This window comes from Triticum aestivum, chromosome 1A, assembly GCF_018294505.1.
Source record: "Triticum aestivum cultivar Chinese Spring chromosome 1A, IWGSC CS RefSeq v2.1, whole genome shotgun sequence".
Classification (NCBI taxonomy): domain Eukaryota; kingdom Viridiplantae; phylum Streptophyta; class Magnoliopsida; order Poales; family Poaceae; genus Triticum; species Triticum aestivum.
The window spans coordinates 294,627,638-294,699,726 of record NC_057794.1 but is presented as its reverse complement, the minus strand read 5'-3'; the positions used below and the strand labels follow the sequence as shown (position 1 = coordinate 294,699,726).

Below are 72,089 nucleotides of genomic sequence, written 5' to 3'. Positions count from 1 at the left end.
GGCGGCGGGCTGCGGGCTGGACTTCGGGCTGAAATGCCTCTCTGTCTCGGCCACGAGGTGGCCCGTCAGCCGCATCATACGCTGGTGATGTAGGTTTCAATGCTTCCTTTTCGAGGTGAGGTAGCAACCTGCGCTTTGGATAACTCTTGGTTGGGCGCTCGAGTTCGTATTCCTCGGCTGCCAAGACTTCGGTCCATCTGTCTGCTAGCAAATCTTGATCAGCTTGAAGCTGTTGTTGCTTTTTCTTCAAGCTATTTGCTATGGTCATAAGCCGGCGCTTGAAGCACTCCTGCTCGACAGGATCCTCAGGCACAATAAGTTCTTCGTCGCCGAGGCTCACCTCGTCTTCGGATAGAGGCATGTAATTGTCCTCCTCCGATTCTCCATCTGCTGCCCGCTCTGGAGGGCTAGCTTGTTCACCCTCCCACTCTAAATCATGCTGGAGGGGATTGTTATCGTCCTCGGCACTATCCGAAGTGTTAGTGTCTCTTGTGTCGGTATCACTACTTTTGCTATGGCGGGACTTAGAGCGGCACTGCTGACGTCGGCACTTGGGTTGCTTCTTGGAGGGGTCATCCTCCGCTGTCTCGTCGCCATTGCCTTCTTTGGGGGTGTCCACCATGTATATATCATATGATGAGGTGGCGGTCCAGCGCCCTATGGGCGGTGGTTCCTGTTCGTCTCCTGCACCATCGTCCATACCGTCGATGTCTTCGGAGTTGAAGTCAAGCATGTCGGTTAAATCGTCGACAGTGGCTACTAAGTGGGTGGTGGGTGGGGAGCGAATTTCTTCGTCATCCGCGTCCCATTCTAGCCGAACATAGTTCGGCCAAGGTTCTTCTGACAAGGAGAGAGACCTTAATGAATTTAGCACGTTGCCGAAAGGTGAGTGTTGAAAGGTGAGTGCTGACGTCGGCATGGACGCAGGTGGCTCAGAGTCCATGGCCGGAGACGAATCCAGTGGTTCGGCAACACGGCTCTCGTAAGGGGTTAAGTCAGTATCCGGCTCCATCGCCACCGAGAGTGCAGCCTCCATGGCGGGGTCTATCCCCCCATCCTTGGATGGCGCAATTTTCTCCGGATTGAGGGCCGGAGTAGTTGCAGGTGTGATCTCCCGAACACTGTCCGACGACAGAGTTACATCATGCTCGTCGTGATTGTGCGGCGCACCTGACAATGGCTCGAATCCGTCGAAGATCAAGTCTCCGCGGATATCGGCAGTGTAGTTTAAGTTTCCGAACCTGACCTGATGACCAGGGGCGTAGCTCTCGATCTGCTCCAGATGGCCAAATGAGTTGGCCCGCAGTGCGAAGCCGCCGAATACAAAGATCTATCTGAGGAGGAAAACCTCACCCTGGACCGCATCGTTACCGATGATCGAAGGAGCCATCAGGCCTTACGGTGACGGCACAGTGGAACTCTCAATGAAAGCACCAATGTCGGTGTCAAAACCGGCGGATCTCGGGTAGGGGGTCCCGAACTGTGTGTCTAAGGCGGATGGTAACACGAGGCGGGGGACACGATGTTTACCCAGGTTCGGGCCCTCTCGATGGAGGTAATACCCTTCGTCCTGCTTGATTGATCTTGATGATATGAGTATTACAAGAGTTGATCTACCACGAGATCGTAGAGGCTAAACCCTAGAAGCTAGCCTATGGTATGATTGTTGTTGTCCTATGGACTAAACCCTCCGGTTTATATAGACACCGGAGGGGGCTAGGGTTACACAGAGTCAGTTACAAGGGAGAAGATCTACATATCCGTATTGTCAAACTTGCCTTCCACACCATGGAGAGTCCTATCCAGACACGGGACGAAGTCTTCAATCTTGTATATTCATAGTCCAACAGTCCGGCCAAATGATATAGTCCGGCTATCCGGAGACCCCCTAATCCAGGACTCCCTCAACAACCAAGAGCCTAAGCTTAGGGCATCCCCTCTTTCATCTTCGTCTATCGGTAACTTTAGTTGAGGCTATATTTTTATTCACCATATGATATGTGTTTTGCTTGGAGCGTCTTGTATGATTTGAGTCTTTGCTTTTTAATTTGCCACAATCATCCTTGTTGTACACACCTTTTGAGAGAGACACTCATGAATGGTGATTTATTAGAATACTCTATGTGTGTCACTTATATCTTTTAAGCTAGGCAAATTTTCTCTAGTGCTTCACTTATATCTTTTTAGAGCACGGCGGTGGTTTTATTTTATAGAAATTGATGAACTCTCGCACTTCACTTATATTATTTTGAGAGTCTTTAAAAACAGCATGGTAATTTTCTTTGGTTATAAAATTAGTCCTAATATGATAGGCATCCAAGAGGGATATAATAAAAACTTTCATATAAAAGTGCATTGAATACTATGAGAAGTTTGATTCCTTATGATTGTTTTGAGATATAAAGATGGTGATATTAGAGTCCTGCTAGTGAGTAGTTGTGAATTTGAGAAATACTTGTGTCAAAGTTTGTGAGTCACGTAGCATGCACGTATGGTGAACCGTTATGTGATGAAGTCGGAGCATGATCTATTATTGATTGTCTTCCTTATGAGTGGCGGTCGGGGATGAGCGATGGTCTTTTCCAACCAATCTATCCCCCTAGGAGCTTGCGTGTAGTACTTTGTTTGGATGACTAATAGATTTTTGCAATAAGTATGTGAGTTCTTTATGACTAATGTTGAGTCCATGGATTATGCGCACTCTCACCTTTTCGCCATTGCTAGCCTCTCTTGTACCGTGCAACTTTTGCTGGTACCATAAACCCACCATATACCTTCCTCAAAACAGCCACCATACCTACCTATTATGGCATTTCCATAGCAATTCCGAGATATATTGCCATGCAACTTTCCACCGTTCCGTTTGACACGCTCCAATATTGTCATATTGCTATGCATGATCATGTAGTTGACATCGTATTTGTGGCAAAGCAACCGTTCATAATTCTTTCATACATGTCACTCTTGATTCATTGCACATCCCGGTACATCGCCGGAGGCATTCATATAGAGTCATATTTTGTTCTAAGTATCAAGTTGTAATTCTTGAGTTGTAAGTAAATAAAAGTGTGATGATCTTCATTATTAGATCATTGTCCATGTGAGGAAAGGATGATGGAGACTATGATTCCCCCCACAAGTCAGGATGAGACTCCGGACGAGAAAAATAGAGACAAAAAATGAGAGAAGGCTCAAATAAAAATAAAAAATGAGAGAAAAGAGAGAAGGGGCAATGCTACTATCCTTTTACCACACTTGTGCTTCAAAGTAGCACCATGATCTTCATGATAGAGAGTCTCCTATGTTGTCACTTTCATATACTAGTGGGAATTTTCATTATAGAACTTGGCTTGTATATTCCAATGATGGGCTTCCTCAAATTGCCCTAAGTCTTCGTGAGCAGGCGAGTTGGATGCACACCCACTTAGTTTTCGTTCTGAGCTTTCATAAACTTATATCTCTAGTGCGCATGGCAATCCCTACTCACTCACATTGATATCTATTGATGGGCATCTCCATAGCCCGTTGATACGCCTAGTTGATGTGAGACTATATCCCTCTTTTTTTGTCTTCTCCACAACCACCTTCTATTCCACCTATAGTGCTATGTCCATGGCTCACGCTGATGTATTGCGTGGAAGTAGAAAAAGTTTGAGAATGTCAAAAGTATGAACAATTGCTTGGTTTGTCATCGGGGTTGTGCATAATTTGAATATTTTGTGTGATGAAGATGGAGCATAGCCAGACTATATGATTTTGTAGGGATAAGCTTTCTTTGGCCATGTTATTTTGAGAAGACATAATTATTTTGTTAGTATGCATGAAGTATTATAGTTTTTATGTCAATATTAAACTTTTGTTTTGATTCATACAGATCTGAACATTCATGCCACAGTAAAGAGAATTACATGGATAAATATGTTAGGTAGCATTCCACATCAAAAATTCTATTTTTATCATTTACCTACCCGAGGACGAGCAGGAATTAAGCTTGGGGATGCCTGATACCTCTCCAACGTATCTATAATCTTTTTATTGTTCCATGCTATTATATTATCTGTTTTGGATGTTTCATATGCATTAATATGTTGTTTTATATTATTTTGGGGACTAACCTATTAACCTAGAGCCTAGTTCCAGTTCCAGTTCCTGTTTTTTTCCCTTGTTTTAGAATTTCGTAGAAAAGGAATACCAAACGGAGTCCAAATGGAATGAAACTTTCGTGATAATTTTTCTTGGACCAGAAGACATCCAGAGGGCTTGGAGTGCATGTCAGGAAAGCCACGAGGCGACCACAAGGTCGGGAGGCGCGCGCCCCACCCTTGTGGTCCCCTCGTGACTCCACCGACCTATTTCTTCCGCCTATATATTCTCAAATACCCCAAAACCTTCCAGGGGAGCCACGAAACCACTTTTCCACCGCCGCAACCTTTTGTACCCATGAGATCCCATCTAGGGGCCTTTTCCGACGTCCTGCCAGAGCGGGATTCGATCACGGAGGGTTTCTACATCAACACCATTGCCTCTCCGATGAAGCGTGAGTAGTTTATATGGTACCTACGGGTCCATAGCTAGTGGCTAGATGGCTCCTTCCCTCTCTTTAATTCTCAATACCATGTTCTCCTCGATGTTCTTGGAGATCTATTCGATGTAATACTTTTTTGCAGTGTGTTTGCCAAGAACCAATGAATTGTGGATTTATGATCAGCTTATCTATGAATAGTATTTGAATCTCCTCTGAATTCTTATATGCATGATTTGATATCTTTGGAAGTCTCTTCGAACTATCGGTTTGGTTTGGCCAACTAGATTGGTTTTTCTTGAAATGGGAGAAGTGCTTAGATTTGGGTTCAATCTTGCGGTGCTCAATCCTAGTGATAGAAGGGGAACCGACACATATTGTATTGTTGCCATCGAGGATAACAAGATGGGGTTTTCGTCATATTGCTTGAGTTTATCCCGCTACATCATGTCAACTTTCTTAATGTGTTACTCTATTCTTCATGAACTTAATACTCTAGATGGAGGTAGGAGTCGGTCGATGTGTGGAGTAATAGTAGTAGATGCAGGCATGCGTCGGTCTACTTGATACGGATGTGATGCCTATATTCATGATTATTGTCTTAGATATCGTCATAAATTTGCGCTTTTCTATCAATTGCTCGACAGTGATTTGTTCACCCACCATAATATTTGCTATCTTGAGAGAAGCCTCTAGTGAAACCTATGGCCCCGGGGTCTATTTTCCATCATATAAGTTTTCAATCTATAATTTTAGTTTCCTATTTACTTTCTTTGCAATCTTTTACTTTCCGTTCCATAAACCAAAAATACCAAAAATATTACTTTACCGATTATCCATCTATATCAGATCTCACTTTGCAAATAACCGTGACGGGATTGACCACCCTTTTGTCACGTTGGGTGCAAGTTGGTGTTTGTTTGTGCAGGTATTCGGTGGCTTGTGCGTTGTCTCCTAGTGGACTGATACCTTGGTTCTCAAAAGCTGAGGGAAATACTTACTCTACTTTGCTGCGTCACCCTTTCCTCTTCAAGGGAAAACCAACGCAAGCTCAAGAGGTAGAAGCATGTTTCTATTTTTTTCCTTGTTTTTGAGTTTTAATGAAAAGGAATATCGAACGGAGTCCAAACGAAATAAAACTTTGTGATGTTTTTTCTTGGACCAGAAGACACATGTAGGACTTGGAGACGAAGTCAGAGGAGTCCCAAGGAGGCCACAAGCCCTCAGGGCGCGCCCTAGGGGGCGCCCCTGGCTTGTGGGCCCCTCAGAGCTCCTCTAACCCTAATTATTGGCCTATAAATTCCCAAATATTCCCAAACCAACATAAGCGTCCACCAAAATACTTTTTCACCGCCGCAAGCCTCTGTTTCCGCGAGATCCCATCTTAGGGCCTTTTCCGGCGTCCTGCCGAAGGGGGATTCGATCACGGAGGGCATCTACATCAACTCTATTGCCCTACCAGTGAAGCGTTAGTAGTTTACCACGGATCTACGAGTCCATATCTAGTAGCTAGATGGCTTCTTTTCTCTCTTTGATCCTCAATACAGTGTTCTCCTTGATGTTCTTGGAGATCTATCCGATGTAATCTTCTTTTGCGGTGTGTTTGTCGAGATCAATGAATTGTGGATTTATGATCAGATTATCTATTAATATTTTTTGAATCTTCTCTGAATTCTTATATGCATGATTTGATATCTTTGTATTTCTCTTCAAATTATTAGTTTGGTTTGGCCAACTAGATTGGTTTTTCTTGCAATGGGAGAGGTGTTGAGTTTTGCGTTCAATCTTGTGGTGTCCTCACCAGTGACAAATTAGGGCTAGCGAGGCACATATTTGTATTGTTTCCATCAAGGGTAAAAAGATGGGGTTTTCATCATATTGCTTGAGTTTATCCTTCTACATCATGTCATCTTACTTAGGTGTTACTCCGTTCATATGAACTTAATACTCTAGATGCATGCTGGATAGCGGTTGATGTGTGGAGTAATAGTAGTAGATGCAGGCAGAAGTCGGTCTACTTGACACGGACGTGATGCCTATATTCATAATAACTGCCTTGGATATTGTCATAACTTTGTGCTTTTCTATCAATTGCTCGATAGTAATTTGTTCACCCACCGTATTATTTTCCTTCAAGAGAGAAGCCTCTAGTGAAACCTATGGCCCCGGGTCTATTTTCCATCATATATTTTCATATCTATAAACCAAAAATACCTTGCTGTAATTTATTTACTTTTATTTTGTTTTACGTTTTAGTAATCTTTTGTATCTATCTCTATTAGACCTCACATTTGCAAGTGACCGTGAAGGGATTGACAACCCCTTTATCGCGTTGGGTGCAAGTGCTTGATTGTTTGTGCAGGTGCATAGATTGGAGGCTTGCGTATATCCTATTAGATTGATACCTTGGTTCTTAACTGAGAGAAATACTTATCTCTACTTTGCTGCATCACCCTTTCCTCTTCAAGGGAAAAACCAACGCAAGCTCAAGAAGTAGCAGGAAGAATTTCTGGCGCCGTTGCCGGGGAGATCTACATCAAGCCTACCAAATACCCACCATAAACTCTCATCTCTTGCATTACATTATTTGCCATTTTCCTCTCATTTTCCTCTCCCCACTTCTAAAATGATTTCAGATAAACACAAAAAGATTTGCCTTTTTATTCGCCCTTCTTCCGTTCGCCTTTTCGTTTGCTTTTTAGTTGCTCGTTTGTTAGATCAGTTTGTTGCCATCATGTCTGATTCTGGGGAGGCTATCATTGAAAATTTTGAGGATCTTGCTAGTATAAATCTTGAGGAAAAACTTGAGTCTTGTTCTTTAGACCACGAAACTACTCCTAATTACAAAGCAAAAACTTTTCATGTGGAAGGCGGTAATATTATTGGGAAAAGTGTTATTCAAGAATTCTTTGATTGTACGGGAACTATGCCTATTAGTAAGAGATATATCCTTCTCGATACAAATTGTTATGTGGATGCCATTGTCATGCTTATTGAAAAACTAGAAAGAAAATTTGTGCACATCCATCCCGCTTTACAAAAGGTGTTATATGAACTTCGCAATATTAATCATCCTCAAGCTAAAAAGATTGCCACTATTATCCTTATGCGGCTATTTGATTCTATAATACAAGAGGCTAGGGAAATTTTTGCTTTCTATAATAAAAATATTGAACACCCTCCGATTGAAGAAATTCTCCATGATAAAGAAACTTTGCGTACTTTGGAATCTAGAGATTATTAATCTTATAGTAAAAATCTTAGAAGGAGAGTTCCCTACTCGAAAATTACTCAAATCTTGTACCTTGAGAATTATGATAAATTTGATTGGATAACAAGGGGAATTTATGTAGGATTTAATGATGATTGGTTGGAAAAGATGACTAGGGGACCCGTTAAAAATGAGATACGTATTTTATATGATGATATATATGGTGATGATCCAGATTATGGGTTTATGAATGTCAAAATCACTAATCAAAGTCCTTTTCATGAACTAAGTTCACCTACTAGAAGGGAAATAAAGGAAAGGATAGATTTGCTAAGCAAAGTTTTGGAAGATTTGATTAAGAAAGAATTACATACCAAAGATGACAATGCGGTGGCCGAAGCCACCTATGTTTGAGTCAATTGGTATGGCACCGCGAAGATTTTAACCTTGGGCCCATGACCAAAACTCATCTTTGAAGCACAAGTACCATCAAAATGGCTAATGTGAAAGACTTGATCGATTTTATGCATAATTGGGGAAGGGAAAGTTCATTGAGAGAACAACACTCCCCCCGATGTCCATGCCTACATCTAGAACAAGATATAATGATGAGTGCGGTGGGGTGTGCCTAGATTCACGCCACATTGCTCGAATCAATGATATTTAGCTCATGCCTTAACTCGTGAAATCTTGCTTCATCGAGAGGCTTGGTGAAAATATCCGCTAGTTGCTCTTGAGTGTTGATGTAGATGATCTCAATATCTACATGCTTGATGTGATCTTGAATGAAATGATGACGAATCTCAATGTGCTTTGTCTTGCTATGTTGCACCGGATTGTGAGAAATCTTGATAGCACTTTCATTGTCACATAGAAGAGGCACTTTGTCACAAGTGACACAGTAATCCTTTAAAGTTTGCCTCATCCATAGCAATTGCGCACAACAACTCGCGCCCGCTACATACTCAGCCTCGGTGGAAGAAAGAGATACACAATTTTGCTTCTTCGAAGACCAACTTACCAAGGAGCGACCAAGGAATTGGCACCTTCCGAAAGTTGACTTCCTCTCCACACAATCTCCTGCCCAATCCGATTCCGAATAACCCATGAGATCAAAGCTTGCTCCTTTGGGGTACCATAAGCCAAAGTTTGGGGTATGATACAAATACTGTAAGATTCGCTTGACCGCCCCATAGTGGTTTCCTTTGGTGTGGCTTGAAACCATGCACAAATTCCCACACTCAACATGATATCCGGTCTAGATGCACAAAGGTAAAGCAAGGATCCAATCATGGAGCGATATACCTTTTGATCCATCACTTTACCATTGGGATCACTGTCAAGCTTGCATTTGGTGGGCATGGGAAACTTGATGGGCTTGACATCATCTAGCTTGAATCTCTTGAGCATGTCATGGGTATACTTGGCTTGGTTAATGAAAGTTCCTTCTCTTCGTTGCTTGACTTTGAACCCAAGAAAGAACTTCAACTCTCCCATCATAGACATCTCAAACTCCTCGGTCATTAGTGTGGAGAACTCATCATTGAAAGATTTGTTAGGAGAACCAAATATAATATCCTCAAAATATAGTTGGCATATCAACAAGTCCCCTTTGACCCTCTTAGTAAAAAGAGTGGGATCAATTTTCCCAATTTCAAACCCACGGTCTTGTAACAACTCGGTAAGGTGCTCATACCATGCACGTGGGGCTTTTTTAAGTCCATAGAGCGCCTTCTTGAGTTTGATTACATGATTGGGAGCTTGGGGTCCTCGAATACCAAAGGTTGCGTGACATATACCAACTCATTCAAAGGACCATTAATAAATGCACTTTTCACATCCATTTGTTGCAACTTAAAATCATGATGAGATGCATAAGCAAGCAACATGTGAATAGATTCAATACGAGCAGCGGGGGCAAAGGTTTCACTGTAGTCGATGCCCTCGACTTGGGAGTAGCCTTGTGCCACCAATCTTGCCTTGTTTCGAACAACCACACCGTTCGCATCTTGCTTGTTCTTGAAGATCAATTTGGTTCCAATGACATTGTGTTCCTCCATTGGCCTTGGCACTAATTCCCAAACTTGGTTGCACTCAAAGTTGTTGAGTTCATCATGCACGGCTTCAAGCCAATCCTCATCATCGAGTGCCTCATGTACATTTTGGGGTTCAACACACAAAACAAACGCGTGATGCTCACAAAAGTATGACAATTGTTTACAAGTAGTTACCCTTTTATCAAGCTTCCAAGCACATTCTCCATGACATGTTGTTGACGCTCGAGCTTGGAAGCCACCTTGGCGCCACGACGCTCCAAAAGTTCCTCAATAGACATTTGAGGATCATCATCTTGTTCATCTTGAGCATCATCTTGAGCTTGCCCTTGATCTTGAGAAGCCTCTTGATCTTGAGCTTTCTCGGTATCATGAACTTGATCTTGGGCATCGCTTGGTGCAACACCATCATCATGTGGTTGATCTTGCCATTGAACTTGTTCACTTGGTTGAGGGTCTTCACTTTGTTCTTCGAAAGCGTGTGGGTCTAGTGTTGGTGATGGCTCCACTTGAGTAGAGCATTGTCCTTCTCCTTCGGACACAAGGGGTTCCTCAATGGGGAGTATTTGACCAATTCCCATTCTTCTTATGGCTTGAGGAGGAATTTAGTCACCTACATCACAAATATCACTTTGCTCCACTTGGGAGCCACTATTTTCATCAAACTCCATGTTACACGTCTCCTCAATGAGTCTGGTGGACTTGTTAAGGACATGGTAAGCATGAGAGTTTGTAGCATAACCAACAAATATGCCCTGTTGAACTCTAGGTTCAAATTTAAACAAATGAACACCTTTCTTGAGAATGAAACACTTACAACCAAACACCCGAAAGTACTTGAGGTTGGGTGATGTGGCTTGAACTACGTCAGTGTTTCCTCAAAGAGGAAGGGATGATGCGGCACAGCTCCGGTAGGTATTTCCCTCAGTGATGAGACCAAGGTTATCGAACCAGTAGGAGAACCACGCAACAGCACATAACATCTCCTGCACACAAATAACAAATACTTGCAACCCAACGTAAAAGAGGGGTTGTCAATCCCTCACGGGTAAAAAGATAGGTAAAATTGTAGTAGATTGGATAAATAGATCTCGCGGGAACACAAGATAAAATAAAAAATCAGCAAGGTATTTTTGGGTTTTTAGATTAATAGATCTGAAAATAAAAGCAAATAAAAATAGTTCGCGAAGGCAAATATAATAAAGAAGAGACCCGGGGGCCGTAGGTTTCACTAGTGGCTTCTCTCGAGAAAAATAGCAACGGTGGGTAAACAAATTACTGTTGGGCAATTGATAGAACTTCAAATAATCATGATGATATCCATGCAATGATCATTATATAGGCATCACGTCCAAGATTAGTAGACCGACTCCTGCCCGCATCTACTACTATTACTCTACACATCGACCGCTATCCAGCATGCATCTAGTGTATTAAGTTCATGGAGAAATGGAGTAATGCAATAAGAACAATGACATGATGTAGACAAGATCTATTTATGTAGAAATAGACCCCATCATGTTATCCTTAATAGCAACGATACATACGTGTTGGTTCCCCTTCTGTCACTAGGATCAAGCACCGTAAGATCGAACCCATTACAAAGCACCTCTTCCCATGGCAAGAAAAATCGATCTAGTTGGCCTAACTAAACCAAAGATTCGAAGAACAAATACGAGGCTATAAGTAATCATGCATATAAGAGATCAAAAGAATCAAATAACTTTCATGGATAAAAACAAAGATCTGATCATAAACTCAAAGTTCATCGGATCCCAACAAACACACCGCAAAAAAGAGTTACATCAAATAGATCTCCAAGAGACCATTGTATTGAGAATCAAGAGAGAGAGAGAGAGAGAGGAAGCCATCTAGCTACTAACTACAGACCCAAAGGTCTACAAAAGGCTACTCACGCATCATCGGAGAGGCACTAATGAGGATGATGAACCCCTCCGTGATGGTGTCTAGATTGGATCTGGTGTTTCTGGAACTTGCGGCGGTTGGAATTGATTTTCGTTGAATCCCCTAGGGTTTCTTGAATATTGGGGTATTTATAGAGCAAAGAGGTGGTGCGGGAGCCCACCAAGGTGGGCACAACCCACCAGGGCGTGCCTGGGGGCCCAGGCACGCCCTGGTGAGTTGTGCCCCCCTCGGGGCACCCCCCAGGTGCTTCTTCGGCCTATTGGGTGTTTTCTGGTCCATAAAAAATCCAAAAAAAAATCGCTGCATTTGGACTCCGTTTGATATTGATTTTCTGCGATGTAAAAAACAAGCAAAAACAGCAACTGGCACCGGGCACTATGTCAATAGGTTAGTCCCAAAAAATGACATAAAATGATTGTAAAACATCCAAGAATGACAATATAATAGCATGGAACAATCAAAATTATAGATACGTTGGAGACATATCATTGGGCTTGTTACCAGTAAGTATCTTATATGGAGTCTTGTTCAAGCATTTGTGGAGGTAGAGCCGATTGGATGCATGGCATGCCGTGTTGATGGCTTCGGCCCAAAAGTTGTACGGAGATTTGAATTCTGCCATCATGGTCCTTGCCGGTTCCATCAATGTCCGGTTCTTCCTTTCTGCCACACCATTTTGTTGAGGGGTATAGGGTGCGGCATATTGGTGCTTGATCCCCTCGTCACTAAGAAACTCATCCAAGGTGTAGTTCTTGAACTCGGTGTGTCTAGTCATTGATATCTTTGCTTCATGTTGACGTTGAGCTTCATTAGCAAAGTTGATGATGTTGGGTCTCACACTTCCTCTTGAAGAAGTATACCCATGTATATCTTGAGTAGTCATCCACAATCACCAAGCAATACTTTCTCCCACCAAGACTATCAAAGGATGGAGGACCAAAGAGATCCATGTAAAGGAGCTTCAAGGGCCTCTTCGAGTAGATGATAGGCATAGGTCAGTGAGCCGTCTCATGTAAATTTCCTTCAATACAAGCACTACAAGCACGATCTTAAGCAAAACTCACATTTGTTAGTCCACGGACGTGATCCCCTTTGAGGAGACTTTGCAAAGATCTCATATTGACATGGGCTAGTCGCGATGCCAAAGCCAAACCACATCAACTTTATCCATTAGGCAAGTTCCGGTCTTAGTGGGTTGCTCCGAAAAGTTCACCACATAGAGACCGTTCTCGACATGCCCAACAAAAGCTACTTTAAGAGTCTTGCTCCACAAAAGGGCCACGATATCAAGATCAAAGAATGTTGCAAAGCCCATAAGTGCAAGTTGACGAACGGAAAGCAAATTGTATGCAAGGGACTCAACAAGCATGACCTTCTCGATAGATAAATCTTGAGAGATGACCACCTTGCCAAGTCCCAATACCTTAGATGTTGAAGCATCACCGAATTGGACATGGGTGGGCATAGATGGAATTGGATGCACATCCACCACCAAGTCCTTGCTCCCGGTCATATGATTTGTTGCTCCACTATCGAGCAACCATGACACCCCACCGGAAGAAAACTCCTACAAGAGATCAATGCTTGGATTTAGGTACCCATTTTCGAATGGGTCCTTTTATGTTAGTAACAAGGGTCTTAGGAACCCAAATATACCATTCAATGTACTCATAAGAAGAACCAACAAATTTGGCATAAACATGTCCATCACTAGCATGACACAAAACATAAGAGGGGTTAAAATCGTAGGCTTTGTTGGTAGGGGCGGTTTTGCCCTTCTTGGCATTACCACACAATTCCTTGTTCTTCTTCTTCTCATGCATACCCTCACCCGCCTTGATAAAGGTCTCCTTGAGCGGGAGAGGTTGCTTGGTCTTTTTCTTCTTTGACTTGGGTACAAACCCAAGTCCTTCCTTTCCCACAACCTCCTTTTGATTACTCAAAATGTCATTGAGGTTCTTCTTGCCTTGTATGCATGTCATAAGGCCCTTATCAAGTTTCTCTTTCAACTTGGCATTTTCCTCTACAAGATGCACATGATCACAACAAGGGTTAGTAGCATGGTCGTTATCAATTAGGACGAAAGGAGGACACATGGAAATCTCCTTGGTTAGCTTCACTTGGAGTTGATGATGAGACTCCTTGAGAGAAGCATGAACACCCTTCAAGACCTTGTGAGCCTTGTCAAGTGTATCAAACTCTTCCTTGAGTCTATCATGGCCCCAAGTGCAACTTTCTTGGGTTTAAGCACACAAGTAAGAACAATAGCATGATCAAGTTTTTTTTGAAATTTAGCATGATCAACATTGTGTGACTCCTCAAGAGTCAAACGAAGACCTCACTCTTCCTCTAGAGCAATGGAAAGATCTGCAATCTCATCGGCATAGTCACGACTATGCCCCTCCAACTTGGAGATAGTATCCTCATGGGACTCAATGATATCATTGACCTCACCAAGTTGTTCCAAGAGAGCAACAAATCGCTTCTTGGATTCACCCTTGAGCTTACTCACAAACTTGGTAAACTCATTCTCATCAACATTCACACCTCACTATCATCAACACAAACTAACAATGAAGGAGTATTAGTGATGGTGGTTTTGATGCCTGAGGTTACCTTGTTGATACCTTTGGCTATGAGACACTTGGCAATGGTGTTCTCGTTGGGGGCGCCAAAGAGAGACACCTTGGAGGGAGAAGATGTGGCAATGGACACGGTTGTCGTTGCCATTCCTTCACCACTTGTATCTTCATCATCATCATCGGAGGCATACTCTTCATGTGCCACCAAGCCCTTTGGAGGTATCTTCTTGGTGAAGTTGTTCTTGTTGTTGGGAAAGACTTGGCTTTGTCTTTGCGAATGAGTTTTCCACCATTGTCTTCCCTCTTCTCATAAGGGCACTCCACCACAAAGTGACTCACATTGCCAAAATTGTAGCAAGTCCTCACCTGTTGCTTGTTCTTTGAGCCACTTGAGTTATTCTTGGTGAAGTTAGGCCTTGTTGCCCCAAAATTGCCTTGACGCAAGAGCCATGTGCTCATGGTAAGCACATTTGGTGTCCCCGGGGCAACACTCCTCTTCTTCCTCCGGAATGGCCTTGGCCTTCAAGGAAAGAGTGGGTGAGCTCTTCTTTGACCAGACATGAGCGAGAGCATTGTTGGCGGTCTTTTTCATGATGTTCATGGCAATAAACTCATCCAACACTACACTTGAGGTTAAGGTTAAGGTGTGAAAATCCGTCCTTTGACGAATCACGGAGGACATGGCCTTGTTGAATGGCATGATGGCCTTGAGAAACTTGTGCTTGATCCAATTGTCATATGCATCCTTGCTCCCATGGTCTTGGAGAGAAACCACAAGAGTTGTCACCCTCCCTAGAGATAACGCAGATCCTCATCTTCTAGCATCACGAATTCATCAGCCTCATCAAGGACCACTTCAAAGTTGGACCATTGGATGCTTGAGCTCCCTTGTACAAAGATATGATGTGTTCCCAACAATCCTTAGCATAAGTGAAGGGATGCAAGTGAGATAGATCTTCGGGAGGAACCGCATCTTGAAGGATGAACAAGGCGGAGTGATTCTATTAATTGTCCACTTCTTCTCTTGGGGTGAGATTGTTTGGATCATGCGGGTAGAAGCCTTGCTCAATGATTCTCCAAAGGATTGTTGAGTTTTGATTCAAATGAGACTTGATGCAAAAACCCCAATTAGCAAAATCACCCATAACAAGCTTAGAAGGAGAACCAAGATGGTTAATACGCGGTGTAGGGACCGGTCCTTGATACGTCCATTTTGCATCATGTTTTCCTACTCTTATTATGATGTTTTTATGCATAATAATGTTTTATGGAATCATTCTAATGCATTTTCTCTCATAATATGCATGGTTCACACAAAGAGGGAGAATACCGGCAACTGGAATTCTGGACCTGAAAAAGCCACGTCAGGCCACCAATTCTGCACATCTCCAAATGAGCTGAAACTTCACGGGGATTTTTATGGAATATATAAGAATTATTGGAGCAACTAACGACCAGAGGGGGCCCACCAGGTGGGCACAACCCACCTGGGCACGCCATGGTGGGTTGTTCCCTCCTCGTCCCACCTCCGGTGCCCCTCTTCTTGTATATAAGTCATTTTGACCTAGAAAATAAAATAAAGATAGGACTTTCGGGACAAAGTGTCGCCGTCTCGAGGAGGAACTTGGGCAGGAGCACTTTTTCCCTCCGGCGGAACGATTCCATCGGGGGAACTTCCCTCCCGGAGGGGCAAATCATCGTCATCGTCATCACCAACAACTCTCCCATCTTGGGGAGGGAAATCTCCATCAACATCTTCAACGGCACCATCTCCTCTCAAACCCTAGTTTATCTCTTGTGTTCAATCTTTGTACTAGAACCTTAGATTGGTTCTTGTGAGTGACTAGTAGTGTTGATTACATCTTGTAGTTGATTACTATATGGTTTATTTGGTGGAAGATTATATGTTCAGGTCCATTATGCTATTTAATACACATATGATCTTGAGCATGATTATCATTTGTGAGTAATTAATTTTGTTCTTGAGGTCATGGGAGTAATATTGTTGCAAGAAATCATGTGAACTTGATATGTGTTCGACATTTTGATGGTATGTATGTTGTGATTCCCTTAGTGGTGTCATGTGAACGTCGACTACATGGCACTTCACCTTATTAGGGCCTAAGGGAATGCACTGTGGAGTACTTATCTCTACTCCTAATGTCTCAGTTGGTAGTCTCCGTCAGTTAATTTTTGTCCCACCTCCCCTGGTTTATTTTCGTCCTCCCCCCACCTTGCAGGTAGACACATCAACCAAAAAACCCCAGCGATCCCTCCATGTCCGTCGATCCAAGGACAGACCTCCCATCGCACCAGAGAAAAAGGGCCGAAAAAAACCTACGAAAAAACCAGCAATCGCTCGCACGTACGAGCGAGGCCTCCTGCCCTCGAGCGAGAACCACTCGCATGCACGACTCGTTCGGTGCAGCCGCCGCTCCATCCCTTCACCGCTGCTCTCCACTTCACGAGACGCAGCCAATCCCGTTGAGGATCCGCCGCCCTCGCACGTTAGAGCCGCCGCCCTTGCACGTCAGGTTTGGCGACGGTCCCTTTCAGGAGGACGCCCTTCAGGAGGATGTCAATCCCCCAGATCCGGCGTTGTTCCCGTTATGGGCCTACCGCCGATCGCGTCCAGGTTCCCTCGACGAGATCATTGCGGATATAGGTAAATAATGAAGTTTATGCACACATTTTATACACAACGCATGTTCATACAGCCAACGCATGTTCCTATCTTGTAGAAGAAGTCAGGTTAAGCACGCGAGTGCAAGCTTGGTACCCATTGCACAAACTCACATGACAAATGTCTAACCATGCCTTCGGAAAAAGTCAGGAAAAAATGACACCTTCATGTGATCAGAGAGGAAACATCTGAACTACTGATATGTAGTGTTTAGTGGCAATGAAAATGACACCTTCATGTGATCTTGGGCTTGCCTCCCTGTGGTCACAGCAAAAAAATATCAAACTTATTATGTATCCAGTCATGGTCCATAAAGGCACCACAACTGATCAAATTTTAAGTTAACAGGCAGGTTCACAGGTCACTGGGATTTCTTTATTTTTTGTGAATTGGCATGTCAAGCAGGAGTGACATGACATACTAATAAACATGTTAAGTGACGCATCACGGATGTAGGTTAAGAAAATAGGAAATGTTACTAACCAAGTGTAGGATTATCCCGCAATGGAACATATGCTGAAGCATGAGTTCCGGAGTTAAAAGCAGATGTTTCATCAAGCGGCACTACAAATCAGGCATGATTATCAGTCCAAATGCATACTTATGTAAGAAAAAATGTAGAGTTAGCAAACATGTAACATTTACTAACCATCATTCGAGTTTGCCTGCACTGGAGGAAATGTTGCAGTATAATTCCTTGAGTTACAAGCAGATAACTGATTATGCATTTACTTCCCTTCTGTCTCCCTCCTTTGATTCTAACTTGGTTCTTTGATGCGGTCTTGGTTTAGATTATGCAAGATTATGTGATGTTGTGTGCCCGCATTTATAGAAGTGGATCACAGATGCGATGGAGCAGAGAGAGGGGCCTTGAGAGGTGAGCTGCTACTCCTGTGCTAACACATCTAGGGGAAATAGCCAGGGAGAGAGAAGACTATGGGGGACAAAAGAAAGGAGATGAGTTAGCCAAGATTCAGGCCAAAATTCGTCATGTTTGAGCTGAAGCTTTTGCCTCAAAAGGTAACTTTATATTAGTCCCTAGAATATGGTTTGATGGATTATTTAGAACAATTGATGCCTGGTTGATGCAATTGCTAATTATGTACTGGAGGGAAGAGGGATGTTGCGGGTGTGTGGTACCATCAGAGAGGCAGGTGGGGCGCCGGTTTCGTCGGGGAGGAGAGGCTGTGCACTACTCCTATTGTGCCGCCGCCATGCACTACTGGAGTGTGCCGCTTCCACTGCCACCGCATTGCACTGCTGGATCCTTCTCTGATTCAACACCGCCGTTGGGGTCTTACTTCTCTTCCTTGTCGCTGGTTGCAGCTTCCCTTCCTTGCCAATCCAGCTTCTCTTCCCCACCAGATCACAATTACACATGGTAACTTACTACCTCGAGTCCTCGACCCTCTCTTTCACGATTTTCTGTTGTTCTTGTTGATTGTGCGTTCTCAGCAGCTTCAGCAAGTAGTACTACAACAGGCTGATGACCCACAAGTATAGGGGAGCTATCGTAGTCCTTTCGATAAGTAAGAGTGTCGAACCCAACGAGGAGCAGAAGGAAATGATAAGCAGTTTTCAGTAAGGTATTCTCTGCAAGCACTAAAATTATCGGTAACAGATAGTTTTGTGATAAGGTAATTTGTAACGGATAACAGGTAATAAAAGTAAATAAGGTGCAGTAAGATGGCCCAATCCTTTTTGTAGCAAAGGACAAGCCTGGACAAACTCTTATATAAAGGAAAACGCTCCCGAGGACACATGGGAATTATCGTCAAGCTAGTTTTCATCAAGCTCATATGATTCGCGTACGGTACTTTGATAATTTGATATGTGGGTGGACCGATGCTTGGGTATTGCCCTTACTTGGACAAGCATCTCACTTATGATTAACCCCTCTCGCAAGCATCCGCAACTACAAAAGAAGTATTAAGGTAAACCTAACCATAGCATGAAACATATGGATTCAAATCAGCCCCTTAAGAAGCAATGCATAAACTAGGGTTCAAGCTTCTGTCACTCTAGCAACCCATCATCTACTTATTACATACCAATGCCTTCCCCTAGGCCCAAACAATGGTGAAGTGTCATGTAGTTGACGTCCACATGACACCACTAGAGGAAAGACAACATACATCTCATCAAAATATCGAAAGAATACCAAATTCACATGACTACTTATAGCAAGACTTCTCTCATGTCCTCAGGAACAAACATAACTACTCACAAATCATATTCATGTTCATAATCAGAGGGGTATTAATATGCATAAAGGATCTGAACATATGATCTTCCACCAAATAAACCAACTAGCGTCAACTACAAGGAGTAATCAACACTACTAGCAACCCACAGGTACCAATCCGAGGTTTTGGGACAAAGATTGGATACAAGAGATGAACTAGGTTTTGAGATGAGATGGTGATGGTGAAGATGTTGATGGAGATTGGCCCCCCTCTGGTGCTTTCTTCGCCCAATATTTTTTATATACTCCAAAACTGACTTTCGTGGAGTTTCAGGACTTTTGGAGTTGTGTAGAATAGGTCTCCAATGTTTCCTCCTTTTCCAGCCCAGAATTCCAGCTGCCGGCATTCTCCCTCTTCGTGTAAACCTTGTAAAATAAGAGAGAATAGGCATAAGTATTGTGACATACTGTGTAATAACAGCCCATAATGCAATAAATATCGATATAAAAGCATGATGCAAAATGGACGTATCAACTCCCCCAAGCTTAGACATCGCTTGTCCTCAAGCGGAAGCCGGTATTGAAAAATATGTCCACATGTTTAGAGATAGAGGTGTCGATAAAATAAAATACGGACATGAGGGCATCATGATCATTCTTATAACAGCAACATATATATATTGTGTAACATCCCAAATTTTCAATTTGGAATGTTATACATTAGATCATCATTGCATATCATATTTTATTGCATTTTAGCTTGATCCTAGAAATTCTACGCAACTCAAGGACCTACGAAGAGAGTTGGGGATTTCGTTATTTTCATATTTGAGTTTTTCTCGAATTTTGAAAAGAGGATCGTTTGATTTTATTATTTTTCTCTTCGAATATTTCTTTTATAAAAATAAAAGAGAGAGGATAAAATGACTTCCTCAAAATAAAGAAATATTGGAGATTTAATATTAAAATCAAATAAGATTTTTTTTATTCGGAGTTTTATTGCTATTTTATTTGAATTAGGAAAAATACGCATTTTTCAAAATTGCATTTTAGGCCCAAATAAATGGTCACCTTGTCCGTCATATTTTTCGAGGACGGAGAAAATTTATTTCCGGATTTTTGGAGTCCGTATAGTATTTCTTTTGTTTATTTTTCTTCGCGAAATAATTTTAAAAAAAAAGGTCAACCGACTCCGGGCCGTACCCGAGCGGGACTCCGCCCGGGGGGCTTTATAAGCCGCGCCACCCGAAGCCCCGCAGCCCATCAAGCCCGCCGCCGCCGAAACCCTAGCGCCAGCCCCGCCATCGTCGACGCCGCCGCCCGACGCCGCCTGCCGCCGCTGCCGCGCCGCCGGAGCCGCCACCTGCCGCCCCGCGCCGCCACCCGCCGCTGCCCGACCTCGCCAGAGCCGCCCGCCGCCGCCGCCGTCTTGCCAGACTTCGCCGGAGGTAGCCGCCACCGCTGCCTCGGTTTTTGCGAGAAAACCGATCGGTTTTTTCAAAACCCTAGATCATGTTTTTTTATTAGATCGGTTTTTTTTTCAGTTTAGTTATTTAACGGACGTTTGTCCGGACGTTCGTTTTAACAAATGGTTTTCACCGTTTAGCCGCAAATAGTGAACGTTCGTTCGTTAGCCTGTTCGTCGGTTTTTCTTTTTCTCGGATTTTTCACGATTATTTTCGATCGCAATTTCTGATCCGATTTTCGTTTTAGTCTATCTTTTCGCTCGTTTATCGGAATCAGGCGATTCAAGCGCCTAGAGTTTCGTCTCGAAGCCCTCTTTCTGTTTAACCAACTTAAACAAGTTTTTGCTACTGTAAAATTTGACTCTAGTCTAGATTAGTAAACGAAGCTTCTTTCTTTCGCAGTTTGAGTTTCGTTGCTTCGTTTGATTTGATTCTTTTTGCAAACCAGAGTTCTTAAGTTGAACTTTCTGGTTAGATCATCTTATTTGAGTTTTACCCGTGCCCCTTGCTTGATAGCTTATTGTATGCTTGTTTGATTGCGATAGAGTACCCGGAGTGCGAAGCATGCTACTATGAGTCTCTAGGTTTCACGGATCATCAGCAAGGCAAGTAACACTTTGATCATACCTCTTTACTACCCAATTTTTATTGCATTAGATCAACCCTCAAACAATTGCATGGTTAGGATCTGAATAAATTGTGGGTTGGGAAGTAGATGTGGTAGTACCTATTCACCTGTTTTATTATCAAACCCTGGGAGTTACTTCTACGTTGCTTATATTGCTATGCTATGCTAGTAGACGTGGTTTGGGTTTGAGTGTATCCATGACAGATGTGAGTTGTTCATTAGTGGTTAACTTAAGGTGGCAACTTTAATACACATATGGGTGGATTGAGGCACCTGGGGAACCCAGTGATTGCCTGTATTTTTGGAAATCCCGGGGTACCGTGTGATTTTCCTATGGGCTGCCACCCAAGCTCAAAGGGATCATAAGATTATTCATGCTGGAAACTTCCGTGTGCAGCCACATGCCATTATGGGCTCTGGCATAGTTGAGTAAGTTGTGGGAAACCTTTCCATGATGGGCTAGCAGATGTAGGGGATTGTAGGTGTACCGGCCTATCTATCGGTTAAGGGGACCTCTTCGGAAAGTTTGTGTCTCGGTCATCCGTTTCTCAAACATCATGTAGTGCGAGAAATCCAACGGAGGAGATCGAGTCTTGTGGGGAAAAGTGCACAAACCTCTGCAGAGTGTACAAACTAATCATGGTTAGTTGTGTCCCCGGTTATGGACATCTTGAGTATCTAGTTCTTGGATTATCATGTGGATTTCATCACTCTTAAACATAATTTGATTGGGTTATTAATTACTTTTAATTGGGATTGAGATGGGGTTTACCATTCTCAATGTTTTCAACAAACTTTGTAGTTAAATAAAATATATTCCTTTGCAGTAGGGGAAAATTGACTTTTCGCAAAACCTATTAACCATACAGCCTCCACCAGCCATATATGCATGTAGTGATAGCTTTATTATGTTCATTACTCTCTTGTGTTACATTGCCAGCATATTCCATGTGTTGACCCGTTTTTTGGCTGCAAATGTATTATGTTGTAGACTTTTTAGACGATGAGTAAGGTGCCTTAGGTCGTGGTCTTTCACTTAGTGATGCCGTTGGAGTTGATGGACTCACTTTATCTTCCAGGCCTTCCGCTGTTATCGTTTTAGATGGACTTAAGCCATATTTACTGTAATAAGTTCTCTTTTGAGACATTCGATGTAATAAGTGTGTGATCGCTACTCTGTTATAAATCCTCAAGTATTGTGCGTGTCAGCATTACCGATCCAGGGATGACACTGATGCACAGAGATCAGACTGTTTGAGGTCTGGTCGCTACATATTGTCATATGATTTCTTATGCTAAAGTAACAATTTATTCACAATGTCAAGTATGAATTGGAAACTTCATTGAAAACTAACAAACTGTAATCTCAGTCATTGAAGCAATTGCAATTTATCATAACATCGAAAAGAGTTAATATAAGAGCTTTTCAGCAAGTCCACATACTCAACTATCATTTAGTCTTTCACAATTGCTAACACTCGCGCGGTACTTATGAGTATGAAGCTTTAATCGGACACAGAGAAAGATAGGGGCTTATAGTTTTGCCTCCTAACCTTTTACCTCAAGGGCAATGTCAACAATAATAGTTCATTAAAACTCACATCCAACTAGCTATATATACATCAGGATCTTTCGAACACACGGTGCTTGCCAAAGGATAAAATGTAAAAAGGAAAGGTAAAGATCACCATGACTCTTGTATAAAGTATAGGACAAAAATAAAAGATAGGCCCTTCGCAGAGGGAGCAGAGATTGTCATGTGTTTTTATAGTTGGATGCACGAAATCTTAATGCAAAAGAACGTCACTTTATATTGCCACTTGTGATATGGACCTTTATTATGCAGTCCGTCAGTTTTATTTCTTTCACATCACAAGATCGTATAAAGCTTATTTTCTCCATAATAATAGATCATACATATTTAGAGAGCAATTTTTATTGCTTGCAACAATGACAACTTACTTGAAGGATCTTACTCAATCCATAGGTAGATATGGTGGACTCTCATGGCAAAACTGGGTTTAAGGATATTTGGAAGCACAAGTAGTATCTCTACTTGGTGCAAAGAATTTGGCTAGCATGAGGGGGAAAGGCAAGCTCAACATGTTGGATGATCCATGACAATATAATTTATTTCAGATGTAAGAAAGCATAACCCATTACATTGTCTTCCTTGTCCAACATCAACTTTTTAGCATGTCATATTTTAATGAGTGCTCACAATCATAAAAGATGTCCAAGATAGTATATTTATATGTGAAAACCTCTCTTTATTTATTACTTCCTATTAATTGCAACAATGACCAAAACTATGTTTGTCAACTCTCAACAACTTTTATTCATCATACTCTTTATATGTGAAGTCATTACTCTCCATAAGATCAATATGATCTCTTTATTTATTTTTATTCTTTCTCTTCTTTTTTTCAAGATCATAGCAAGATAACCAAGCCCTTGACTCTAAACTAATCTTTATTATATATAGCTCATGGACTCGATTACATAGAAGGATCATAAAGCAAAACTCAAAACTAAATCATACTAAAACTTTATTCTACTAGATCAAGATATTACCAAAAGATGAACTAAGAAAAACGGTAAAGATAAAAGTGTGATGGTGACGATACCTGGGCACTCCCCCAAGCTTGGCAGTTGCCAAGGGGAGTGCCCATACCCATGTATTTATGTCTCTTTATTCGGAGGTGGTGATGATGATGACAATTGTGCCTTCAGCTTTTTCATATTGTAATTGAGAAGAGCGATCTCCTCCCTTAAATCATCGACCTCCGATTCCAGCTTCAAGATCTTGTCACATAAATCTCCTTTGCTTTTCTGTTGAAAACGAGAAGGAATAGATCGGTTGTTAGATAGTTTAGCCCTCTTAGGGAGACTAGACTTCTTGAACTTCACGTGCATATCCCCAGGTTGAGGTAGAGGAACATCCTCCTCCTCCGAACTTGAATCATTGATCCTCCTCAAATGAGCATCCTCCTCATCATCCGTAGTTCGGCCACAAGGAGATAGGTCCCCATAGGTCTTTGGGTCAGCAATGAGATGTGAGACATAGCTCTCTCCGTCGGAGTCTTGAGATGACATCTTGCTGTAAATCTTCTGCAGAAATAGCTCGAAACAAAAACAGAGGATATTTGCGTGGTGCGGTGGTCAAAACCTTCGGAATATTATATAATGAACTTTTACCGACCAAAAGAAGTATCATGCAAGAAAACAGAGTCCGGAGGGCACACGAGGTGCCCACGAGGCAAGGGCGCGCCCTCCACCCTCGTGGATGCCTCGTATCCTTTCCGGACTGCTTCTTATTTTCCTATTTTCTTAAATATTCCAAAATGGAGAAAAATTGGTATTAGAACTGTTTTGGAGTCGGTTTACTTACCGTACCACATACCTCTTCCTTTTCGGAGGCTGAAACATTCTGGAAGGTGTCCCTTATATACTCCTCCGGGGTTACGGTTTCAATAACATTAGTTTCAAAATTTATAGGGTTACCTGAGATATAATGTTTGATTCTTTGACCGTTCACCATCCTCGGATTTGTGCCTTCAAAGTTGTTGATTTTTATGGCACCGAAACGATATACCTCCTCGATAACGTAAGGAACTTCTCATTTAGAGAGGAATTTTCCTGCAAAAAATCTTAAACGAGAGTTGTATAACAATACATAATCACCTACATTAAACTCACGTTTTTGTATCATTTTGTCATGCCATCTTTTAAATTTTTCTTTAAACAGTTTGGCATTCTCAAAAGCCTGGGTTCTCCACTCATCAAGTGAGCTAATGTCAAATAGTCTCTTCTCACCAGCAAGTTCGAAATCATAATTGAGCTCTTTAATGGCCCAATATGCATTATGTTCAATTTTGAGAGGTAAGTGACATGCTTTTCCATAAACCATCTTATACGGAGACATACCCATAGGATTTTTATATGCAGTTCTATAGGCCCATAATGCATCATCAAGTTTCTTGGGCCAATTCTTTCTAGATCTATTAACAGTCTTTTGCAAAATTAATTTAAGCTCCCTATTGCTCAGTCCTACTTGACCACTAGACTGTGGGTGATATGGAGATGCAATTCTATGATTAACATCATACTTAGCAAGCATTTTATGAAAAGCACCATGAATAAAGTGTGAACCACCATCAGTCATTAAGTATCTAGGGACTCCAAACCTTGGAAAAATAACTTCTTTAAGCATCTTAATAGAGGTGTTATGATCAGCACTACTAGTTGGAATAGCTTCTACCCACTTAGTAACGTAATCAACAGTAACTAAAATATGTGTATACCCATTAGAGGAAGGAAACGGTCCCATATAATCAAAGCCCCAAACATCAAATGGTTCAATAACAAGTGAATAATTCATAGGCATTTCTTGACGTCTACTAATGTTACCAATTCTTTGACATTCATCACAAGACAAGACAAACTTACGGGCATCCTTGAAGAGAGTAGGCCAATAAAAACCGGATTGCAATACTTATGTGCAGTTCTATCTCCAGCATGGTGTCCTCCGTAAGCCTCGGAGTGACACTTGCGTAAGATCTGTTCCTGTTCATGCTCAGGTACACAACATCTAATAACACCATCTACTCCTTCTTTATAAAGGTGTGGGTCATCCCAGAAGTAATGTCTTAAATCATAGAAGAACTTTTCCTTTTGCTAGTATGTGAAACTAGGTGGTATAAATTTAGCAACAATGTAATTAGCATAATCAGCATACCATGGAGCAGTACAAGAAGCATTTATGATAGCTAATTGTTCATCAGGAAAGCTATCATCAATAGGTAGTGGGTCATCAAGAACATTCTCTAACCTAGACAAGTTGTCTGCAACGGGGTTCTCAGCTCCTTTTCCATCAATAATATGCAAATCAAATTCTTGTAGCAAGAGAATCCATCTAATAAGTCTAGGTTTAGCATCTTTCTTTTCCATAAGATATTTAATAGCAGCATGATTAGTGTGAACAGTTACTTTAGAATCAACAATATAAGGTCTGAACTTATCACAAGCAAATACAACTGCTAAAAATTCATTTTTAGTAGTAGCATAATTTCTCTTGGCACCGTCTAGAGTTTTACTAGCATATTGGATAACATTTAATTTCCTATCAACTCTTTGTCCTAAAACAGCACCTACAACATAATCAATAGTATCACACATAATTTTGAAGGGTAAATTCCAATCAGGTGGCTGAACAATGGGTGCAGAAATCAAAGCTTTCTTAAGTATTTCAAATGCTTCTACACAATCATCATCAAAGACAGAAGGAACATCTTTTTGTAAGAGATTAGTCAGAGGCCTGGAAATTTTTGAGAAGTCTTTAATGAACCTCCTATAAAAACCGGCATGACCAAGGAAACTTCTTATACCTTTAATGTCCTTTGGACATGGCATCTTTTCAATAGCATCAACTTTAGCTTTATCAACTTCAATACCTCTTTCAGAAATTTTATGCCCCAAGACAATGCCTTCATTAACCATAAAGTGGCACTTCTTCCAATTCAAAACAAGATTAGTTTCTTCACATCTCTGCAAAACTCGATCAAGGTTTCTTAAGAAATCATCAAAAGAAGTTCCATATATAGAAAAATCATCCATGAAAACCTCAACAATATTTTCACAAAAGTGAGAGAATATAGCAGTCATACATCTTTGAAAGGTAGCAGGTGCATTACATAAACCAAAAGGCATACGTCTATAAGCAAAGGTACCGAAAGGGCAAGTAAAGGTGGTCTTTTCTTGATCCTCTTTTGACACATGTATTTGAGAGAAACCAGAATAACCATCTAGAAAGCAAAATTGTGTATGTTTGGATTATCTTTCTAACATTTGATCAATAAAAGGTAAAGGTAATGATCCTTTTTAGTAGCTTTATTTAATTTACGGAAGTCAATTACCATTCTATAACCTGTAACAATTCTTTGTGGGATCAATTCATCTTTGTCATTAGGAACAACAGTAATACCTCCCGTCTTAGGGACACAATGGACAGGACTTACCCACTGACTATCAGCAACGGGATAAATTATACCTACCTCCAGAAGCTTTAGTATTTCTTTTTCTTACCACTTCTTTCATCTTAGGATTTAACCGTCGTTGGTGATCAACAACCGGTTTAGCGTCTTTCTCTAATTTTATTTTGTGCTGGCATAGAGTGGGACTAATGCCCTTAAGATCATCAAGAGTATATCCAATAGCGGCACGCAGAGTTTTCAATAATTTCTCTTCTTCTTGCTCTCAAAGGTTAGCACTAATAATAACAGGATATATCTTCTTTTCATCAAGATAAGCATATTTAAGAGTATCACGCAATGGTTTAAGCTCAAACACGGGATCACCCTTGGGTGGAGGAGGATCCCCTAGAATTTCGACAGGCAAGTTGTGTTTCAAAATAGGTCCATGTTAAAAGAATACTTCATCTATTTCCCTTCTTTCATTCATAAACATATCATTTTCATGGTCTAGCAAATATTGTTCTAAAGGATCATTAGGAGGCACGGCAATAGAAGCAAAACCAATAATTTCATCTTTACTAGGCAATTCTTTATCATGGGGTTGTCTATGAAATTTAGCAAAATTAAAATCATGAGACATATCCCCTAAACCAACAAAAACAATATCCTTTTGCAGTCTATCTTAGCATTAACAGTGTTCAAGAAGGGTCTACCAAATATAATGGGACAAAAATCATCTTGTGGGGAACCAAGAACAAGAAAATTAGTAAGATATTTAACTTTCCCACACAAGACTTCAACATCTCTAACAATCCCAACCGGTGAAATAGTATCTCTATTGACAAGCTTAATTGTAACATCAATACCTTCTATCTCAGCAGGTGCAATATCATGCATAATTTCTTCATATAAAGAATGAGGTATTGCACTCGCACTAGCGCCCATGTCACATAAGCCATGATAGCAATGATCTCCTATTTTAACAGAAATAACAGGCATGCCTACAACAAGTCTATGTTTATTTTTAGTATCGGGTCTAGCAATTCTAGCAGCTTCATTACAAAAGTAAATAACATGTCCATCGATATTATCGGACAAGAGATCCTTAACCATAGCAATACTAGGTTCAACTTTAATTTGCCCAGAGGGTTTGGGTGTTCTAATGTTACTTTTGTTGACCATAGTTGAAGCTTTAGCATGATCCTTTATTCTAATAGGGAAATGTGGTTTCTCAATATAAGCGGTAGGAACAATAGGATCAACATTATAAGTGATAGTCTTTTCTTCAACTTTAGTAGGTTCAACTACTTTTACTTCAATGGGAGGATGATATTTAAGCCACTTCTCCTTAGGGAGATCAACATGAGTAGCAAATGATTCATAGAAAGAAGCTACTATCTCAGAGTCAAGTCCATATTTAGTGCTAAATTCATGAAAAGCATCAGTGTCCATAAAAGATTTAACACAATCAAACTTAGGTGTTATACCTGACTCCTTACCTTCGCCGAGTTCCCAATCCTCAGAGTTGCATTTAATTATTTCCAATAAATCCCATCTGAATTCAATAGTCTTCATCATAAAAGATCTAGTACAAGAAGTATCGAGCATGGAGCGATTATTGAGAGAAAGTCGAGCATAAAAATTTTGAATAATAATTTCTATTGATAGCTCATGATTGGGGCATGAATATAACATTGACTTAAGCCTTCCCCAAGCTTGAGCGATGCTTTCTCCTTCGCGAGGCCAAAAATTATATATATATATAGAAACTCTATTAATAACCTTGGGTGAAGAATAAGTAATTCTTCACCCTGGCGCATCCACCGAGCCACACGGTCTGGCTCATGCAAACCTCGACCGCAATAAAATTACGTTTCACACTTGTAAATTTACGTTGATGGGAGTGCTTTGCTGGTCGTTTAGGAGGTAGCCCATCCCGCCATTACGGGGTCTCTGCCCAGGTTACAGGTTCATGTACCTGTATCTTTTCTAACCCACTCGGCTCGACACCGTTTCTCTCTCCCTAGTCCATCCTCCGATTGCGGTGGCGGCGGCGACGGAGACTGTGCCGGTGGGACAACCCGGAAGCGAGGGCTACTCTCCACCCTGGCGCGTGGTGTACTCCCCCATTCCCTCTCTCATGCTTGCAGGAGGCGAAGTGGACAGTGCAAAGATCCGACGCGAGGTCGGTGGCGACAACTGCCTTCTCCTGCGTCCATCCGCACCTTCGTCGGTCTTCTCGCCGATAAGAACTCCCTCTTCCTTTTCCTGTCGTTTCCTCATCCATCAATTTCTGAATTTTTAGGGTTAGGGTTCTTGATTGTTTAGGAGCGGGGCAAAGAAAGAGGACGAAGGCCAAGAAAGGATCCCGGGTTGCCCAAGAAGCTGCTCCTCAGGTTGCCACCGCACAATGAGGAAGCAGTGGACGGGAAGGGTAGAGCTCCGTTTTGATCTCAAGGGCAAAATTTGGGGTTCGGCCCCAACAAGAGCCCTCATTCTGTCCGACAAAAAGAAGCCCTTATTATGTACGCAGTTCATCCTCACTTTTCTGCTAGATTTCACCGTCACATCAGCAGACCTATGGACTAAAAGAAATCACGCAACAAAAGAAAAAAAATACATTCCCTTCCCCTAATAGTTCAACACTTCTTCAGACTTTATGCAAATATTGTGAGTATTGTTTCTATCCTCTGAAGGTGTTAAGACTTATATCCCGAATGTCAGTGCAGTAATTAATTAGATTCTCGGAGTTGAAAGCATTCAGTCATGCTTATTTTAAATCTTTTCTCATTGTAGTTCATATACCTGTCCGTGGATCACTCAGGTGTCATTTTTTTAATAACTCAACTTTAGTTTGCCAGTAACTAGTTTCAAAATGTTTTGAAAATGCTACTTGCATTCAGGAAGAGAAAATAGTATACTGAGAAGTACCTACCATGCCCCTAGCCCCCTACTATGATTTCAGCATAGTTTATGGTATACTAACAAGTACCTACGATATGATGCCTCTGTATTTTTTTACCTGGGCCTTATTTTAATCTCAGCTGTAGTTAATGGTAACAAGCACCTACAACGCCCCTATTTTATTTACCTGGGCCACTAATATAATTTCAGCTCTATTTGGTCTTTGGAAATGGTATATCTGGAAATAAAGAACTATGCGTGTAATTCTATCATTAAATTAGTCAATTTTGTAGTTTCTTTCTTTTCCTCAGTGATATGCCAATATGTTTCAGCTCAGCGCATGGAGTAATTTAATGGTCCTTCTCCTGTGATTTACTAGACTGTCAGCAATGATTCAAAAGGTCAGTTCCTTTAGATATAGATGTGGAATAAAGCATCAACCTATTTAATAATGTATCCATCCATCTAGCAACAGGTAGCATAACTAGCATAAGTAGATAGTGACCCAGACAAAGAAACCCACTAAAGAGATTGCAGGAGTATTGGTGAGCGCTCTGAATCTACAAATTCCTTGATCCATTTTTACATTATGCAAGCATAACAGAAGAGATAAAATGTAGACACTTTTAGGCACATACCCCAAATATGCCTGACGTTAGATCCAGATCAGTAAATTAACAGTATGCCAACTACACATAGCAATTCAGATGAAAAAAATGTAGACATAAAATGGGAGCACAGTAGCCAGACACTTTGAACTTCAAATATCATAAACTCCTATATGAAAAGGTAAATTCTGACTGATGCTTGTGCAATTTCTGTTACCATCTAGTTTAATTCTCTGTATGTATATGCTATGTATAAGTAAAAATATGCATGCGTTTGTTTTCCTCAGGGAAGAGCATTCCTCTATTTATTTTATCATCTAATTTAATTCTCTTTATGTATACATGTTATAAGAAAAAAATCTGCATGCGTTCTTTTCTCTAGCAAAGAGCATTGCTCTATTTATCTCGGACCATCATGTCTCATTCACTGGGTTGTTGGTAAGAATATATCCATTTTTAATGTTTTTCTGACTACAGTTTATAGTTGTAAAATCTGTCATTAAGCTTCAGCAGTTCAATCTTGCAAGCTTCTTTGAAGTGCGGTCTGCCTGAGATTACCCCATTCGCTTTGACTAAGAGTTCCAATTAATTGTTAGGTTGCTTATCCTAAAGTTCATGATCCTGCATGCGAGCAAAGGATGTGATAAGCGCAGTTTTGTCTCTGTAGTTTTCTAGACTTTATTCATCATGACGATTTTATGGAGTCTGAACAATGTGTAGCTGCAAGGGAGGTTCCAGGAAGACTTCAAGATGCTAGGCATCATCCATTTTGAGGTCGTTTTAGCAAGACCTGATGTTTCAGTGCATATAGCGCAGTGTAACATATCAAGTCAGTTTGTTTCTGTAATTATACGGCCTTGTCCATATGTTTTACCCCAACCATCAGTATTTTGCATGATGCCCTAGGTAATTTGTCCGACATTGTATATCTGCATACTTGGCTGGCAATATCATTACCTGACAGCCTCCGGACACATTCCTATAGAATCTTAATTCTCAAAAAAGAAACCCTATAACCTTAGGAGTTATTTCATTCCTCAAAAGTATACTTTTGTTGTAGGGGTAGTATATTGGAAATCAGGGGCAGAGCTCAGCCACCAGCTCCATCTACTCGCACGAACAACAATTTTTGCACACATGTGCGCAACTGTATTTGCTTTCGTACCAATAACTGGAAAGATAATATTAATCTCCTTGATTTCACCGACAATTGCAGCATATGACGCCAATATAAATTGTCCTGCCAGTTCTTTAACAGAATTAGGAGTCAGGTTCCCAAACAATTATCTGAAACTTACCTTCTCTGACCATCCTCACCTTAACTTTACATCGCACCCGCCTTGCGAGAAGGACAGGTTACTCGGCTCCGTGTCGTAATTTTGCCTCACAGGCGTTTTGTTTCTATGCTGGATGTGGCACCCACTCGAATATAATTTTACCTCAGACAACTTTTGTTTCTTACGGTGGTTGTGGTGTGGTGTAATTTTACCTCATACAGCTTTTGTCTCTTACGATGGTTGTGGCGTGGTGTGTGTAGCTCATACAGGGTTGGCTGGGGTGAGGAATAAGAATTCCTCATCCAGGGTGACGAATAACGCGACCCTATATATATATATAATTACTATCAGGATGAACCAGATGCATAAAATAAAATTTCTGATGAAATTCCAATTTCAATCGATTGTAGTTCCATGATCCAATATCATCACATAGCCTAAACAATGTCAGTGCCTTTCCCGATAAAGGGAAGACCTTCTTCTTGATAACATCCTCAGGCATACCTACAAGCTTAAATAATCCACAAACGTTATCCACATAGATTAGGTGCAAATCAGGATGCAATGTTCCATCTCCTGTAAAAGGATTAGCTAGCAGTTTCTCTATCATACCCGAAGGAATTTCAAAGTAAACATTTTTAGTAGGTTCAGTAGGTTGAGGAGCAACTCTTTGCTCTACTGGTCAGGGTGAAGATACCCCGAACATGCCCCTCAAAGGATTACTTTCCATAGTAACAAGTGATAGTAAATTTCAGCAAGGTATATAAATTTTTCCTTACCAAATTCCACCTACAAAGGTGCTTCACTCCCCGGCAACGGCGCCAGAAAAGAGTCTTGATGACCCACAAGTATAGGGGATCTATCGTAGTCCTTTCGATAAGTAAGAGCGTCAAACCCAATGAGGAGAAGAAGGAAATGATAAGCATTTTTCAGTAACGTATTCTCTGTAAGCACTGAAATTATTGGTAATAGATAGTTTTGTGATAAGGTAATTTGTAACGGGTAACAAGTAATAAAAATAAATAAGGTGCAGCAAGATGGCCCAATCCTTTTTGTAGCAAAGGACAAGTCTGGACAAACTCTTATATAAAGGAAAACGCTCCCGAGGACACATGGGAATTATCGTCAAGCTAGTTTTCATCAAGCTCATATGACTCGCGTTCGGTACTTTGATAATTTGATATGTGGGTGGACCGGTGCTTGGGTACTGCCCTTACTTGGACAAGCATCCCACTTATGATTAACCCCTCTTGCAAGCATCCGCAACTACAAAAGAAGTATTAAGGTAAACCTAACCATAGCATGAAACATATGGATCCAAATCAGCCCCTTAAGAAGCAATGCATAAACTAGGGTTCAAGCTTTTGTCACTCTAGCAACCCATCATCTACTTATTACTTACCAATGCCTTTCCCTAGGCCCAAACAATGGCGAAGTGTCATGTAGTCGACGTTCACATGACACCACTAGAGGAAAGACAACATACATCTCATCAAAATATCGAACGAATACCAAATTCACATGACTACTTATAGCAAGATTTTTCCCATGTCCTCAGGAACAAACGTAACTATTCACAAATCATATTCATGTTCATAATCAGAGGGGTATTAATATGCATAAAGGATCTGAACATATGATCTTCCACCAAATAAACCAACTAGCATCAACTACAAGGAGTAATCAACACTACTAGCAACGCACAGGTACCAATCTGAGGTTTTGGGACAAAGATTGGATGCAAGAGATGAACTAGATTTTTAGATGAGATGGTGCTGGTGAAGATGTTGATGGAGATTGACCCCCTCCCGATGAGAGGATCGATACTAATAACGATGGTGATGATTTCCCCCTCCCGGAAGGATGTTTCCCCGGCAGAACAGATCCGTCGAAGCCCTAAATTGGTTCCGCCAAGGTTCCCCTCGTAGCGGTGGCGCTTCGTCCCGAAAGCTTGCTTATGATTTTTTCTAGAGCGAAAGATTTCATATAGCCAAAGAAGGGCACCAGAGGCCTGCCATGGGACCCACGAGACAGGGGGCGCGCCCCCACCCTCGTAGATGGTGGGTGGCCCCCCTCTGGTGCTTTCTTTGCCCAATATTTTTTATATATTCCAAAACTGACTTCCGTGGAGTTTCAGGACTTTTGGAGTTGTGCAGAATAAGTCTCTAATATTTGCTCATTTTCCAGCCCAGAATTCCAGCTGCCGGCATTCTACCTCTTCGTGTAAACCTTGTAAAATAAGAGAGAATAGGCATAAGTATTGTGACATAATGTGTAATAACATCCCATAAAGCAATAAATATCGATATAAAAGCATGATGCAAAATGGACGTATCACAGGCTAATGTGTGTGATGAATGAATTTTGTTCAACAAATAGTAGGGTAGAAGGCCACGGTGTGTGATTTTTTTGGCTCAATGTATGCTAAAATATGTGTGTGCAATGTACATGTCTAAATTTTGTTTAGGTGGATGTCACGCATGCTTTAGTTGTAGATTCCCTAAGGTTATTGCTTGATTGTCAGCTTCCAGGTATAATGACTTTTCTGTGGTATAACCCTTCATATTATTAGTTGACCGTTTACATGTTTGAATAACCTTTAGCCTCATGCTAAAGCCTAAAAGGTAGTCAGGTAGAGAGTCTCAACTCACCATTCGATCAAAAACTACTCCCTCCATCCCATAATATAAGAACGTTTTTGACACTCGTTTAGTGTCAAAAACGTTCTTATATTATGGGACAGAGGGAGTATTTAGTAAGCTGTTGTTCTCTAATTTCCCAGCGAATGAGCACAAATTTAGAAGGGTACGTACACAAAAGAACCCATGTACAAAGTCTCCACTCTTTTACCAGGCTATCCACCATCTACACAGCAGGATTCACAAAGACATGTGGATGCTAGCAAAGTGATAAAATTTGGATGTTTTTGAAAATATAACATCACAGGCCCAGTAAGGGGGAAAAGCCAACATCATGAAGAATGCATTAGAATAATAATTTTACCTTGGGGTTATAATCTGCATTGCGTGCCATTGTCCTGTGCATCGAGGATAAGCATGCTTTTTTAGGGAATAAGACATTTTTAGCAGGGGGCAAGGCTGTGTGGGTGGAAAAAACAGTTCAGTTTGTTCCACTCTTGTTTATATATGTTTAATATTAATATATATATATAATATTTTTATACAAAAATGCAAAAAATCTAAACACAGGAAATTTGCAATAGATTCGAACGGGTCCTTTGCTATCGGATCTGAATCCTATGTTGGTTGTACGTCTGCTCGAACTGCCTTATTTTTCCTTGTTTGCTTACGTCCCCACTAATTCAGTGATCGCCCGCACTCCCGGCAAATCCCTTGATTGACTGCACTCCTGATTTTTTAATGATTGATGGCGGAAAACAAAGGTGGGGATTGAGAAAAATATGTCGCGAGCAAGGGGACTAGAACCCATGATCCATCAGACTACAATTGGAGGGCACAACCATCTCAGCCAACTTAACTTTCAATCTATTCAATGCTTGTGCTTTTCGTAATTGGGAGTCTCCAAGTTTTGATTCAATTTATTAGAATGATTGCTACTATCGGCTTGATGAATGGAATGTGAAGATTATATAAAACAGTAGGATTTTCAGTTTGTATGCTCATCTAGTAACTAAGTTTTTATAGGTTTCATGATACAGTAATTGTGCAAATGTGTTAGACTTTCTAATTACTTCTGCGGTGCCATTTAATTGTTAAACTTTATATTGGGCATGCTTCTCAGATCCAAGGCATGGAGAACTCCAAGGAGTTTGCTGACAAGCTATTCGGGATATGTCGAGGCAGAGGAACATTGAGCCGGATGAAGGCATTAACAAGGATCGGCTCAGAGAGGTCTAGACGGAGATTACTGACCACATCTTGGACTAAGCTATGTTCAGTTCAAGTCAATCTAACATACTGATAAAAAAATTCCTTTGGGTGTCTCACATTAACAGGTGGAACATGAACATTGATGGGATGCTCACAGAAGATGAGCATCCCATGGTGGCTACGCAAATGATCACAGAGAAGACTACCGCTGGTTCGTCTTCCCCGCCTTTTAAATATGTTCACGTATGCACATCAATCTATCGATATTGTTTGGGATATTTTTCCAGGGCCTTTTGATCGACCACGCGATTCAAAAAGCTCTTTAGTGCAGTTTGCAACAACAAAAATCAGAGGATTGGTCGTTTGTAAGGGTGGATATCTCAGAGGTGGCAGCCACCCAGATTGGAATTTAATTTCAATCTATTTCCCCATCTGAAGTTTCATACTAGATAGTATGTTCCTATGAAGTGATTTGTTTATGGAGATGGAGAGATGTGACTTTCAGAGTGACATAAATTCAGAGTCCTTCTATTGAAATCTAGAGGATCGGGTGCATTTTGTTGAGGTACTAGAAGAACTTTGTTTTGTGTTAACAATGGTGTCCTTTTGTGCATTGATATTCCCTGAGTGTCCACTGCTATGTTGTAGTTCCTTTTCCAACCAAGTTATTGCCGTATTCATTTTGACAGAGCTGATACCAAGTGTACACACTTTTCGATTAAACCAAAGACACAAAAGCGCTAAGAGCGCACTGAATTGTTGGACTGAAAAATATACAGATAATTCATCTGTCAAGCATCGGAAACTAACCCGCTATGACAGTCACATGAATAGATACAAAAATTGCCAAGCAATCTGCAAAGTATATACAAACTGATATGTATGAATACCACAAAAAAAAGGTTGTGCCTGCGTGAGGACTACATCCGCAGTGTGGGCAAAGAATCGATTATGGAATCTGTGCAGTTCTTGCAAGGTATTCTGAAGAATTTAAATCAGCGGCAATGAGTGGCGATCATGAAGCAGGAAAAGGTGTGGGTCCAATTGTGGTACAGCAGCCCCGCTGCCCCATCACGCAGCACTTGCATTGGACAGGGCCGGCCTTGGGATCAATCAAACTAAATTCTGTAGCCTCGTACTTGGAGGAAATGGGTGAATATTCTGCAGGTGCTGTCGCAAGGGACAGCAGAGGGCATGTTGTTATTTCTATCTGGATGTTGTGCAGTTCTTGCGAGGTATTCTGAATATTCTGCAGGTGTTGTGCAGGTGTTGAGGAGGCCGAAGCAAAAGCAGCCCTCATTGGGTTGCATGCTCTCAAGGATCTACAAGGCCCCGTGATTTTGGAACTTGACTGCCAAATTCGGATTAAGGAACTCATGACAGGGAAGCAGTCCCTCTCCCCCTGCTATGGACTGCTAAGAGACATCAAGCAAGCACTGACAAACTTCTCGGATCATAGTATCAGTAGCGTGGGGAGATTGTGCAATGCCCTTGCTGATGGGCTTGCAGCATTGGCCAGGAATTCGGAAGACCAGGAGAGGATTGCGGACGTACCGGACTGCCTCCGCCCGCTTATGATCTCTGAATTTGTGGTTTCAGCAGAGTAGCTTTACTACTCTGAATCTCAAAAAGAAAAAGGTTGTGCCTCTCCCTAGGATAATCATGGCAATTTCAAGGGGTAAAATTAAGGGGGGATTACCTGTAGGGGGTAGAGCCAACGGCGGCCGCGTTGGAGCCCACGGTGTTCACCACGACCATCGAACGCGGAGACGGTGCCCCCGTCGGCCTCAAAGTTATCGTCGTCGTCTGCTTCCTCGCTCTCGAAGAGATGCCGGACCCCCGCCACCCCTGCGTCAAGCCACCGGCAACCGAAGCCAACAGGACCTCATGCCCCAGCCCCATGAGATGAGCTCCTCCCATGGTCTTGCGTCGCCGTCGTCCCGCGAGTCACCGGCCACCTCACGGGATATGAGCACCGCCGCGGATCCGGCCGGAACAGGACCGGATTGTTGGAATTTTGCTAGTAGGCCTTTGGCCCAAAGCCCAACTAAAATTCTGAAATTCTCTTGGCCCATTCATGCACACATGTGAGTAGAGTGAGTGAGACTAAAGTTTAGTCCCACCCCGAAAGTTGAGAGAGAGTTGCACCTTTTTATAAGGTGAGCTCTTCTACCACTTGTATGAGCATGAGAAGAGGAGACCTACACGCGCGCTCCTCCTCCTCACTCGCCGCGGGTTGCGGGATTGAGCCGAGCCAAGGACAGAGCTATGCACGTTGTCTATATTTTTGCTGCTTAGGAAAAATTAATGAGTCATTAATTAATAATTAACGGATAATTAACTACTAAACTATTTGACATGGAGTTTACTCCCACGACCTACCCGGCCCGCACTATATAGTCAGGCAGACGTCTACCCTAGCTGCACCGAAAGAAGGGACAGCAGGCCTCCGGAACCCCGCCTCTCGTGATCCTGTACGGGAGAGGGGTGATCAGGTTTTTGGGGAGCGCACTCGCACGACTGCTGGCAGCGACGACTTCGCGAACGACGACTTCTTCCCCGGCCTCGGTAACCTCATCCTCGACGACATGGGCGACAGCGTCAACGCCGGCGGTGCTGCTCCCGCTGCACCGTATGTGATTCTATCCTTCTTATTCGAGATCGTGGTAGAATTCATGTTTCTAGTGTGTGCCCTAGATGTGATCTGTTCATCTACTATGCTAGTTCGCATGATTAGTTCAATCTCTGCTACTGTAGTCATAATTTACCTTCTGTTTATTCGAATTAAATCTCGTAGTAATTTGCTCGTATTTCCAACACAGATTGAGTACCCGCGCCCGGATCAATGTGTCCCTGCGGCCGTCGTTATCCGTCGCGCCGCACCCAGCTCATCGGAGCCCCGAGCCCCGCATTGCACCTCTCCTGCATCCCCAGCCTGCACTTATCCCGGTGCTCGAGGCCGCCACCATTGGGGCCGCTCCTCTAACTTGAGCGTCCGTCGCCATGGACCTATCGTCCTCCTCCAGCCGAGGCTACTGCAGGACCAGTGGCGATCTTCGTCGCGCGGCAACCAACGATGCATGCGACAGATGCGGTGGTCGATGGTCGGAGTCGCGCGGTTGCGACAGGAGCTCATCGACGCGCGCGGCGGATGCGCCGGGGGAGGGAGGGGAGACCGGAAGCGAGAGAGGTTGAGTGAGCGGAGAGGAGAGGAGAGACCGAGAGAGTACCAGGGGATAAGGGTTTTTTTTTGAGAAATATTAGGGGATAAGGTAGCGTTCCGTTTGGTGCCGAACGAAATAAACTTTTTTTTCTGAGAATTCCTTTTTTTAGGTGTTAGATTGGGGGCTGGTAGGGCCGTGTTGGATAGCTAATTTGGGCCTTGGATCGGCAACATTTGCTCTACGAAAAAACATAGATAATTAAAGTATATATATACCTCACAAAAAATTAAAGTATATATATAATTATATATTAAACATGGTTCATACAAATAAATATGTTTATACTTATTAGCTATATTGAGAGTATCACAAAAAAATTGAGAGAAGAAACCCAATATGTTGGTTTGCTTGCATGTTTTTATCTTTTGTTGGACAATTTTTCATAGCGTATATAAATAATTTAAAATGATTTAAGAAATTTTAGATGACTACTTATTTATATATAAACATTATTGTTGGTTGTTTTCCCCAAGAGAAATGCAACATATTTTTTAATAATATGAAAAAGGTTTTCTTTTTTACAAAATAAAACAGTTGTGTTAGTTTCACTTTTATTTTTATTATACATTATATATGTTTATTTATATGGTGCAGTAGAAAATATTGTTTATATTTCATCAGAGATAGAAAGTGATACATGATAATACAAAAGGTGTATTTTTTATTTTTTTTCAGAATATAGGAGATATGGATATGGATTTTGGAGATGCACAAAAAGAATCCATCGATAAAGGTTCCGAAGCGACGTCATTGAAAAGGGCCAAAAATTCATGAGTTTTTTACAACATAATGATGTGGAAGCGGTGATATCTCAGAACAAAACAAAAAAAGGATGCCAATTTAAATGTTATCATACAAGGTATTTTTCAATATTATTATTGATCTTTTCTTTGTCATATTTCCTTTTGTATTCAACTAATTTGGCTCATTTTGTTTACTAATTTAGATCATTTTTGTATCATGTCGACAGACTATGTTTGTATCCCTAGAGATATTACACTCATCGAAACAATCATGTCTGCCCCCAAGAAAACCAAGTTCGTGGACATTGCAAGTGAAGTGGACTTCAATTATTAATTAATTGTGTCCGTGATATATTGTCTGTATGTGTAAATTTAACATGCATTATCTTTATATAACTCTTGCAAAATATTTCAAGAGCCCGTGGCAACGCACGGGCATTTGATTAGTTAGATGATGGGTTGCGAGAGTGACAGAAGCTTAAACCATAGTTTATGCGCTATTTCGTAAGGGACTGATTTGGATCCAAAAGTTTTTTGTTATGGTTAGATTTTATCTTAATACTTTCTCGTAGTTGCGGATGCTTGCGAGGGGGTTAATTATAAATAGGAGGTTTGTTTAAGTAACAATAACACCTAAGCACCGGTCCACCCACATATCAAATTATCAAAGTAGTGAACACAAATCAAACCAACATGATGAAAGTGACTAGATGAAATTCCCGTGTACCATCAAGAACGCTTTGCTTATCATAAGAGATCGTTTTGGCTTGTCCTTTGCCACAAAAGGATTGGGCTACCTTGCTGCACTGTTGTTACCATCACCATTACTTGCTCGTTACAAATTATCTTGCTATCAAACTACTCGTTACTTATAATTTCAGTGCTTGTAGAGAATACCTTGCTGAAAACTACTTGTCATTTCCTTCTGCTCCTTGTTGGGTTCAACACTCTTACTTATTGAAAGGACTACGATTGATCCCCTATACTTGTGGGTCATCAGTCCTCCATATACCGGGGAGGGGGAACCGAGGCAAAGATTACCGTCCCATTCTTGTCATGAGGGGAAGAAGTTTGAGTACCTTTAGCCGCTTCCTTGCGGGAATTGGCCTCCGACTCCGATGTGGTGGGATTAACCAGAGGCAACGGATCGGGAGTGGCTTTCAACCCCTCAAGCGACTCGTTAAACACGGATTTCACCTCGGACATCATCGACGTCTTAAGTGAAGCCATGGCTTCATTTAAGTCTTCCCGAGTGATCGAGTTCAACTCCACGGCCTCGGGCACTTCCTCCTCGGTGTCAACCATACTCTTCGGGTGGTGAAACCCTTAATAAAGAGACGAGACTCTAATACCAATTGAAAGGATCGATATGGTTGACTGGAGGGGTGAATAGGCAACTACCAATTTTTAGCTTTTCTTAACAAATTAGGGTTTGCAACAAATAGTTTGTCTAGATATGCAACTAGATGAGCAACCTATATGATGCAAGAAACACAAACAACACAAGCAGGCAAGAGATAATACACAAGTAAAGATTGCACAAAGTGAAGGTAAGAAATAACCACAAGTGGAGCCGGTGGAGATGAGGATGTGTTACCGAAGTTCCTACCCTTTGAGAGGAAGTATGTCTCCGTTGGAGCGGTGTAGGCACAATGCTCCCCAAAAAGCCATTAGGGCCACCGTATTCTCCTAACACCCTCACACAATGTGAGATGTCGTGATTCCACTAGTGGTGCCCTTGAAGGCGGCGACCGAACCTTTACAAAGAAGGTTGGGGCAATCTCCACAACTTAATTGGAGGCTCCCAACACCACCACGAAGTTTCACCACAATGGAATGTGGCTCCGAGGTGACATCAACCGTCTAGGTTGCTCAAACACCCAAGAGTAACAAGATCCGCAAGGGATTAGTGGGGGAAATCAAATTTCTCTTGATGGAAGTGTAGGTCGGGGCCTTCTCAACCAACACTAGAAAATCAACAAGTTTGATTTGCTAGGGAGAGAGATCGGGCCAAAATGAGCTTTGGAGCAACAATGAAGTTTGGGGGAGGAAGAGGTAAGTCTTCTTGGAGAAGAAGACCCCCTTATATAGCGGAGGAAAAGATCCAACCATTATCCCCGTGCACATCCCGCAATGCGTTGTACTACCACTCAAAGAAGCGGTACTACCATTGGCTGCAGCGGCACTGCCGCTTACCCCAGCGGTACTACCGCTGGGGACAGTGCACACAGGGGAGAGATGGAGGGAGGAAATCCATGAGAGGTAGTGGTAGCCGCGGTACTACCGCTTACGGGCTAAGCGGTACTACCGCCCTACTACCGCTGCTACTACCACTACTCGATTGGGTCTATTTGGGATCAGCGGTAGTATGCCAGAGGGACCACTGCTGAACCCGACACGAGAAAATGCAAGCCCCAAATCGACATATGGACTGTGGGCCAACTAGGTTGGTACCCCTTAGTCTAGGACATCGTCAGCTGCCGTTGTGGATGATGTCCAACATCTCCATGTCCGGTAGTCGTACGCCTTCTCACTGGCTTTAGGCATAGCAGCGAACAGCGTGCCGGCACCCTGTGCTCCCCGTCTACCGTTCGTGCCCGAACGAGCTATGGCGAAGCAGACTCTGAGAAGAGAAGCAGTGTCGCATTGACGTCGATGATGTAAGGCACTTGCTTGGCGACGGTTGTCGTGGACTGTCTACCAAGCTACTTGGCGGTGTAGTAGCATGGAGCCTTGTAATGCGCTGGCCATTGCGTCGTCTGGACAGTGGGCGGCACCATATGCACTCTGCGACCTTGGCTGCGACATCCACCACATTCGCGACCAGCACATCCACTGCCACGGGCCATCAACACGCCCTCCACCGGCCTTCCGCTTCACGAACGTTGCCTCCTCTTCGGCCTTCACTTTGACGTGACGATTTTGCCGTGTCACCAAGTTGATCTTCCAGGCGAGGGTGATGCTCCGATCCTCCTACACCTCCACCGTCTCCATCTCTGGCAGGTCCTAGTTCGGTTCCATGCATCAGTGGCGGCAGTGAAGAAGAAAGTGTGAGAAAAGGGCGGGAATTGGGTGGAGAGTGGCGGGATGGAAGAAGAGATTGGGGTATTTTGGTGCGGAAATAGTGGGGGATGCTACAAAAGGGTGGGCTCCTCTTTCCTTTTGGGTGGGCCATGGGTGTAAGAGTCCGACGTGTCTCGTGTCCGGACTCCCGCTTAGCCCCCTCCCAATGTTTGGTTCCAGTTTACGAGGAAATCATGGTCTGGACCACTCGGCGGACCGATATAGGACCACGTTGGATGCTTCCGTGGTCCGGACGTATGCGGGCGGTTAGAGGGTAGGCGTTGGAGATGCCCTTACCATCCGAAATAGTGGGATAGACACTACCTAAAGTTTTAACCCCGTCAAGCCTACTTTTTACATCTCGACAATCAGATTGAATACTTCCCAAAGTAGTGAGATATTTAGACCTCTCAAAGTCCAGTTTCTTTACCATCATAACTAATATCCAATAAGCCTAAGAGTATTCCATCAGAGGGATTTTAACAAAACTTCCAATTTTAACGTCTTTAATACCCCTTTTATCATAAATTTCAGCACATCTATACTTTCTAAATAGCCTTTCTTTCTCCCTCCTAACTCTAATCACAACAAACATTCTACCATTATTATTCAATGTGACTCGTATAGCTTCTAAGTATTCATGCATGTCCTATTTAGAAGGCGTAATTCTTATCTTTGAGCATGTCAAGATCATGTGCCAGATTACCAACTTCATGTGCCATGTTGCAAGTTTTTTTAAAAATTTCTACTTACCATAGTGTTGAAATCTTTTTGGTGTAATAATGAATTATCTGACGGCATTGTCAACCTTTAATAGTTCAGCCTTTTCTCCCCAATCCCTTGGTGGATAGGGCAAACTCTACCCTCCAGGCTTCGTCGGCGAGCTCGTGCATTCGTATCCCCTCTTCCCGCTGCTTTGAAAGGAACTGAGAAATTAACCAATGTACAGATATAGTGGGGGGGGGGGATGTGCACTGAGTGAAATGTTTAGACAATGTATTGTACTCATCGGTAACTGACAGAGCTATATCAGATAGAGGGTGCAATGATAGTAGGACTGAAAGAAGAGAATGCGGGAGTCACTAGATCATTGCTAGGACTAGAGTGTGTATTGTTCTTTGAGCTGCAATACTATATTATGTTAGGAGCAGGAGAAGAAACTTATGTAAAAGCAAATTTCATCGAACGTAACTTGATGATAAAGGAATACATAGTTCTAGAAAAGCAAGAGAACTAAGAATCTTCTAGGATAATAATCAGTGTATCTAAATAAAATTGGTAATGACTTCTTCGTTGAATCGTCGAAAGAACCAAATTGATAAACATGAGTGTGTGGATCAGGCAACAAAGTTCATTCGGAAATAAAAGGATGTTCCTTAGTTGGCGTTGGAGTACCACGCGAGGAATGCAGACCATGAACTTGTAAATTGATCGCAAGACTCAAGGTAGAATAGATGGTAAAGAAGGGTTTCCATCAGATGATATGAACTCTGCAAGATTAAAATGGCAAGTACAATTTTTTGTGAGCCCATGGTGAATAATTAGATAAAATAGCATAACATAAAGAGTAAAAGCAAAAATTACCTGTCGGATAGTAAATTTAATCCATCAAACTTTGCTCGAAAATGTCACATATGCCTATGACACGCAATAAGCAGAGTAGGTCAAGCAGCAGAGAAGACAAATTGTGGGAATGCCACGTAAATAGAAAGGCTATGATCAAAGAACATATGAGAGGTTGTAAAGTTTCATAGATAACTATAAATGAAAATATTCAGATGGAGACTCTCTCCCGCAAGGACCATTAAAAAAACTAACATATATTTCAGCTATGAATATAGAAAAATTACAAATCGTTGCAAGTGAATGGCAAATTGTCTTAGTCCTTTAAAAAATAGTCGAGCACATACAAAAAAAGGATGCCATGCCCCCATGCAGGATCGAACTACAGACCTTCAGTTTACAAGACTGACGCTCTACCACTGAGCTATAGGGGCGAATTTGCCTGTACTACATGAAAAGTTTATTTCTTTATGTAAACCACGATGTTGATTATGTCTGCTGCTCGCCCTCGCGGTCTCGGCTCTTCTTTCTCCTTCCCTGCCCACCAGTCCACCGCCGCCGCCTCTCCCCCCATCCCCCTCTCCCACCTCCTCCGGCGTCGGCCAGCAAGCAGCCATGGCGAGCCCCGCGCGCATCGACGTGGATAAGCTGAGCGTGGAGCAGCTCAAGGCGCTCAAGGAGCAGACCGATCTGGAGGTCAATCTCCTCCAGGACAGCCTATCCAAGATCCGCACCGCCGCCACCCGCCTCGAGAACGCCACGGCCGCCCTCCACGAGCTCTCCCTCCGCCCCCAAGGCACGGCTCACCGCCTCACCCAACCCTAACCCGCTATTCTCCACAGCGTTCCATCTTCTCGCCCTTTCCGCTGGGGTTTGATTAACCTTTTCTTCTGCGGCTCGGCGTGTGCAGGGAAGAAGCTGCTCGTGCCGCTCACGGCGTCCCTCTACGTGCCCGGCACGCTCGACGACGCCGAGAAGGTCCTCGTCGACGTTGGCACCGGCTACTACATTGAGGTATCTTGCACATGATTGGGTTTGTAATAGTTTACAGCATGTTAGTTTGTTCATCACTACTTCAGCGAATCTCTCAATATGATGATACAAACTGGTCATGAGCTTATGAGCTTCTTCGGATATATAGGGAAAAAGAAACATAGTATTTGCCGGTTATTGGTGACATTTTGATATTCAGGAAAAACACACAATCAACAACACAACATCAAGTTGCCATGAAAGTTCCACTACTTATTGCACCGAAATCATCCAAGCGCTGATTGGCCTGTCTTGTTCCATGTAAAGTTCAGCCTTGTTTGGTGAGGAGAAGCTAATCGTGAAGGTCTCCCAACTTGAACTCTGGCTGCCAGTGATTTGTGGCCCATTGGGTGCTTGGTGAATGAGACATAGTTTAGAACTTGCTCTGTTGCTCATGAGATGCATGTTTTCCTGGCCTGTAATTTAGGTCACTCTTTTAGAACCAAGTGAGCGGCGCAGTACCCTAAGTAAACCATATTTATACACAAATGATACATCTTATTTATTTTTTTATTTTATCTGCCGCCTGTCGTATGATTCTTTTTTCTTGTGTGCAGAAAACTATGACTCAAGGAAAAGAATACTGTGAAAGGAAAATTAATTTGCTGAAGTCCAACTTCGATGAACTACTTGAGGTAATATTGACTGACTGCACCGCTCTTGTAGCTACTCATTTTAGCACAACTGGAGGACAAATGTTAGCCTGTTTTTTGTTAAAATTCTAACTGAATGTGAGTAGAAACACTGAAGATACTGAAGTTCATAAAGCCATTTTGAGCTTGAGTAACTTCTAGTTGAGTGAGGTAGAAATGGTCTCATGACGAAACTTTTAGGAGAAATGTTTTCATTCATCTATGCATGTGTGCTTTAAGCTTGTAACATGCAAACCTTTTGGTTTGGTCGAATTTATCTTATATGCTCAGGTCTTGACTTGTGTTGACATACCAACAGCATTCTTTGTAAAAGTTAATTCTGTGTTGCCAGTTGCCACCAGATTAACCTTAGGCACCATGTCACTGACCAAGTTGATGGGAAGATATAATTCAGTGCCTTCAAATATGATTCGTGTTAGTGCAACTGCTCATCATATTAGTATCAGTTCTTACAAAAAAAACTATCAGTATCGTAATAAAAATTAGGCCTTCGGGTTTCTCTAATTTAAGTTGTAGAATACATGGAGCAATATCTAGGGACGCCATTATTGGCATGGAATGCACCTGGTCACAATAGGTAGCATTACCAATGCTTTGTTATTCCTTTTAAGCATGTTACAAATATGACATTGTGTACCAGTTTACATTAGTTATGCATATTTTGGTCAATCACAAGGTGTGAAATGTGCAATAGTCTGGTGGAATGTAGTACACAACTTCGGGGCTAGCAGCACAAAGCACCAATGTCATTTTGCCAGAAGCTTTTATCATTTGCAGTTGGTGTTACTCTGTTAGCAAACTCCTTTTTATTGTGGCGAATTTTCATCTGGTGATTCTCTGGTACGAACCTAGTATTTGATTGTCAGTTGTTTGACAGTGTATGCTGTAATAGGATTGTCTTATATTGATAATGATAGCCACATAAATTGCTAGCTAGTCATCTCTATTTGGAAGGCACAACTTATGTTGAGCTACACTGCGACTCACATCCCCCTCCACTGAACTCAACACTCGGCGCTAAATATGATTATGTGTTATAATTCATGTGTCTGGGCTATTCCTCAACTGCAAGGCACATACCTAACCTGAATGCCGTACAACAACCCCCCTTGGCAGATGATCACTCTATTCTTCATATGCAGATGGCGACCAAAAAGAAGAGCATAGCAGATGAAATGGGCATGTTTCTGCAAGCCAAGCTGAGGCAGGCATCACCGAGCTCGAGTTCGTGAGAGCGGAATGCGCGCCCTGTCCCTTGCTTTGTTGCCTTGTTGGAGCGCCGGGGTGGTTCGCTCACTCGCAGCCCTCAGGGAACATAGGAGGTTCTTTAGCTGTTTTGGCCGTGTGTGCAAGGTTCTCTGAGATGATTTACTGAAACAGCCTGCTCCATCGTCAGACTTCATCCTCGAGTAATTTGGAATTCGGTATCAAACGTGTGTGTCTTGGATGCACAATCTGCTTTAATGGCTTTGACAATCAATTATGAGTTTGTTGCATTTTCATGTCTGGATGCTTGGTTTTGTTTTTGCATGCTGTTGTTGCTTTTCCTGGTACTTGTTGAAACCGTCATATATGGTGTAAAAAGTACTTATACTTGTGCATGCATTTGCCACCATGTGTACCACTAAGTTGGGAATGTTAAAACAAAAATCCCTGGTTACTATGTTTACAAATACAGTATGAGGAAGAACCACATGGACACAAATTATTTCCATGGATTGCCTATGGGCAGATTAAACACCAAGGACAATATGACAACTAAAACCTCCAGTCAAACCCATCATGATTTGCCCAGCGCTGGAGTCCATCCATCATACCCTGCAGAAATGCTCAATGGTTTTGAGGAAGTTATTAAATGTCCATCGAACAGCCCTCCGAGAACCAACATGTGCACGCTCGAATCTGCTGACCAATATCGCTACTGAGGTGCGTACATGGGCGTCTTGTGTTCCCAATCAAGAACACAGCCATCTTGTTTGTTCTGGGTGGACAAGCTGGCTGCTTAGCCACAGCTCTTACATTCCTCTGCTTCTATATCCTTTTTGTCTTCCTCTCACCAGCAAGCTTCAAGCTTGATTGGAAATAAACCTTGTAAACTTCCACTTCCAGCGCAGGGAAGGAATGCCACGTCTTATACCAGTATAAAAATCGCGTAAAGTTCTATGATACGTTACATTCTAAAACACATATGCATAATCAAAATGATATACACATGAAGGTTGACAGCTTGTTCACAGTAATATAAAAGGTTCACAGACTACTCAACAATAAAGAAAACATGAAGGTTCAAGGCTCATTCGTTCAACTGATACAGAGAGAATTCAAACTAGTAGATAAAAATCACAACACTGGCGGTTATTCACAGCTCGGAAGCGAGATATGATGGCATCGTCCTTCACCTGCCCAAAGGTTTCACGTTCAAGACATGTAACCAAGCAATCATTCGCGCATTGCTCCGATAGCTTGTTTACCGCCTTATTGTTCACGTAATTCACTGAAGACAGGTCCCTCTCATCACTGGCAGTAGCTACAGGAAGGATCAGCACCAACCTGAGAAGCCTGTAGACAATGTTGTAAACACGGTCCTTCCTTGTTTCGACAAGCTTGATAGAAAGCTCCGCAAGAGTCTTCACTTCCCTAAACCTTTTGTCCAGACGCAGATCATCAACGAAGTTTGAAAGTTGGAAGGGAAGATGCAACAACTCAGACTGTGAAAAATCCTCGGGATAAAAGTGGGCAAGCTTAACCAGCTTTTCCTCATCATAAGCAGCAAGTGAGTCGGCGGGATTGAATGCTGCCATGCAAATCAGTAACTCCGTGTTGACCTCATCAAACATGCCATCAAGTTCTCGAAGTTGACTATCAATGACATCCAAAAACATATCAACATGGTAGTAATGAAGATTCGTGGCCTTTTCGTAGAACTTTGGAGATCTCCCGATCGGGTCATACAAACCATCCATGTCCACAAGTTCGATGTCATGTTTCACACAAAAAGAGGTGACCTTCTGAAGAAAACTTTCCCATTCACCATCTTCCCGCAGTAACTGCAACCGTTTCTTTGTCACGCTAACAAGATTGATAGCATTAACAATATCTTGATCCCTCTTTTGCAAAGCACTGCATAAGTCATCTGTATACTCAAATATAGTTTGCAGCAAGTGTGCTATAAAGACAAACTCAAATGTCTCGAATGCATAAGACACCTGTTGAGCTCGTAGTGATTTTATGCCATTATGCTCATCCCCAATCGTACAGAGAATTTCCCAAATTGCAGGATATAAAGAGATAACATGCATCACATTTTCATAGCAGGATCCCCGAGGAGTATCACAGGGTGTTCCCAGGCTCTCTCGATCAAGATCATATTCAGCTTCAGTTTCTTCCAGTTCAAATGTTTCGATAATATACTCAGCTTGAGCTACTCCAAGCATTCGTATCTTTTCACAGCACATCACAAGAAAATCCATCAAATATTGAAGGTGATAAAAGAACCAACCGCCATGAACATTCTGCTTAGCAACAGCAACCATATTTACCTGAAGTTGATGGGCAAAGCAATGGACATAATAAGCAGAAGGGGACTCGTCCACAATTATTTTCTTCAAAGCATTATGATAACCCTTCATGGCACAAGCCCCATCATATCCCAGCCCACGGACCCTAGAAAAGCTCAAAGAGTGTGCCGTAAGAAGATTCTGAATTGTTGTTTTAATTGTCAAAGGGGTAGTGTCTTCAACTCCGACGATGCCGAGGAACCTTTCCACGGCCATTCCTTTTGTACCAACATAATGCAGGCAAAGGGCCAATTGTTCCTGTTGTTCCATATCGCGAGATTCATAAACAAGCACCGCGAAATAACCATCACCAAGATCTTCAATGATGAGCCTAGTAGTTTCTTCGGCACAAGCGTTGATGAGTTGCTCCTGTGCCTTTTGGTCCAACAGCTCGCTGCTTCTTGGAGCATCCTTCAGGTCCACCCTTTTAACTCCTTCAACACTCTCTGCCAGCCAATCCACAAGCTCAAGAAAATTCCCTGCATTACCTTCATTTTCAAGATGTCCATGGACTGGCAAGCCTTGCTGCAAGATGAACCTCAGGCACTGGACTGAAGTTTTCAAACGGGACAAATATAGAGCCTCAGCCTCGGCCTGCAACTGCTTAGCGTTTGAAGCAATGGACTCGTCGTCACCAGATTTATCATCCTCCGGTACGACCCTCAGCCCATCTGACGGGGAAGGATTGCCTTGGTTCCGAGACCGGCTTTCAACTCCAATCGGTGCGGGTTTCGGCGTCGAGGTGGAGGCAATCTTGCTTTTCTTGGAAGCTCTATCCCACAACGTTTTCAAATTCATGCTCTTCTTCATTTCTCACAGTCCCGCTGAACCTCTAAATCTTTGATGCCTACACGAAATAAAGTGGCAAGAAAAGAGAGCAATGAACTCACCAGCTGATCGTTTGAACATTCACAGGTTCTACTCCGATTAGAAACTGGGAACTGAAAACTAGATTGGAGAACTCACGGCACGGCCGAGGCGGGATTGGGGATTTGGCGAGTGTCGTCCGGTGGCCGCACCCGCAATGCTTCCCGCTGGATGGCTGTGTGGAAGGTCGCGCCGCGCCACCGATTCCGTCGTCGGGGGCGTCGGGGGTAGGCTGTAGGCCTGTAGCGAGTAGCCGGCGGCGCGCGACGTGCTAGGTGCTACAGTTGGAGGGAAGCCGTCGGGTGGCTTTGCGGATTGCGCCGCCTGCTCGTCTCGCGCCTCTCTGTGTCTGTCTCTGGGCGCGTGCGTGTGGGCTCGTTCAGGCCAGGCCAAGCGCGCAAAACTGCAAGACGCACAGAATTGAGAGATGGGCCAAACCTAACAGCAACTCCAATGCGGCCCATTTCGTCCGAGCGCGTCCGTTTTGGGTCGGCGCGGACAGAAAAGTCGGCCCAACGCGCCGACCCAAACGGACGCGCATCCATTTTTCGTCCGCCTGACGACTCATTCCCGATTCAATTTTGAGCTTCATCTGCGTCGGCGCGGACACAAAGCGCGGCGCCCGCCTACTCCTCCCTGTGGCCCATTAGTCGGTGGCACATTGGTCATCCTCTTCCATTCCAACAGCAAACCCTCGCCCACCTCCTTCGTCGTCGACGCCGCCGCCCATTTTCCGGTGCCTCTGCCAGTTGTTGGTGACGCAACACCCCCCCTCCCCCTACAATGCCGCCACCTCCCACGTCGCCGCCACCGCCGTCTCGCCGCCGGGGATCCGAAAGCTTCCCACCCCCACTCCCCGACACAGCCGCGACCAAGAAGCCGCCTCGCCGCCCCGCCGATGAGGAGGAGGAGATCTTGGATGTCGTGTTGGTCCATCACCACCTCAATAGCCAGCGGCCGTTATTCTGTGGCTCCATTCCAAGGCACCTTCCGACGTTGAATCGCAACCAAGAAAACGGGCATTTCCTTCTTTGGAAGCACTACTTTGACACAATGACCCGTTATTCAAACATCAGAAATTCCGCCGCCATTTCCGTATGAGTAGGCATCTTTTCAACCGTATTAGAGAGGGGGTGGTCGGCTACATGACTATTTCGAGTGCAAAGAGGATGCCCTTGGAAATTGGCTTCTCCTCTTATCATAAATGCACTTCAGCCATCCGGATGCTTGCATACGGAGTGCCCGGTGATCTCATTAACGAGTATATCCGTATGAGCGAGTCTACATGCCTAGACTCCATGTACAAGTTCTGCAAGGCTGTGATTGCTGTGTTTGGCCCTGAGTACTTGAGAGAGCCGACTCCTCAAGATACAACCCACTTGTTGAAGATGAATGCCAGCAGGGGCTTCCCAGGGATGCTTGGCAGCATAGACTGCATGCACTGGGAGTGGAAGAACTACCCTTCTGCTTGGCAAAGGCAGTATAAGGGCCATGTTAGGGCTTGCACTATCATACTTGAGGCCGTGGCATCTCAAAATCTCTGGATCTGGCACTCTTTCTTCGGCATGGCCGGATCACACAATGATATCAACGTGCTTCAACGCTCGCGCGGTGTTTGCAAGGCTTGCTGAAGGCAACAACCCACTGGTGAATGTTACCATCAACGGCCACAACTACGACAAATGATACTACCTAGGTGACGGTATCTATTCTCGGTGGACCATTATTGTGAAGACAATCCCCAACCCTGTTGGAGAGAAGAGGAAAAGGTTTGCCCAAGAGCAAGAGAGTGTAGGAAGGACGTCGAGCGTGCCTCTGGTGTTTTGCAATCTCGATGGGGCATCGTTCGGTATCCTGCTAGGACTTGGAGCATGAAGAAGTTGTGGGAGATGATGACTGCTTGTTTGATCATGCACAATATGATCGTAGAAGATGAGCGTCCAGAACGTATCTACGATTAAGGGTTTCAGTTTCATGATGAGAATGTTGTGCCTGAGCATGGAGAAGTGATATCTACTACGCAACCTTCTTCTTGTAGACGTTGTTGGACCTCCAAGTGCAGAGGTTTGTAGGACAGTAGCAAATTTCCCTCAAGTGGATGACCTAAGATTTATCAATCCGTAGGAGGCGTAGGGTGAAGATGGTCTGTCTCAAGCAACCCTGCAACCAAAGAACAAAGAGTCTCTTGTGTCCCCAACACATCCAATACAATGGTAAATTGTATAGGTGCATTAGTTCGGCGAAGAGATGGTGATACAAGTGCAATATGGATAGTAGATAATGGTTTTGTAATCTGAAAATATAAAAACAGCAAGGTAACTAATGATAAAAGTGAGCACAAATGGTATTGCAATGCGTTGAAACAAGGCCTAGGGTTCATACTTTCACTAGTGCAAGTCCTCTCAACAATAATAACATAATTGGATCACATAACTATCCGTCAACATGCAACAAAGGGTCACTCCAAAGTCACTAATAGCGGAGAGCAAACGAAAAGATTATGGTAGGGTACGAAACCACCTCAAAGCTATTTTTTCCAATCAATCTGTTGGGCTATTCCTATAGGTGTCACAAACAGCCCTAGAGTTCGTACTAGAATAACACCTTAAGACACAAATCAACCAAAACCCTAATGTCACGTAGATACTCCAATGTCACCTCAAGTATCCGTGGGTATCATTATACGATATGCATCACACAATCTTAGATTCATCTATTCAACCAACACATAGAACCTCAAAGAGTGCCCCAAAATTTCTACCGGAGAGTCAAGATGAAAACATGTGCCAACCCCTATGCATAGGTTCATGGGCGGAACCCGCAAGTTGATCACCAAAACATACATCAAGTGAATCACGTGATATCCCATTGTCACCACAGATACGCATGACAAGACATACATTAAGTGTTCTCAAATCTTTAAAGACTCGATCCGATAAGATAACTTCAAAGGGGAAACTCAATCCATTACAAGAGAGTAGAGGGGGAGAAACATCATAAGATCCAACTATAATAGCAAAGCTTGCGATACATCAAGATCGTGCCAAATCAAGAACACGAGAGAGAGAGAGAGACCAAACACATAGCTACTGGTACATACCCTCATCCCCGAGGGAGAACTACTCCCTCCTCATCATGGAGAGCACCGGTATGATGAAGATGGCCACCGGTGAGGGTTCCCCCCTCCGGCAGGGTGCCGGAACGGGTCTAGATTGGTTTTTGGTGGCTATGGATGCTTCTGGCGGCGGAACTCCCGATCTATTCTGCTCCCCGATAGTTTTAGGGTATATGGATATATATAGGTGGAAGAAATACATCAGGGGAGCCATGAGGGCCCACGAGGGTGGAGGGTGTGCCCAGGGGGGTGGGCGCGCCCCCTGCCTCGTGCTCTCCTTGTTGATCCCCTGACGTGCACTCCAAGCCTCCTGTATTGCTTTCTTTCCAAAAATAACTTTTCCGAAGGTTTCATTCCGTTTGGACTCCATTTGTTATTCCTTTTCTGCGAAACACTGAAACAAGGGAAAAACAGAAACTGGCACTGGGCTCTGGGTTAATAGGTTAGTCTCAAAAATAATATAAAAGTGTATAATAAAGCCCATAAACATCCAAAACAGATAATATAATAGCATGGAACAATCAAAAATTATAGATACGTTGGAGACGTATCAAGGAGCGGCAACGTTTGAACAGTTCACCCAATTTCATCATGAAATGCGTGATTGGGAAACTCACATGCAGCTGCAAAATGATTTGGTCGAGTATATGTTGGCTCATGTTGGCAACCAATAGATGTATCCTTTTTATTTGGCTTGTAAAACTATGTGAGACCAATTTAATTTATATTCGGGTTTGTAAAACTATGCTTTATATTTGGTTGTGAAAAATATGCTTCCGTGTGAAACTATATATTTGCTTGTGAAATATGCAAAGTGTTCATTGAAAATAGTGGCCAACCGGCCACGCCGGCAAATATGGGTCGACGTGTTGGGCGTACTGCCAACCTATATCAAAAAGAGGGTGGACACCGAGCGGACGGTCGACTCAAACGAACAAAAAGCAGACAAATGCGCTGTCCGTTTGGGTCGACACGTTGGAGTCGCTCTAAAAGCTCAGGGGAGTGAAGGGCATCAGGGATACGACCCATTCTTTAGAAAGAGGCCTGATTTGCTTAGTACTTCTGCATTTTGCTGAGTTGAGTTGGGTGATTTCTAATTTTTGTTGCTGAGTTGGGCATCCGAGCGTTGACTCTCAAACCATACACTGCATCCGTCCGCAAACAGAAGAGACCAGTCCCCAAACACAAATACAGGAGTCGGCCATCCAAAGCTATTAGCATACATTTAAAACTGGCTATCAACAGACCATGCGACTTTCATCTAAACCAGAGCACATTTTTAATTAAAAAACAATCGGACCAAAACCTAGCATACCTAGCATATGGCGGCGCCCGTCCCATACGTTCTTGTTGTTCTCTTCTGACGATCACCGAACTCAGCTCGCCGTCTCCACGAGCGGAGGCAATAAAACCCGTGAATTGAATGTCTGGTCGCCAGCGAGGAAGAGTAGAACATAAGAGATGGGATGGCTCACTTGGGACTCGAGGCCCCGCCGCCTCCATGCCCTACTCATCCTCGTCGGAGTCTGCAACCTGTCCATCATCAGTGGACGTGAGGTCCACGATGGACGTGGAGGGGCGGCATGCTCGTCATCTCACTAGGGCGACCAAAATCTGTTTGACGGCATGTAGGACGGGCAGTTGTTATTGTTCTCGTCCGCAATCACCAGAGCAGTCAACGTGTCCGTCTGCACTGCCAGTGCCGCCAATGCGTCCGGCTATGCCACCTGTACGTTGCAAGCGACGTTTTGTCTGCCTGTGGCCTTGTAGAGCACATGCGGCTCAGCGAGAAGTTGGAGTTCACTACGACCATGGCCACCACGGCTTCCTCAGCCGCGTGCTCGCTATAAATCTTGCCCTCCGTCCTACTCAAGGATGAATAGGTTGTATCACTGCTCCTCATGCGCCTGCTGGAACACCGACATAGGCGTCGGTGCCGAGTACTCCTCCATCATGGTGGCATAGAAGTTCGTCTGCATCTACTCCATTGTCAGGCTGACATGCATCAGCGCGGGCTGCGGCATGGAGTCATTGTTGGAGCCGGTCTCCATCATGGGGTCGTCGTCAGAGAGCTGGCCAACATGTCGGCATCTATCTGTCTGGCACGGTGGCTCTTCCACAACATGTTTCCGCTCGCGCTCATGGTGGATGTTGTAGGGAATTGTTGCATGGAAAACAAAAAAAAATTCTACGCACACGCAATAGTCTATCCATGGAGATGCATAGCAACGCTAGGGCGAGAGTGTGTCTACGTACCCTCATAGACCATAAGCAGAAGCGTTAAACAATGCGGTTGATGTAGTCGAACTTCTTCGCGCTCCAACCTATCAAGTATCGAACGCGCGGCACCTCTGCGTTCTGCACACGTTCAACTTTATGACATCCTCCACCTTCTTGATCCAGCATGACGGCGAGGTAGTAGATGAGTTTCGACATCATGACAGCGTGGTGATGGTGATGGTGAAGTGATATCCACAGGGCTTCGCCCAAGCACTACAAAAATATGACCGGGTTGTAAACGGTGGAGGGGAGCCGCACATGTCTAAGGGATTGATGTGCTTGTGCTAGGAGCCCCCTCCCACATATATATAGGTGGGAGGGAGGGAGGAGGAGCCAAAGGAGGCGTCGAAGTAGGAGGAATCCTACTTGGGGTCCCTCCCAAGCCACTTCCCCTTTCCTTATTTGGAGTGCGGGGAAAGGCAGGGAAGGATCCACCCCCTTCCTTTCTCCCATGAGAGCGAAAGGCACAAAGGGCTAGCCCTCCCCTTTTCCTTCCCTAGGGCTGGCCAAACAAGGGAGGGGGTGCACCACCCCCTTGTGGGCTGGTTTGTCCCTTCCTTTGGCCCATAAGGCCCATAACTTGCCGGGGGGTGTCCGGAACCCCTCCCGGTGACCTGATTCCTTCCCGGTACGTCCGGAAACACTTCCGGTGTCCAAATATCATCGTCCTATACATCAATCTTTATCTCTCGACCATTTCAAGACTCCTCGTCATGTCTATGATCTCATCCGGGACTCCGAACAACATTCGGGCACCAACACATATAACTCATATAACAGTATATCGTCAATGAACGTTAAGCGTGCAGACCCTACGGGTTCGAGAACTATGTAGACATGACCGAGACACCTCTCTGGTCAATAACCAATAGCGGAACCTGTATGCCCATATTGGATCCTACATATTCTACGAAGATCTTTATCAGCCGAACCGTTATAACAACATACGTAATTCCCTTTATCCATTGATGTCTACTACACAACCTTCTTCTTGTAGATGTTGTTGGGACTCCAAGTGCAGAGGTTTGTAGGACAGTAGCAAATTTCCCTCAAGTGGATGACCTGAGGTTTATCAATCCGTGGGAGGCGTAGGATGAAGATGGTCTCTCTCAAGCAACCCTGCAACCAAATAACAAAGAGTCTCTTGTGTCCCCAACACACCCAATACAATGGTAAATTGTATAGGTGCACTAGTTCGACGAAGAGATGGTGATACAAGTGCAATATGGATGGTAGATATAGGTTTTTGTAATCTGAAAATATAAAAACAGCAAGGTAACTAATGATAAAAGTGAGCACAAACGGTATTGCAATGCGTCGAAACAAGGCCTAGGGTTCATACTTTCACTAGTGCAAGTCCTCTCAACAATAATAACATAATTGGATCACATAACTATCCCTCAACATGCAAAAAAGATTCACTCCAAAGTCACTAATAGCGGAGAGCAAACGAAAAGATTATGGTAGGGTACGAAACCACCTCAAAGCTATTTTTTCCAATCAATCCGTTGGGCTATTCCTATAGGTGTCACAAACAGCCCTAGAGTTTGTACTAGAATAACACCTTAAGACACAAATCAACCAAAACCCTAATGTCACCTCAAGTATCCGTGGGTATGATTATACGATATGCATCACACAATCTCAGATTCATCTATTCAACCAACACATAGAACCTCAAAGAGTGCCCCAAAATTTCTACTGGAGAGTCAAGACGAAAACGTGTGCCAACCCCTATGCATAGGTTCATGGGCGGAACCCGCAAGTTGATCACCAAAACATATATCAAGTGAATCACGTGATATCCCATTGTCACCACAGATACGCACGGCAAGACATACATTAAGTGTTCTCAAATCTTTAAAGACTCAATCCGATAAGATAACTTCAAAGGGGAAACTCAATCCATTACAAGAGAGTAGAGGGGAAGAAACATCATAAGATCCAACTATAATAGCAAAGCTCGCGATACATCAAGATCGTGCCAAATCAAAAACACGAGAGAGAGAGAGAGATCAAACACATAGCTACTGGTACATACCCTCAGCCCCGAGGGAGAACTACTCCCTCCTCATCATGGAGAGCACCGGTATGATGAAGATGGCCACCGGTGAGGGTTGCCCCCTCCGGCAGGGTGCCGAAACGGGTCTAGATTGGTTTTTGGTGGCTACGGAGGCTTCTGGCGGTGGAACTCCCGATCTATTCTGCTCCCCGATAGTTTTAGGGTATATGGATATATATAGGTGGAAGAAATACATCAGGGGAGCCACGAGGGCCCACGAGGGTGGAGGGTGCGCCCCCTGCCTCATGATCTCCTTGTTGATCCCCTGACGTGCACTCCAAGCCTCCTGTATTGCTTTCTTTCCAAAAATAACTTTTCTGAAGGTTTCATTCCGTTTGGACTCCGTTTGTTATTCCTTTTCTGCGCAACACTGAAACAAGGGAAAAACAGAAACTGGCACGGGGCTCTGGGTTAATAGGTTAGTCCCAAAAATAATATAAAAGTGTATAATAAAGCCCATAAACATCCAAAACATATAATATAATAGCATGGAACAATCAAAAATTATAGATACATTGGAGACGTATCAAGGAGTGGCAACGTTTGAACAGTTCACCCAATTTCATCATGAAATGCGTGATTGGGAAACTCACATGCAGCTGCAAAATGATTTGGTCGAGTATATGTTGGCTCATGTTCGCAACCAATAGATGTGTCCTTTTTATTTGGCTTGTAAAACTATGTGAGAACAATTTAATTTATATTCGGGTTTGTAAAACTATGCTTTATATTTGGTTGTGAAAAATATGCTTCCGTGTGAAACTATATATTTGCTTGTGAAATATGCAAAGTGTTCATTGAAAATAGAGGCCAACCGGCCACGCCGGCAAATATAGGTCGACGCGTTGGGCGTACTGCCAACCTATATCAAAAAGAGGGCGGACACCGAGCGGATGGTCGACTCAAACGAACAAAAAGCAGACAAATGCGCTGTCCGTTTCGGTCGACGCGTTGGAGTTTCTCTAAAAGCTCAGGGGAGTGAAGGGCATCAGGGATACGGCCCATTCTTTAGAAAGAGGCCTGATTTGCTTAGTACTTCTGCATTTTGCTGAGTTGAGTTGGGTGATTTCTAATTTTTGTTGCTGAGTTGGGCATACGAGCGTTGACTCTCAAACCATACACTGCATCCGTCCGCAAACAGAAGAGACCAGTCCCCAAAAACAAATACAGGAGTCGGCCATCCAAAGCTATTAGCATACATTTAAAACCGGCTTTCAACAGACCAGGCGACTTTCATCTAAACCAGAGCACATTCATTACATTTTTGACATTTTTAATTAAAAAACAACCAGACCAAAACCTAGCATACCTAGCATATGGCGGCGCCCATCCCAGACGTTCTTGTTGTTCTCTTCCGACGATCACCGAACTCAGCTCGCCGTCTCCATGAGCGGTGGCAATAAAACCCGTGAATTGAATGTGCGGTCGCCAGCGAGGAAGAGTAGAACATAAGAGATGGGATGGCTCACTTGGGACTCGAGGCCCCGCCGCCTCCATGCCCTACTCATCCTCGTCGGAGTCTGCGACCTATCCATCATCAGTGGACCTGAGGTCCACGATGGACGTGGAGGGGCGGCATGCTCGTCATCTCACTGGGGCGACCAAAATCTGTTTGACGGCATGTAGGACGGGCAGTTGTTATTGTTCTCGTCCGCAATCACCAGAGCAGTCAATGTGTCCGTTTGCACTGCCAGTGCCGCCAATGCATCCGGCTATGCCACGTGTACGTTGCAAGCGACGCTTTGTCTGCATGTGGCCTTGTAGAGCACATGCGGCTCAGCGAGAAGTTGGAGTTCACTGTGACCATGGCCGCCACGGCTTCCTCGGTCGCGTGCTCGCTATAGATCTTGCCCTCTGTCCTACTCAAGGAGGAATAGGTTGTATCGCTGCTCCTCATGCACCTGCTGGAACACCGACATAGGCGTCGGTGCCGAGTACTCCTCCATCATGGTGGCATAGAAGTTCGTCTGCATCTACTCCATTGTCAGGCTGACATGCATCAGCGCGGGCTGCGGCATGGAGTCGTTGTTGGAGCCGGTCTCCATCATGGGGTCGTCGTCAGAGAGCTGGCCAACATGTCGGCATCTATCTGTCTGGCACGACGGCTCTTCCACAACATGTTTCCGCTCGCGCTCATGGTGGATGTTGTAGGGAATTGTTGCATGGAAAACAAAAAAAAATTCTACGCACACGCAATGGTCTATCCATGGAGATGCATAGCAACGCTAGGGCGAGAGTGTGTCTACGTACCCTCATAGACCATAAGCAGAAGCGTTAAACAATGCGGTTGATGTAGTCAAACTTCTTCGCGCTCCAACCTATCAAGTATCGAACGCGCGGCACCTCTGCGTTCTGCACACGTTCAGCTTTATGACATCCTCCACCTTCTTGATCCAGCATGACGGCGAGGTAGTAGATGAGTTTCGACATCATGACAGCGTGGTGACGGTGATGGTGAAGTGATATCCACAGGACTTCGCCCAAGCACTACGAAAATATGACCGGGTTGTAAACGGTGGAGGGGAGCCGCACATGGCTAAGGGATTGATGTGCTTGTGCTAGGCGCCCCCTCCCACATATATATAGGTGGGAGGGAGGGAGGAGGAGCCAAAGGAGGTGTCGAAGTAGGAGGAATCCTACTTGGGGTCCCTCCCAAGCCGCGCCCCCTTTCCTTATTTGGAGTGCGGGGAAAGGCAGGGAAGGGTGCCCCCCCTTTCCTTTCTCCCATGAGAGCAAAAGGCACAAAGGGCTAGCCCTCCCCTTTTCCTTCCCTAGGGCTGGCCAAACAAGGGAGGGGGTGCACCACCCCCTTGTGGGCTGGTTTGTCCCCTCCTTTGGCCTATAAGGCCCATAACTTGCCGGGGGGGTGTCCGGAACCCCTCCCGGTGACCTGATTCCTTCCCGGTATGTCCGGAAACACTTCCAGTGTCCAAATATCATCGTCCTATATATCAATCTTTATCTCTCGACCATTTCAAGACTCCTCGTCATGTCTGTGATCTCATCCGGGACTCCGAACAACATTCAGGCACCAACACATATAACTCATATAACAGTATATCGTCAATGAACATTAAGCGTGCGGACCCTACGGGTTCGAGAACTATGTAGACATGACCGAGACACCTCTCTGGTCAATAACCAATAGCGGAACCTGTATGCCCATATTGGATCCTACATATTCTACGAAGATCTTTATCGGTCGAACCGTTATAACAACATACGTAATTCCCTTTATCCATTGATGTCTACTACACAACCTTCTTCTTATAGACGTTGTTGGGCCTCCAAGTGCAGAGGTTTGTAGGACAGTAGCAAATTTCCCTCAAGTGGATGACCTGAGGTTTATCAATCCGTGGGAGGCGTAGGATGAAGATGGTCTCTCTCAAGCAACCCTGCAACCAAATAACAAAGAGTCTCTTGTGTCCCCAACACACCCAATACAATGGTTGTCAGGACCCCGACTCAATGCCACATCGATCTAGCATGTAACACCTCATATCACTTTGCGGCCTCACGCACGGTATTCCCACGGGTGTCGCCTTACCTTTGCCCGGGACCGTTTGCGCCTTTTGGCACACGTATATGACAGTGTCGCTAGCATCCATATGATAAGGAGCCCGGGCTGACATGGCTAGTCGTAAACCCAAAGCGGCACAGACTTACAGGGACAGGCATCCATGACCCAGCATCGAACGTGTCGGTCATCAGCGAGTGAATCCAGGCTGTAGCACTGGGCTAGCAGGACTCCGGTGAACCGGGCTGTAGCGGGCTAACAGGACTCCGGTATTCACCGCGTGACATTTCCCCGAAGGGACAGACACAGGAACGAAGAAGGACACATGCCGGCCAGCCTAAGTGTTCCGGAGCAGTAGCAAGCTACCATGGCTCGGTGGAAACACTAGGAGACATTTCCCCGTAAGAGAGGCTACTAAAGATAAACAACTAGATGGTCAGATCCCACACATACCAAGCATTTCAATAACATACACACAATATGCTCGATATGTGCAAATACAACATGGCATCACAACATGACTCTATGACTCAAGTAATCTATTCAATAGGCTCCGAGGAGCGAGATATTACAAACATGGGTCTCATGACCCAACATTCAGAGCATACAAATCAAGCACAAGCGGAAGCTATCATGTCTGAGTACAGACATCTATAAATGAAAAAGGCTGAGAAGCCTGACTATCTACCAAATCCTGCCGAGGCACAAGATCGTAGCTGAGGTAACAAGCTAAACGTCGAAGACCACGCGGAAATACTAGTGAGACTGAAGTCTCTCTGCAAAAACATAAAATAGGCAAACGTGAGTACAAATGTACCCAGCAAGACTTACATCAGAACTATCTACATATGCATCATTATCAACAAAGGGATGGTGGGGTTTAACTGCAGCAAGCCAGCTTTGACTCGGTGGCTATCCTGAACTACGACTGCGAGTAACTTTTTTGAGGTGGCGCACACGAGTCCACATATTCACCATATCAATACACCACTATGGATCCGCTCCCGTCTCCCTACGAGAACGCCATCCATAGCACTCACGCTTATCTTGCGTATTTTAGAGTATCCACTTTCACTTGTCTATGAACTGATATAAGCAACCCAGAAGTCCTTTTCCGCGGACACGGCTATTCGAATAGATTAGGTTAACCCTGCAGGGGTGTACTTCTTCACACACGCTCTCACCACTTACCGCCGTTTACACGACATGTACTCGGCAACCTTCAAGCGGAAGCCCAACGTGGGTGTCGGCCACGACCTACCTAATCACCTAAGTCTCTAGTCCAGGTTTATCGCCTATTCGGGTTCCATCCATGAGGAGATCCGGCCGGAGTTTCGCTCACAGCCCCAAACGATGTGAACAGGGTTCCCGAGACACCAAACGGGCGCCCGGTACACCGTGCCACGTGCCTACCGCATCACAGCCCACCCCTACGGTCAGCGCTGCCCACGGCCTCCAGCATACTACAAACACCAGAAACTACTTGCAACTCCTGGACAGAGGACAAGGGTGATCAAGAAGCCGAGAGGGTCCATTGGTTTCGGGCCCAATGCGTGGTAGTAGCTGAATCATGGATCACAAACACAGAACTCAGTTCCTGAGGACGGCTGCAATGAGACAACCCACCATGTACTCCTACATGGCCTCTCACCGCTACCTTTACCAAATCGTGTTCACACACTTAGCTCACACACAGTAGGACAGGTTCACACGCCTCTGATTCATCCCCGATGAATCAGACCTGACTCAACTCTAAGCAATAGCAGGCATGACAAACAAACATGAATGAGTAGGCACATCAGGGCTCAAACAACTCCTACTCATGCTAGTGGGTTTCATCTATTTACTGTGGCAATGACAGGTCATGCAAAGGACAAAGGGGTTCAGCTACCGCAGCAAGTAACAGATGAATCGGTGTTGTCCTAATGCAGTAAAAGAGAGCAGGAGCGAGAGAGTAGGATTGTATCGGAATGAACAAGGGGGTTTTGCTTGCCTGGCACTTCTGAAGATAACATTGAGTCTTCATCAGTGTCAACGATCACATCATCGGTATCACGTCTATCGAGAGGGGACAAATACCGGCAACACAGAAGGGAACACAATCAATGCAATGCACAATATGATGCATGATCATGACATGGCAAAATGAATGTGTTTTGAGCCAATGCAACTAGCAACAGATTAAATGAAGTTGGTTTGAATACAAGATTCAAATTCAAACTCCATATGTGATTATTTAAATGCCCTTTATTTGATTTGTGCTAAACAGCAGCTATAAGTTGTTCTAACATGCATGAAAATGGTACAGATGGATTCCTTGAATTTTTCTGATAATTTTTCATATATAAATTATTTAATTTGGAGTTACGGTTAATTTTCTATGAATTTTAGAAGTTTATATTCATTTTCTGGAATTTCAGAATTAAATTAAATCCAGAAAACATTACTGCGTCAGCATGACGTTGGCATGACGTCAGCAAGTCAACAGGGGCCGGCTCGGGTCAAACCTGACGTGTGGGGTCCACACGTCAGTGACACAGGGGCTAATCCCGCGTTGACTCGGGCTTTGACCCGCTACGGGGCCCGCTGTCAGTGTCACAGGGTTAGTTAGCAGGGTCATTAGCCCCTAACGACGACGCCACGTCAGCACGCCGGAGACCAGCCGACGGCGACCACAGAACACGGCGGGGCACGCCGGACTTGCGCTAGAGGCGTCAGTTTGGCGCGCTGAGGGCACCAGGGGATGGCCCTTGCTCCCGCGCATCCAGAGGACCGAGTGGGAGGTCGTGGGGTCGCCGGAACTCATGCCGGCGACGAGCTTTGGCGGCGATGGTGTTCGGTGGTGCTCGGGCGCGTCGCTACGGTGCATCAGTGAGCAAATGGAGAGGCTGGGCAGCACCTGCTAGACATGGGGAGCACTAAGAGCAGCTCAGTGAGGCCAGGGGAGCACGGAGGCTATGCGTGCAGCAGCAATGGCGGACGGTGGCTTCGGTGCTCGTGGGGAACGGCGCTACGGCACGGAGGGGAGCATGCTGAGTTAGGGGAGAGGGTCAGTGACTCACGGCGATGACGAGGGGACGCTCGGCGAGGTCGGGGACGGTCCGGAGCCGGCGAATTTGACGAAGATGGCCGGCGGTCCCGAGGTTGAAGAAGGCATCGAGGGTGGTGTTGTGGCACGTCCGGGGCCTCGTGGCTCGTTGAGGAGGTAGAGGGAGGACCGGCGGAGCTTCCTGGGGCGTCGGTGAGTCGTGGGGTGGCCGGTAGCCACGGTGGCTCTCGTCGGTGGCGGCGGCTCCGTTCGGTCGCGGGAGGGGAAACAGAGGAGCGAGGGGGAGGGAGGTCCAGAGAGCGAGGGAGAAGTGAGAGGGGGTCGGGGCTGCGTGGCGTCGCGGGAGGGACCAGGGAAGGAGGAGGCAGCCAGGCAGGGAGGAGGTGGCCTCCTCGGCCGCGCGCGTGCGAGCACGCAGCTGCTCCCACTGGCAAGAGGAAGACGACAGGGGGGAGTAGCGGTGGCGGGCTGGGCCGGTTCTGGTGGGCTGCACGGGTGAGGCCAGGTAAGTCCTTCTCTCTCTCTCTTTTATTTTTTTCTTCTGTTTTGTTTTATTTAATTTCGTTTTGCCACTGTTTTGAATTTTAAACAAATTCAAACAATGCCAAAAACTCCTCTGAATAATTTTATTTGGCTAGATGGACTTTTCCAAAAGCTCATAAAATATTTCAGGGGTATTTGAAATTATATTCTAATTATATGAATATAATTCAAATTCAAATAGCTAATGATTTAAATTCAAAGTCCCAAAAATAAATCCTTAAAAATGTTCAATATTTTGGTTGGGACCAGAACCCTTACCAAAAATTATCAAACATTTAAGAAGAGCCTTTTGGAGCAATGAATGAGATTTCTAGGGTTTTTGCCCCTCTTTTATTTAGGGTTTTGAGGCTTCCAATATTCCTCAATTCAAGTTTCAAAAATATAGACATGATGCACACATGAAGCTAGGCTAGAGCAATGCCAGAAGCTAGGGATGTGACAACTCACCCCCACTAAACAAGAATCTCGTCTCGAGATTCAAGCGTAGGGTAGGATGAAGGGGAAACGCAAACTAGTACAATCTTCACGATCCAGGGTGCACTTCAGTTGAACGTTGATTCATTCACCATCATTGTCTTGATGTCTTGTTTTGAGAAATCCTGCCAACATGACATGGAGGGAAGAAGGAGACTCTAGAAGGGTCGATCTTCTTGAAGATCGAACAACTCACGGAATGAGACATAGGACCATCTCTCGGGTTGAGACACGAGATACACATCAAGAGGGGTGGAAAGAAACGGATGACGAAGGTTCACTAGGTGGACAACAATTCCACACTTAAGAAGGTGGTAATCGGTTGTCAACGTAGCGAGGAGTTGAGTTGCCATGATACCACAACGAGACACCTTCGGAACCGTGACTCGTAGATATCTCCCCTTAAGTGGCAAAAGAATTACCTTTGATTCAGAGATCATTGAAACTCTTTATACCAGCTTAAGGCAAATCATAATCGATCATTTAGAGGGGTTCGGTAGAATGGCATACTCAAACTTGGATGATGTGGATTACCTTGTTGAAGACAACGTAATGGATGAATTTTGCTTATCACCGGAAATGGAAGAGACCCATGGTAGAATGGCACATTGGCGGTGCAAGCTGGGAACAAAATGCAAATGCTGGGAATGATTCTGGTAACTGGGGAAGAACCCAACAATAGAGAGTGAATTCACTGTTGGAGTGGTTATAGCATAACCGAGGAAATCTGGGGCAATCCCAGCTAGTGCCGATGATAAGACGTAGCGCTTGTGCGTGCTCTCAAGAACTTGAGCATTTCCACAATCATCAAGGTTTTATCAACAACCGCGTCAAGGGTGCTGACAACACAACATACTACCATGATGAATAGCGATGGACGATGCAGATGCGAAGGAGGATAACACTTTCTCAGATTTCACCTTAGCGAGGCCAAGCAAATAAAATCTGGATGATCGACCGAGAGACATTTAGCACTCCGCTTCTAATGTTCTCCTTGATGTGCTAGTATAACCCATTCATAGATATGGTTTGATATCTAAAACATCAAGTAAAAGGTCGGACTTCGGGAACACAAAAATCCATAGGGGCAACTAGGGAGTAAATCCTACGAAATCCCTAGGGGGGGGTGGCCAACTTCCTCAAACAAGATACTATAATAATAGGTCTACCGGATGGGTGTGTTGGCCACGACATCCACCTTACCGGTTATCGAGAGACCAATATTATAGTTCTTAGGGAAATGTTCCAACCATCATATCTGCCTGAGATTCAGCTCTGGTTGGTGTTAGGATATTCCAGGCTCATCGAGTCTTAGGAAGAAAAATGAAAGTTTGCAACACAAATCGACGAGATGACGTTGCGGGATTCTCGGGAGATGAACTACGATAGCAAGCTCCAAAACATGAGCTGGTTCTGCTACAAACATGTGAACACGTTGTCCCAGACAAGCATGACCACGTGGTAGTCTTATAATAAAACACTACCGAGTTCAGGAGGGGGAACCATCAACGAGGGTATCGAAGTTCTTTCATAAGTCCGGATTAGCTCTTATGAAGGAACTCCTTCTCCTTGAACAAATCAATCAGTGGCTTGGTGTGCTAGGGATACATATAGATTGAAGGTTGCAAGTCTTCAAACCACAGCATTCTTCGCACGTGTGCATGACTGATTTGGAATGATTCCAAAGAAAGCAACATTGACTTTCTCGAATCCACGGCGGCAACTTGCATCAGATGCACATGAATTAAAGGAAGTCACTACCTTCATCCAAACATATGCTTCATGAGCTAGCATGAACAAATGCTTTCAAAAGTTTCCAACACTAGCTTAATGTTCAGCAAAATTATGGAGAAGACAAGGATGTTGTCAATGGGCACAACAACAATTCATCTGGGTTTCCTTTTAAAAGGAATTCCATAGTTAAGTGAACAAGTGATAGCATTGGTCAGACCTAAAAGATATAATGGTGTATGCTCGAGGGATCAACCACGAATAAGACAACATTACGAGCATCGTTGGTACTGATTTGATTTGACGATAGCCCACACTCAAATCAAAGGATTGATAAGACAATAGGTCCAGCAACTGATCACAAGGACCAATCGATGAAGATATCATCTTTCTTCAACACACACTACACAAGAATATCCCTTTGGAACGAACTAAGTCAGACAAGCTTTTATCTTCCAACTCTCCAAGTTGTTGTCTAGCTTAACCAACTAGCTCAGGGATATCTAACACCGATTCTTGGAGAGAAGGTGGTTCACAAGAAACCAACTTGATCACGAACTCAACATAGCGGTCAGGTGACAACCCGGTAACACCTCCAAGAAGATATTTGGAAAGTCACGAACCACCGGTATGTTACTAAGCTCGAGAACAATCTTGCTTTTGAGGGCAAGACGATATGATCAAATGAGTGAGGACTTGACAAGATCCTAACTCATCAATCGAAGGGTGCACCGAAATAAGGACTAGGTAGCACGATCAGTCTTAGAAGGATGATTCGAAAACCAACATACTAAGAATGAAATTATTATCCTTTAACTACCAAGCAACAGAGTTGCTAGCAGTATTGATTTCACACATCACAATTCATTTGTCGGTATTCCGGTTGCATCAACACGAGGGCCGAGGAATGAACAGTGATGGCAAGAAGTATCACTGTACCAAGAGTTCATGGGATGGTGTGCAATTCCTATAACAATCTCGATATAAAATATGTAATACTCCAAGGTAGAGCAGAACCAAAAGCTGGATTGGCATTTGATCTGCGGAATACAACTACTTTGACCCAATCCTAGATATGGAAGAGGTACTGGAGTTTGTTTCTCCTAGTCATTCCGGAATAGAATGGCTTGACAGACCACAAGAGTCATAGGCATCGATGAACGAACGCACGCATACTCTTGACTATCAATTGATAGACGAGGGTCAGAATGCAACTAAAGAGAACAACTCAAAGGAACATATAACTTTCTGAGTTGTGGATGCATAGATTAGTATGTCGAACCAAGTTCAACATATTTCTTCCGGATAACCCATGCAGAAAGGTAGAACTGGCAGAGTCACGATTTATGAATGGAGAACTCCTCAAGAGTACTCTAATTGTGATTTTTTTTTGATCCAATAAACATCTGCCATAAGTAGTTCATGGTATTTGGAAGAAGAAGATACCACGGACTTCAAGGACTATCGCAAAGGTTACTAATATCCTAAAGGCACTAGCAATTACTATCAACATGAAGTAGGTAGAGTGAATCTCGGGTTCAGAACCCAGGAGTAGAATACCTACTACTAAGTAGCATCACGGGATGCTTCCGAGAATAAAGGCCAGAATCTTCACACTAGGACACAAATCATGGCTAGACCACTAGATGATCCCTAAGCACTTAGGGTCATAATAATAATTCCAACATATATGTCGAGGCAATAATTACCTCAACACACCGATTAGTGTGGTTAATCTGGCCCATGGGAACATCGGAAACAGAAGGAAGGGATTTGCAAATGCATCGGACTATTTAGAAACCTGGGATGACTCGGACAGCATAACGGCTATAATTGCTCAAAAAGATTTGAGACAATCACAAAAATGGTGGCATAACCACTCAGAAGCACAATATCAAGGTTCCGAGATCAACAATTAACATACGGAAGTAGTAGGAACTGAACTGAGACTTAAATCCAACAATCTTATAAGTCTACTGATTAGTAACACGTGATCCTAATAGAAAGAAGAGATAGCCTAGTTCTTAATCCCCGCAGGAAAGATAAGATGACTCAGATCAGAAGGGCATGAGGTATAAGGAGTAAAAAGAGCCTTACGTTCCATCCCACAATCAATTCCCTTATATAACTAAAGAATTTCTAAACTCAACTTCGACCAGTTTGGCTTGGTAATCCTACAGGCAGTCAAGCTCTGATACCAACGCTGTCAGGACCCCGACTCAATGCCACATCGATCTAGCATGTAACACCTCATATCACTTTGCGGCCTCACGCACGGTATTCCCACGGGTGTCGCCTTACCTTTGCCCGGGACCGTTTGCGCCTTTTGGCACACGTATATGACAGTGTCGCTAGCATCCATATGATAAGGAGCCCGGGCTGACATGGCTAGTCGTAAACCCAAAGCGGCACAGACTTACAGGGACAGGCATCCATGACCCAGCATCGAACGTGTCGGTCATCAGCGAGTGAATCCAGGCTGTAGCACTGGGCTAGCAGGACTCCGGTGAACCGGGCTGTAGCGGGCTAACAGGACTCCGGTATTCACCGCGTGACATTTCCCCGAAGGGACAGACACAGGAACGAAGAAGGACACATGCCGGCCAGCCTAAGTGTTCCGGAGCAGTAGCAAGCTACCATGGCTCGGTGGAAACACTAGGAGACATTTCCCCGTAAGAGAGGCTACTAAAGATAAACAACTAGATGGTCAGATCCCACACATACCAAGCATTTCAATAACATACACACAATATGCTCGATATGTGCAAATACAACATGGCATCACAACATGACTCTATGACTCAAGTAATCTATTCAATAGGCTCCGAGGAGCGAGATATTACAAACATGGGTCTCATGACCCAACATTCAGAGCATACAAATCAAGCACAAGCGGAAGCTATCATGTCTGAGTACAGACATCTATAAATGAAAAAGGCTGAGAAGCCTGACTATCTACCAAATCCTGCCGAGGCACAAGATCGTAGCTGAGGTAACAAGCTAAACGTCGAAGACCACGCGGAAATACTAGTGAGACTGAAGTCTCTCTGCAAAAACATAAAATAGGCAAACGTGAGTACAAATGTACCCAGCAAGACTTACATCAGAACTATCTACATATGCATCATTATCAACAAAGGGATGGTGGGGTTTAACTGCAGCAAGCCAGCTTTGACTCGGTGGCTATCCTGAACTACGACTGCGAGTAACTTTTTTGAGGTGGCGCACACGAGTCCACATATTCACCATATCAATACACCACTATGGATCCGCTCCCGTCTCCCTACGAGAACGCCATCCATAGCACTCACGCTTATCTTGCGTATTTTAGAGTATCCACTTTCACTTGTCTATGAACTGATATAAGCAACCCAGAAGTCCTTTTCCGCGGACACGGCTATTCGAATAGATTAGGTTAACCCTGCAGGGGTGTACTTCTTCACACACGCTCTCACCACTTACCGCCGTTTACACGACATGTACTCGGCAACCTTCAAGCGGAAGCCCAACGTGGGTGTCGGCCACGACCTACCTAATCACCTAAGTCTCTAGTCCAGGTTTATCGCCTATTCGGGTTCCATCCATGAGGAGATCCGGCCGGAGTTTCGCTCACAGCCCCAAACGATGTGAACAGGGTTCCCGAGACACCAAACGGGCGCCCGGTACACCGTGCCACGTGCCTACCGCATCACAGCCCACCCCTACGGTCAGCGCTGCCCACGGCCTCCAGCATACTACAAACACCAGAAACTACTTGCAACTCCTGGACAGAGGACAAGGGTGATCAAGAAGCCGAGAGGGTCCATTGGTTTCGGGCCCAATGCGTGGTAGTAGCTGAATCATGGATCACAAACACAGAACTCAGTTCCTGAGGACGGCTGCAATGAGACAACCCACCATGTACTCCTACATGGCCTCTCACCGCTACCTTTACCAAATCGTGTTCACACACTTAGCTCACACACAGTAGGACAGGTTCACACGCCTCTGATTCATCCCCGATGAATCAGACCTGACTCAACTCTAAGCAATAGCAGGCATGACAAACAAACATGAATGAGTAGGCACATCAGGGCTCAAACAACTCCTACTCATGCTAGTGGGTTTCATCTATTTACTGTGGCAATGACAGGTCATGCAAAGGACAAAGGGGTTCAGCTACCGCAGCAAGTAACAGATGAATCGGTGTTGTCCTAATGCAGTAAAAGAGAGCAGGAGCGAGAGAGTAGGATTGTATCGGAATGAACAAGGGGGTTTTGCTTGCCTGGCACTTTTGAAGATAACATTGAGTCTTCATCAGTGTCAACGATCACATCATCGGTATCACGTCTATCGAGAGGGGACAAATACCGGCAACACAGAAGGGAACACAATCAATGCAATGCACAATATGATGCATGATCATGACATGGCAAAATGAATGTGTTTTGAGCCAATGCAACTAGCAACAGATTAAATGAAGTTGGTTTGAATACAAGATTCAAATTCAAACTCCATATGTGATTATTTAAATGCCCTTTATTTGATTTGTGCTAAACAGCAGCTATAAGTTGTTCTAACATGCATGAAAATGGTACAGATGGATTCCTTGAATTTTTCTGATAATTTTTCATATATAAATTATTTAATTTGGAGTTACGGTTAATTTTCTATGAATTTTAGAAGTTTATATTCATTTTCTGGAATTTCAGAATTAAATTAAATCCAGAAAACATTACTGCGTCAGCATGACGTTGGCATGACGTCA

At 43.9% G+C, this 72,089-nt stretch overlaps 2 protein-coding genes, 1 long non-coding RNA gene and 1 other non-coding gene across 5 annotated transcripts; 2 read left to right on the top strand and 2 right to left on the bottom strand.

Annotated features, from left to right (window-relative positions):
- Nucleotides 1–29,165: 29,165 nt before the first annotated feature.
- Nucleotides 29,166–31,697, top strand: LOC123046719 (uncharacterized). Its single transcript, XR_006422572.1, has 2 exons — nucleotides 29,166–29,414; nucleotides 29,535–31,697. It is a non-coding gene; the product is annotated as an uncharacterized lncRNA (long non-coding RNA).
- A 13,127-nt stretch (nucleotides 31,698–44,824) lies between these two features.
- Nucleotides 44,825–44,896, bottom strand: TRNAT-UGU (transfer RNA threonine (anticodon UGU)). Its single transcript has one exon. It is a non-coding gene; the product is annotated as a tRNA-Thr (tRNA).
- Nucleotides 44,897–44,958: 62 nt separating this feature from the next.
- Nucleotides 44,959–47,649, top strand: LOC123046712 (probable prefoldin subunit 5). Its single transcript, XM_044470138.1, has 4 exons — nucleotides 44,959–45,258; nucleotides 45,373–45,476; nucleotides 46,052–46,129; nucleotides 47,290–47,649. The coding sequence occupies exons 1-4, from the start codon at nucleotides 45,078–45,080 to the stop codon at nucleotides 47,377–47,379; spliced, it is 453 nt and encodes a 150-aa protein (XP_044326073.1). The 5' UTR covers nucleotides 44,959–45,077; the 3' UTR covers nucleotides 47,380–47,649.
- A 687-nt stretch (nucleotides 47,650–48,336) lies between these two features.
- On the bottom strand, nucleotides 48,337–50,943 carry LOC123046704 (zinc finger MYM-type protein 1). 2 transcript variants are annotated; one of them, XM_044470131.1, is made up of 3 exons: nucleotides 50,671–50,943; nucleotides 49,687–50,551; nucleotides 48,337–49,587 (listed from the first exon to the last, which is right to left on the bottom strand). In XM_044470131.1, exons 2-3 carry the CDS (start codon nucleotides 50,512–50,514, stop codon nucleotides 48,469–48,471), a joined length of 1,947 nt encoding a protein of 648 aa, XP_044326066.1. In that variant the 5' UTR covers nucleotides 50,515–50,551; nucleotides 50,671–50,943; the 3' UTR covers nucleotides 48,337–48,468. The 2 variants fall into 2 exon arrangements, with proteins under 2 accessions (XP_044326066.1, XP_044326057.1); XM_044470122.1 differs by having other exon boundaries at nucleotides 48,337–50,551.
- Nucleotides 50,944–72,089: the final 21,146 nt, after the last annotated feature.

What these genes read in the sequence shown, in the direction of transcription:
- LOC123046704 (XM_044470122.1), bottom strand. Translation starts at nt 50,514, where the DNA reads ATGAAGAAGAGCATGAATTTGAAAACGTTGTGGGATAGAGCTTCCAAG.
- LOC123046712 (XM_044470138.1), top strand. Translation starts at nt 45,078, where the DNA reads ATGGCGAGCCCCGCGCGCATCGACGTGGATAAGCTGAGCGTGGAGCAG. An exon ending in GCTCTCCCTCCGCCCCCAAG is followed by an intron (nt 45,259 to 45,372) that starts GCACGGCTCACC and finishes CGGCGTGTGCAG; the next exon opens with GGAAGAAGCTGCTCGTGCCG. An exon ending in GCACCGGCTACTACATTGAG is followed by an intron (nt 45,477 to 46,051) that starts GTATCTTGCACA and finishes TCTTGTGTGCAG; the next exon opens with AAAACTATGACTCAAGGAAA.